Source organism: Melitaea cinxia, chromosome 27 (genome assembly GCF_905220565.1).
Source record: "Melitaea cinxia chromosome 27, ilMelCinx1.1, whole genome shotgun sequence".
NCBI classification, from domain to species: domain Eukaryota; kingdom Metazoa; phylum Arthropoda; class Insecta; order Lepidoptera; family Nymphalidae; genus Melitaea; species Melitaea cinxia.
In genome coordinates, this window is record NC_059420.1 from 8,659,305 (window position 1) to 8,731,393 (window position 72,089).

Genomic DNA, 72,089 nt, shown 5'->3' on the forward strand with positions numbered 1-72,089 from the left:
TAGATTCAACCATATCAGCCGCATTGGGGCCAAACTAGCTTCTTACCCTTCTGGGAGCAAAGCGTTTTGGTCCCTGGCAAAAGCCGTTGAATCTAACTTTTGTCGGCCGTCACTTCCACCATTGCTGAGGACTGATGGATCACTGGCCCATTCTGCAAAAGAGAAAGCGGATTTGTTTGCATCTCTTTTTGCAGAGAACTCGCGTCTGGTTGTTGCAGGAAAAGCACCACCAATCTCAACTCGTGCTGACTGCATTATGGCAGAAGTACGCATACGCCAAAAAGAGATCCTTAAAATCCTGCAAACTCTAGACGTAAACAAGGCCAGCGGACCGGATGGTATACCAGCGATAGTCCTGCGTACCTGTGCCCCTGAGTTGTCTCCACCTCTTACACGCCTGTACCGCCTGTCACTTAAGACTGGCAAAGTGCCGAAGTCTTGGAAGCTTGCCAACGTGCAGCCTGTGCCCAAAAAAGGTAGTCGTGCAGACCCTGTCAATTACCGTCCCATCTCGGTCACATCCATACTCTGTAAGACTATGGAACGTGAACTAAACAACAAACTCTTGGCCCACTTGGAAGGTAACGATCTCCTCAGCGACCGGCAGTACGGTTTCCGCCAGCACCGTTCGACTGGGGACCTTCTAGTGTATGCCACACATATTTGGAGTGAGGCCATTGACAAACACGGCGAAGCACTTGCCGTGTCTCTCGATATCTCGAAGGCCTTTGACAGGGTTTGGCACGCGAGCCTTATAAGCAAGCTTCCTTCATATGGTATTCCACCTGGCCTTTGCACTTGGATTTCTGACTTCCTGAGCGAACGTTCAATACAAGTTGTCCTTGACGGGTACTCGTCGGACCAAAAGGCTATCGACGCTGGTGTTCCTCAGGGATCAGTCTTGTCCGCTACCCTCTTCCTGCTGCATATTAACGATCTGCTCGTCCCCGGTACCTTTGGGTACGCTGACGACTGCACAGTGACGGACAGATACTTTTCGAGTGCAAGGGCTAGTAAGGATGTTATCCAGTCTTGTCGAGAGGATATGGTCAGCCGCTTGAACGTCGCCCTCCAGGCAGTCTCCGAATGGGGCGATGCCAATCTGGTCACGTTCAACGCTACAAAAACACAGGCGTGTGTGTTCTCCTCTAAACGGAGCCCTTTACACCTGGCTCCGACTTTCCGGGATGTTTCTGTGGAAATTACCGACTCCCTACAGCTCCTCGGTGTAGAGCTATCGTCCAATCTGAACTTTGGGCAACACATCGAGTCCAAAGCAAAAACTGCAGCAAAAAAACTAGGTATTCTCTCTAAGGTCAGGCGATACTTCACTCCAGAACAGCTGCTTCAACTATACCAAGCACAAGTTCGGTCTTGTATGGAGTATTGCTGCCATCTTTGGGATGGATCCGCCAAATACCAACTGGCAACTTTGGACTCGGTGGAAAAACGAGCTAAGAGACTCATAGGTGACCCTACTCTGACAGACACCAAGTTGCAGAGTCTCGATCATCGGCGTAGGGTAGCTCGTCTGTCGGTGTTCTACAAAATATATTTCGGTGAGTGTGCGAAGGAATTACACGATCTAATTCCCCCAACAACCTTCCGCCATCGGGACACTAGGCGCGGTCGATCGTTCCATCCTTATGTCGTCGATATGCCACCTACGCGCACAAAACGCTTTGGCTCTACTTTTCTGATGCGCACAGCTAAGGAATGGAACTCGTTGCCCGCGTCTGTGTTTCCCGAACGATACAATCTGGGTGCCTTCAAGGCCAGAGTGAATAGGCTGTTATTAGGCAGGCATGCTCCACCTTCGACCACATCGTCACTTAACATCAGGTGAGATTGTGGTCAAATGCCTGCCTATTTGTCATAAAAAAAAAAAAAAAAAAAAAAAACCCGGAATGGGGCCTCCGTCAAGCATTCGTGGCATAGCTCTAAAATGCGAAAGACTCCTGCAGCCGAACTGGCTCCACACGTACTCGTCGTTCCTGTAGGTCTAGCCAATGAGTTCGAGAGGGTGGCGCAGAGCTTAGGCAACTCTGCGTTTTCCTGAAGAGCGTCCTAGTCCTAGCGACACAGTGTCGGTCTGACACTGTCTAAATCTTTGCAATAGACGGTCTAAGGCCAATAATGAATAGAAGAAGGGCTACTATCACGCTACTCTTTAATAGTAAAGAAAATAAATGGATTTCTCGTTCCACACAAGACGGGAAGGAAGGATCTTTGTGAAGTGTTTATTGTATAAAAAAATCCATCTTCGATTAAACCCTGTTTTTTTTTCGACTATCTAAGAAATTTACCTTAAAACTCACCCTGATTTTTAGATAAATTTCTCTTTAACATTTACTAACACTTTTCGTAATTTTTCATTTCAAAAGAACCTTCTATAAAGTATTAAGTACCTTTTAAAAAAAAAAATATGAATTCGGTAAATATATTGTAATTGAGTATAAATAAATTATCCGCATACATTACTATAATACACATCATACTCGTAATTTGTACGCCTTTTAGAGGTGGGTACTTACGCACATTCTTTGTCTTGGATGTATAAAAGCAAGTTTAAATGGGAAATTTTTATTCCTTTCGATACGCCAGTAGTGCCAGATGAGAACAGAATCAGGGCTATATCATCAGACCCATTCACAGGAGCCGCCTCGAAGTCCTCAACCGACGCATGTTCAGTTAAAAAATCCTTGAAACTTAGAGTATCCTCAAAAGATTCGCCGAATATGACGATTTTATCGATATATGCCAGTGGTTTGATGGTATCCTTGTGTTTATCATAAGCAGGCGGTGAAAGGAATAATACTTTCGGTTTGACCAGGTTGAGTCTATGCAACAATAAAGCTGAAAAGAATTTATTTTAACTTTATGGACATTATAACAATAATAGTAAATTAATTTCAATATAAATATTTAAAATTAACACACGGTTATTTCTAGTGGTCGCCCCGAGGTCGAAATTCGACCATTTTTAAAAATTTAATTTAAAGAAAACCAAAAAATAATGAAAATAAAGAACCTTTTTTTTAATTTTCATTTTGACTACAGACTTTGACAATCAACAAAAGAGTATAATAAGCGTGTGTGTGTGTGTGTGTCAAATACATAGTAGTGTGTGTAATGTTTTTTTTATTGATTTAATATATTTTTATGCATAATTTAAAAAAAAATATTAGTCTGCACTCCTTCTCTATATAAACCATAAGTGTGCAAAATTTCATTTTCCTTCGTCCGCGCAATTTTCATGAAAGGGGTACAAATTTTTTGCTTCACGTATTAATATAGATATGTAGGTACATAGGAGTGTATTGAAGTCACAAATTTAAAAATAGATTTACGAAATGTTAATAATAATAATAATAATAATAATAATAATAATAATAACTCTTTATTGTACACGAAGAGTGAGCAAAATTACAAAAATAAAAACAGGAGATAAGTACAAAAGGCGGCCTTATCGCTAATGAGCGATCTCTTCCAGGCAACCTTGGACAGAGGAAATGGTATATATTATGTTTGCTTGTATATATTATGTATGCTTTAGGTGTACAGTTTTATCTAAACACATACAATATATTTAGACAAGTAAATAATGTAAAAATAAAAAAATAAAAATAAAGTAGGTATATGTACGTACATGGCATAATTATATAAATGGAAAGTTGTAATAGACATACACAGACGTATAATAATGTTCACGAATTTCGTAAATAATGTTCACGAATTTCCTATGGTAATTTCCTAAGTTCTGAACATGTATACAATATAAATAAATAAATTATATTATCTTTTATTAGTTAACCTTTTTCAAGCGTTACATCGATAGGACAAAACGTAGCTCCAGCTGCCAATGTCCCATAGACAACAGGTACGAACTCCATCACAGTCTGGCTGCATATGCTGACCACATCTCCTTTTTTGATTCCAATGTGAGCCAGAGAGAGAGCCACGTCGACAGTTAGTTGCGCCACTTCCTTGAATGTCATCCGCTCATCCGTGGCAGCGTCAATCTAGAAATAAGTAGTTCTAGTTATAAGTAGAAAATTATTTAATCTATATATGTTGAGGTGGGAGGACTGGGAAAATACCTCAACCTTACAGATGATCGCAGAGGATATTACTCCTCAAGTAGTGTTGTGTTCCTGTGGTAAGGTAGCCAGATCTTCTGGAGAGGCTCACCGTACGCTTTAGTTTATACTTGTACAAATGTTTCCCATGTGGGTACGTCATATCCCATAAGGGCATACCACTAGAAGACACCCAGTGTGTGAATGTGGAAGAATGAAAGAAAGAAAATTAGTATGCAGGATGAAAGTGCGAGAAGAATAAATGCGAGAACTGGTATGAACGAGTAGCTTAAGTAAGGACTCCGATCACCATGTCGGAGGTGTAGAAAAAAAAAAACCCCTAGAAGAGAGCGGTGTTTCGGAGCGCCGTCGATCCCGGTTGTTATTATGTAAAGATAGGCCTAATTTTATAAAAATATCACAGTTTTTAAACTAACTGCGGAGTTTCTTGCCCATTCTTCTCTTCTAAATCTGCAAATCGGTGGTAGCTTCACTTTAACTGTATGATTTGATTGATTTTTAAATGTCTTTATTAAATCATGAAGTTGAGATATTTGTATAACAAAAGCTCACTTATTGTTAACGTCATATTTTATAATACATTTTTAGGCTAACCACCTTTACAAACATACACGTTGAAACAAGAAAATGTAATTTTAACATGTTTACACAAAAATACTTTACAGGTATCAGTATAGTAGCTAATCGTATGAGCTGATTGTAAAACGTTGCACAGTTTTAAAATTTACACTTAATACTTATTACACTTTGACAAAGATAATGAAAAATAAAAATTATGTGGTGTCATGGGAGACCAGGTAGGAACGAAGTTAATACAAAAGCAACACAATTTGAAAAAAAAAGTTGAAAATTTTATATATTTACTAGTTCTTGATTTTTAAGTTTTGTTGATTGGTTTTTAATTAAGTACCTACATAAAAGTATTTAGGAAATTTAGTATTTTAGAAAATAACAAATACCGTAAAATAAAATAAATCAAACAAAATAATAATAATAATAATAATTCAAACTATTAAGTGAAATAAAAAAACATGTGTCTTTATTTATTTTTGTCGACAGTATAAAATTACATAAATAATTTAAAAAAAAGTGTACTAGTAATATTTTAGTTTTACAAACGTCATATTATACAGTCGTGTGACTAATATTACGTCACTTCCGTTATATATTTTTCTTACGATTTTAGTATCAAATTTTTTTCAGTTCGGTCGCCCAGCCAAATGTCAAGCCTGCCGTAAGGAACTTTGTTCCAAAACTTCGTTCCAAAAAAAAAAGATTCACAAAAGTATTGCTTACAATATACATAATTAATTACATATTTGATTATAATTTTATATTTTAAAATTAGAATAGAAATAAAAATAAATCAATATAGGTATTTAGAAATATTTACTGAGTTATGGATCGACATTCTCAACGCAAGCCGGTCGTTTGTTTATTCATTTGGTTAAGATTCATCAAGAAAGTACTTTAACTGTATGCAATCATCAAAGCAAACATAATTTTTAAGAGTCTAATTGTATTAATCGTCGATGTAAATTTGAGACGCTCTTTTATGTTAATGTCGTATATATAATTAGTTAATAGTTTAACAAGTGCTCATAAAATCATTTCATTGCTCATCAGGTTTTTAAAGGTCTGAAAAAGGTTAGATGCAACAAACAAATTCTTCAAATTTAGTAAATAATTTACTATTCTTTATTTATAATTAGATATATACAATTTATGGAGCCCACAGACGTTGCGATCACATTTTATCGTTCTTGTATTGCGAACCGTAAAATCTAAAGTAGAAATAATCGTAATTTTCCAATATTATTCCGCAATTTTCATAATTTTTAATTCTGTAAGAAATTATTAGAAAGAAAAAAACATCGCTATCTTAGTTTAGCTAATCTCGAGTCTCGAGATAGCATTGCGATACATTTATCGTGTTTTTATCGTATATTAAAAGATACTTACCAAAGCGTCAACAGTACCGAATGATTTAATTGTATTCAACATAAATTTACCAACGTGCAAATGACCAGGTACTGTGATAGCCTCACTGCCGTACAGATAAAATTTATTTTTTAACATTATTTACGTGTACCAGTTTTACGTACAATTTAATTATGAATTCACCATTAATTAAAACAAAGGTTTTGATAAAGAATTTCGCTTAGCACCTTTATTTATACTAAATATCTAAAAAAAAATCCACAGAGCCGCATCTGTGGCCGGTATCGCCGCAGAATTATAATTTTGCGCCCCTTAAATCGAAAACAAAATTGGAATAAAAATGGATATCATCTATAATATAAAAATGAGTCGCTGAATGTGTTGCTAAGCGCAAAACTCGAGAACGGTCGGACCGATTTCGCTAATTCTTTTTTTAACTATTCCTTGAAGTACGAGGATGGTTCTTACGGAGAGAAAAATTCTAAAAAAAAAAATTTTAAATTTCCTGAAAAAGTCTAAAAACAACACTTTTCTATACTCCCATACAAAAGATTTGTGATAATACTTAAAAGTCAATTTGAACTTTAATACCATACGATAAAGTTTGTGTTAGGCGGGTCAGCTAGTTATGAATAAAGGTTTATTCGTGAAATATTGCAAAGTGAGAGTCAGAAGAGGAATAGCAATTGTTCAATAATTATGTTTGCTCGCAAACAAATAAAAAACGACTTAATGACATCAACAAGTACCACAACCTAAGTAGACGAAAAAAAGACAAGTATTGCGTACAGTATGTTTTGGAGGTTTCAATATATGATATGTTGGTGATTTTTTAAATATCATATCAAAAATTGACCGTTCCAGCGGTGATCGAACCTGCATCTCCGACTGACCGTGTCGGCGAGTGTAGCCAATTGAGCTATGGAACGATGTACCCGTTAGATCGAAATTTTTGATATGATGATTTTATTTTCGGTTTAAGCGAACCGTGGGGCTGTATTTTGGTGATTACTTATCGTGTCAGAAAATATGGACGGATAGAGGTCGCTAGTGTAAAATATAATTGTGTTTGCTCGCAAACGTAAAAAAAACCGAGTTCAATTACATCGACAAGTAATACAACGTAAGTAGATGAAAAAAAATAACAAATATACTAGTCGTCACTACGATCTTCGAGGGTTTACTTTGATTTCTCTGAGACCCTTGGAATATCTCTTTTCCAACAAAAAAGAATTATCAAAATCGGTTCACAAACGACGAATATATCCCCGAACATACATTAAAATATATATACGGTCGAATTGAGTAACCTCGTTTTTTGAAGTCGGTTAAATAAATTATTAAGAAGAATTTAAAATATAAATTATTGACATCTATCAAAACAACTTTCGTATATTTTTCGCCCCTTCCCACGCTCTCTACGTATATCAGTCCTCTGCCCAGAGTTTGCCTGGAAGAAATCGCTGCATTGACGATAAAGCCAGCTGTTACAACCATTGAAACTGTGTTACTTAAAAATGTAATTCCGTATTTCATTATTTATGTGTTACTTTCTTATTATTATTTGAATTATTTGATTGTCCTAAATTTGTATGATTTTGAAATCGTTTTTTATCAAGTATTTCTAAATTGTTACCACATTAGCACATCAAACTTGATACATAAGTATTAACGATTTCGTCATTTACATTTTTTATTAGTGATTGCTTATTGATAAAACTAATTATTTGTACTACTTGACGTGATAAAGCATGTTGTGATAACCTGTAATTAAAAAAACATTGACATTCTATTGTAAGCAAATGTGTGAAACTACTATTAATGTAACTTTTAGATAACTTTTAGTTAGATATCCTTTAATCTATACAAATAAGTAAAATTGGAGTGTCTGTTTGTAATATTGAAATAACCGCTTTTTACTACATATGGATGAATACACGGTACATACACCAAATTAACATTTTTTACAATTTTTGTCTGTCTGTCTGTCTGTTTGTTCCGGATAATCTCTGACACGGCTAGGCGATTTTGACGAGACTTTCACTGGCAGATAGCTGGTGTAGTAAGGAGTATCTTAGGCTACTTTTATTTTATAAATATATTTATTGTATAACTCTGCGAACTGAACAATAACTTTTTTGTTAAATTCCACGCGGACGAAGTTGCGGGCACAGCTAGTCTTATATATAAAATTCTCGTGTCACAATGTCAGTTACAATACTCCTCCGATACGACTGGATCGATTTTTATGAAATTTTGTTTGATGCGGGTAGACCTGAGACTCGGCCAACATCTATTTTCTAACCGACAAAAAAGGAGGAGGTTCTCAATTCGACTGTATTTTTTTTTTTTTTTTTATGTATGTTACATCAGAACTTTTGACCGGGTGGACCGATTTCGACAAATTTTGTTTTAATCGAAAGGTGGTGTGTGCCAATTGGTCCCATTTAAATTTATATGAGATCTAACAACTACTTTTCGAGCTATGTTTAATAATGCGTTTTTACTTGACGCGTTTTTCGTCGACCTACGTTGTATTATACCGCATAACTTTCTACTGGATGTACCGATTTTGATAATTCTTTTTTTGTTGGAAAGGAGATATCCCTAGTTTGGTATCATGATAAGGAAACCAGGATCTGATAATGGGATCCTAGAGAAATCGAGGGAACTTCTTGAAAATCCGCAATAACTTTTTACTGGGTGTACCGATTTTAATAATTTTTAATTTAATAGAAAGCTGATGTTTGTCATTTGGTCACATATAAATTTCATTGAGATCTGATAACTACTTTTTGAGTAATCTTTGATAACGCGCAGTTACTTGAGTATTTTTTCGTCGATCTACGTTGTATTACTCGTCGATTAATTGAGTCGGTTTTTTTTCGTTTTTTATACCCCTAAGTTGTAAGGGGGAGTTGCTGGGTCAGCTAGTTCTAATATAAAAAGCCTTTATATGATACCCCAGACGTAACACACGTATTTTTGATTGATTATCATTTTATTGACTACCTACGTTGTATTATTTGCCGATGTACATTGTAGTCGAAGTGTTTATCGTTTGCAAGCAAACACAATTATTTTTCTTACTTGTATACCTATTACGTAATTTTATTATTAATTTCTTTTAAAATATAGTCACAATTGCGTGGTGATGTAATTTTTTAAATTAACCGATTCTACTGGTCGTTTTTCAGTTTATCCATCACAAACATTTATATATATAACTCTTTTCACTTTATACACTGTTTTTTTCTGTATATATATATACTAGTATAGATTGATACAATTTTGAACCGATAATTTATATTTATATATCACAATATGTATATATATGTTCATGATATACACATATACACTTATTTAATTTAAAATAATTTTTAAACAATTGTAACCATTCTTGTACTTTTTTTTCAATGAACTATTTAATAATGCATGAATTATTTTCTAAAATAGTAATGTTTGACAAGGTATATATGTTAGCTATAAGAAAAATTTCTATGTTAAGTGTCCCTTGCTCATGCCCCGGTTGCTAGGGTTTAGATACGGGTGTGGTGGACCTGACATTGAAATTCGATCGACATCAACATTTTTATCACAATTTCTGCACATATCATTAAGCCAAATAAGTAATTAATGTAAATAATGTAATTAATGTAAAAAAATAAATTAAATGATTCGCTACTTAAGTTACTAAAGAACATTTTAAACCAGGTTCGGCTGCAGGTTTGGATGGAATTTCACTCCAACATTTGAAAGACTAAACATCGTATTCTGTGGGTGATGCAGGCGAGCAATTTGTAAATTCGATTACTAAATTAATCAATTTTATGTATTCCGGTAAGGTCAATCCAGAAATTGTTCCCATTCTTTTCGGTGCGAACCTCATCGCCCTCACCAAAAAGGACGGAGGGGTGAGACCAATTGCTGTTGGATCAACACTTCGACGTCTGGCCTCCAAAATGGCTGTCCGACATATTTTACCAAAATTAAATTCGGAATTTGAACCCGTACAGTTAGGCTTCAGTGTAAAAGGAGGCTGTGAGGCAGCCGTCCATGCCCTACGCTCTTTCGTAACTTACGGCCAGCCTGACGTGTGTGAAATTGACGTCAAAAATGCTTTGAATTCAGTAAATAGGGATAACCTGCTGACAAAAATAAAAAAGCATATACCGGAAATATACAATTATCTTCTTTTCAGTTACGCTGACCCAACAAAATTATTATTTTCTTATCTTTTTATTTTATTTTCTTTATGTAGATCGCGAATTAAAAAAAAATATTCATAGCGATTTCCTTAACTATCAGAATCGATTACAAAACGATATGGTAAGGGATCCTAAGTCTTTTTGGAATTATATTAAAAAGAAAAAGGGTACTACGACATCCAAAAAATTTTTGAAAGATGGAGTAACTCTTTCAAATTCAGAGAGTACGATAGAATTTGCTAAATATTTCTATTCGGTGTACAATAGTAAGGCTGCACGACTGGACGTCGGCGAGGCGCAGGCTGGGGATGACGCGGGCGGCGCGCGCGTCCACATCGCTCCTCTGCGCCTCGGTGACGTGAGCGCAGCTCTCGAACGACTTAAACCCAAGCGATCAGCAGGCCCTGATGGTATTAGCTCGCGGAACCACTGTTATATGTTTTTAATTTGTGTCTGGAACATTCATATTTCCTAGAACGTTGGATGGTTACACGTGTCGTTCCAATACCTAAAAAAGGTGAAGGAACGACTATTGAGTCCTTTAGACCTGTGGCAATACTGTCTACACCGGCGAAGATGTTCGAAACAGTCATTCAGCGAAGTATAAAGGAACAGGTAGCTTCGTATCTATTCGATGCTCAGCATGGCTTTCGACCTGCACGAAACACAACCAGTAACCTTTTAAATGCCCTGACGTACATGGTTCCTCACGTTGATGCAGGGTTACAGGTAGATGCGGCCTACTTTGATTTTCGTAAAGCTTTTGACCTAGTTGTTAACGACATTTTGCTATCAAAGATGGCTAAAATTGGCTGTACACCTAAGCTGCTTCAATTGTTCGCAAGTTACATGAAAGACAGAAAACAATATGTTGAGTACATGGGTTACCGTTCTGAGCCTTATTTCGTTAGGTCGGGAGTGAGCCAAGGCAGTAATTTAGGGCCGTTAAAATTTATAATAATGATTAACGATCTACCCGAAATCGTAAGCGAAGCCAAATGTTTACTTTTCGCAGACGACCTAAAGCTGCTTCTAGCAATTAAGGGGAAAGATGACTGCCAGCACCTTCAACAGGATATCAACCGTGTCCTGGAGTGGAGTAAAAGGAACAAGTTACAATTTAATGTCAATAAATGTTCCATAGTAACATTTAGCAGAGCGCAGAAACCACTCCATTTCGACTACAAGGTGGATGGCACTTTATTAAAAAGAGAAAAATCGGTCCGCGGTCTTGGTGTTCAGTTTGATGCCAAATTAACATTCCGCGAGCATATCGTAAATATATGCAAAAGAGCGTTCAAACGATTAGGTTTTGTTATTCGCACAGTTAAGGGATTCACTAACATCAAAGCAATCTCTTTACTGTATGATGCCCTAATAAGAAGTCAGCTTGAGTATAATACGGTAGTATGGTCTCCACACGAAGTCAAATACAGTCTCAAGATGGAACGTATTCAAAATAAATTCACCAGGTTTCTTTACCTTAGGCTTTATGGCGTGTATCCCTTGTATCCCTTGATGTATCCAACATTGTTTGTATTGGGCATGGTTGGATACAACAAGTTGGAGACTAGGAGAGAGCTGGCTCTGGCAACTTATATTTTAAAATTATTCCGCGGTGTTGTCAATAATCCAGGGGTACTACAGTGGATAGGTTTGAGCGTACCCGATAGGTATCTACAACGAAGGCGGCGACCGAGCTTATTTGCAGTACCCCACGGCAGAACCGAGCTAGTGCGCAACGGCCCCCTTGCTCGTTCAATCAGAACGCTGAACTTAGTGGCTGACACACTAGACCTTTTTTCTTGTTCGTGGAGTGAATTCGCAAAAGTTACTTTGTACATAATATGTTATGAGAAATGAATTTAATGTTTTATAGTTATTAATGTTACATTGTTTTGTTTTTAGTGTTATGCTCAAGTCAGCTAATTCTGTTTTAATTGTAGTTTAATTTTTTTTTTATTACTTTTGCTTTTTGTCTCGTTTACTTTGTCTCATGAATTGGGTTATGCCTGTAATATTAGATGTAAGAAATAAAATAAAATAAATAAAAAAAATAAAATAAATAAATAAATTATATCGTTCTAATGAACTGTCTTCGGAAGTAGGTTGTCAAGGGTGATCCCCTTGGGCCTGCAATTATTAGTTTACTCTATTTTTTTATTGTCAGTTACTTCTTATTATAACCAAAACAAATAATAAAATAAGAATTTTATTTCGAAAATCAGTGAAAGTGCATTTTAGGGTGGTTGGGGTGTTGTTAATAATTTAAAAAACTATTTTTTCAAATACGTAGTTTTATAATAAACGTTCAAATTGTTTGCCTTCTACTCTAATACAGGCTCTACATCTGGGTCCCCTACGTTTTTTTTTATACCACAGGTGCTCAAACTTTATCATAAAAAATTCGAATACACTATTTTTCATTTTTAAGTATTTAAAAAAAAGAAACTGTTGTGGCTAAAAATATTTTATAATGCGCTTGAGCAAGGCCGAATTCGCGGTTATTTCCAGAGAAAATTAATTCATTATTATTGAATTTGCTGCCGTAGTGCCCAAAAGTTTGAACAAAGGTATCGAAATCATATACCTAAATAAATAAATCCTACCTATATAAATAAAAATGAGTGTTGCTAAGTGCATAAACTCGAGAACAGCTCGACCAATATTTGGCTAATTTTTTTTTTTTCTATGTTCCTTAAGGCCCACGGAAGGTTTTTTTTTTATGTCACTAGGTCGGCAAACAAGCGTACGGCTCACCTGGTGGTAAGCGATTACCGTAGCTTATAGACACCTGCAACACCAGAAGCATCGCAAGCGCGTTGCCGACCCAATCCCCAATCCCCCAGGAGTTTTATAATAAAAGTCATCACTCAGAAAACGTTACATTTATTTTACTATTTATTATAGTTTTAAATATAATTCATGAATTATTACATAAAATAATGCACTTATTTGAAAAATATTTTATTGACGGATTTCCCACTACGTTTTAGAAATCGCCCGATCCTTTTACGACGTTGAAGGGCGCTACCGATATAGGGGCGTAGAAGTAAGGAGGGGAGTTTTCCATTAGTCGGTAGTAGGAATGGAAAACTCTCCTCCTTACAGACCTCGCCCACTCCTCGTTGAGGACGTGGCGCCGAAAGGGCGCGGAGGACTAAGGGGAAGTTTTTTAAGACGCCTAATATTACTGCTCTCAAGCTGCATCTAGTTCTTATGTAATTTACATTTTCAGAACTCCTCAGAAGAATCGCGAGTAGAGTCGGCAACGCGCTAGCAATGCTTCTAGTGTTACAGGCGCCCATAGAGTACGGTAACCGTTTACCATCATGTGAGCCAAACTCTTGTTTAGCCCTCTAGTCATATAAATTCCTAACTTCAATAAAAAAATTATTAGGCTGCTAATTACTGCTAAATGACATATACCATATAGATTATTAATTTTCTGATATGGTTAAAAAACAGTACTTACAATTGCAACATAGTCATCGAAGTTCTTGATTCTGTTCAGCATACGTTTTCCAGCATGTAAATATGCGGGTAGTCCGACGCTTTCATCGCCGTATAAGTACAACTTATTTCTCAACATTTTAACAAAATTAGAGGATGTATCAATTCTAATTCAAAACAGCATAAAATGTGTTTATCACGTAATGCATAGGTATATTATACTGTTTCGCTAGATATACCTAATAAAATTGAATTATATTTGAGTTATCGTTAGTATTTTTTATTACTGCTATTTATCTTTTTTATAGGTATTCACTTGAGGTGCGTATACATACTAGCTGCTACTCGCTGCTTCGTCCTTTTTATACTATTTTAAAATATAACTGAAAAAACACTCAACGCAGCTCTTATTTCTCACTTCAAGTGTATAGTTATTCATCACACTAATCACTTATACTATCGCCACTTATCTTATCGAGTAGCAACGTTAACCGCACACTAATTAAATAATAACTGCGTCTTCACTTACAAATTATACACTCTAAAGTATATTAGACGACGTTGACGCAATGGGCACAACAATAATAAGGGTGTTATGTCGGCTACCTACACGCGGTGCTTGGTCCCGTTATTACTGTCTAAGGGTAGCGACAGGTAAGTACGAAAGCGCAACAGCATGCCAGGGCTGTAGGTGATGGACTGGTTAAGGTCACCTCAGTCATGCTCAACACTTATAGGCGATGGCTTAGACTTCCTAGCGATGATTTTTTGACTGTCGCTGGTTTTTAGTATCTGAACTGAACGGTAACCGCCGGTAAGGCCTCCAACCAGGGGTGGTGTGTCCAACAGAGTGTCAAGCCTTGGAGTACTAGAGCGTCGTAAAGGTGATTGAGTTTAGACTCTCTCATGCGCTAGCGGTTGTGCATTAGATTTTGAATGTCATTTGTTGTCAGCGCGTTTGTGCTTCCGGAAAACCGACATCAAATTCACGTCCTATTGATAGTCATTCTGTTATGATACCATAATATGATGTAGTTTCACTTCAGCCTATCTCAGTCGCAGCTGGGCACAGGTCAGTGAAACAACGACTTACAAAACAACTGATGTGCAAAGAATTATGTTGACCCGCTTGCTCTTTTAGATTTTTAGAAAATAAAATTATACCTTGAGAACTGTACATGTTTAATGAAAATAAACATAAATAAACAATTCTACAATATTTTGCCAAATTACATCGACATTGGTTCAATAGTCATTCGTTGAGTAACAAACATCCATAAATATTTTCAAATTTAATATATTATATACCAAAAACGTTTATAAACAAGATAAGATAAGTTAATCACGATTGATGCAGCCGAAGAGTCCAAATAAAAATGCAAATTAAATTTAAAATTAATTTATTGAGTGTATTACAAAATAAAATAAAGAAATTATAACTAAATTACAATGATAACAGTTGGTCGATGGTTGTACCAAAAGTGACGCTTCCGTGTTTCAGGCTACGAAAGAAAACGTCTATTGACGTCAATGCTTGCTTACAATTGCTGAGCTTGTTCAACGTGGAGTCTATGTAGGTCTTAGGTGCCGTATGCAATGTATATGGAAGCATGCTGATGCAGCGATTTACTGTGGTAGGTTATGTGTAACAAGTTTACGGTTGTGATATTTTTAATTTTGTGATTACGGCATGACGAGAGAACGAAAGTAACCGATATAGCTCACAGAATTAGCAAGTTGAAGTGGCAGTGAGCTGGTCGTCTGTGTCGTAGTACCGATGGCCGTTGGAGCAGACGTGCCCTGGAGTTGAGGCCGCGTGTTGGCAAACACAGTCTGGGACGTCCTCCTGCCCGTTGGACCGACGATCTACGTAAGATTGGCAGTGTAGGCTGGATGAGGATTGCAGAAAACCGGGATGTCTGGCGCGAATTCGGGGAGGCCTATCTCCAGCAGTGGACTGCAATAGGTTGAACTGACTGACTGATTACGACATATGCGCGAGTTTAACTATTGTTACATTTTAGTTTATAAAGTATACTAATATTATGTGTTAGTCCTCTGTGTCGCAGGACCGATATCCGTTGGAGCAGACATGTCCTGGAGTGGAGACCGCTTGTTGGCAAACGCAGTGTGGGACGTCCTCCAGCCCGCTGGACCGACGATCTTCGTAAGATTGCCGGTGTAGGCTGAACTGACTTACTGACTAATAATATGAAGCTAAATTTTTTTTTATTGTTAACTACTAGTCCGAATTGAATTAACATTTTTGTGTTCATTCATTTACCGAGTAACGCTTTATAATATTTTAGTATTTACGTTTTTTCTTTAAATTAATTCGAGTGTAACTCTGGGAAACTACTAGTGCATCGCTAATACTTTGCGACAAAATATTGTAGTTTCTTTTATTTTTTTTATGTTTCTGGTAACTAGAAAATTCTATGATAATATTTTTTTTCGTATCAACCTAAAAATACTATCGCATTTTTAGGAGGTAATTAAAAAGTTACCAACTTGATAAAAATGTTTTTAATTTCTTAATTAGTGCCTCTTTTACAATTTTAATTTATTTAATCAATTTGCGCGTTTGTGTTTACTTTTTATATAATTCATTTCAAAATAACGTTAAAAATTTGGATCTGCCCAACTTTAGAAGTACCTCGACCATACAGATGTTCCACATAGTCTAAGATCCAGGATTAGAAAAATATACCCTCATCTGTTAATTAGATGAAACAGTTTTTTATAGGCCGATTTCAATATTATGAATTTATAAAAACAACCTGTGCCACCATCAGCCTGCTGCAATTAATGATACTTAATTGATTAACAACTATTTTTTTATAATTTTTACCCTCCCATTCTAATTACATGTAGTAAGCTAAAACCGTCAATACTTTATATGATATACCTTACTGTAGTAGGCAGCCATTTCTATGATTGCTATACTTACTTGCAGTCAGGTCAGAAAAGGTAGATAAATGTAAATTATTGTAATGTGAGGGTACATGTCAATTAAAAAATCATAAAATAATATTATTAAGAACTGGTGAAACAATAGCTTTAAATGTGATTTCTCTTTTCAGGTTAGTTTGTAAATAATTTAATATTAAATAATGTTTTGTAAAATTTGTTTATATGATAAAATAAAAAAAAAATCTCTTTTCAGAGAAACTCAAGTATAGTTTTATTCACCGTAATATCTAAAGGATAAATATAAATTAAGACATTATATATATCATTCATAGTTAGCAATGTTGTCAGTATTGGTATTGTTTTTATTGAAAATGTAATCTATAATATAAAAATGAGTCGCTGAATGTGTTGCTAAGCGCAAAACTCGAGGACGGTTGGACCGATTTCGCTAATTCTTTTTTTAAAATATTCCTTGAAGTACGAGGATGGTTCTTACGGAGAAAAATTCTAAAAAAAAAAATTAAAATTTCCTGAAAAAGTCTAAAAACAACACGTTTCTATAGTCCCATACAAAAGATTTGTGATAATACTTAAAAGTCAATTTGAACTTTAATACCATACGATAGTTTGTGTTAGGCGATACGAAGTTCGCCGGGTCAGCTAGTGTGTTTATAAAAAGCTATTTTATTAAGATATTACAAATTAGTTTTTATTAAACAATTCTCATATACAGACATCAAATAGTTAATTTTTAGTTCTATCTGTATAATATCTATTCTCAAGCTGTGAATCGTGAATATGTAATAAAAAAACATAACAATTTTAATACATGTATAAAATATGTTTTTATTATTTAGGTACGAGTTTTGTATCAATTTTTTTTCTAATTTCGTAAATATTTCTCACGCAGTCGTGGCCGAACAATTGAGGCGTCTGACTCGAAAACAGATTCCCTCTGAAAGCGTAGATTTGAATTCTACCGGCTGCATTCTTCTTCTTTATCTTCATCATCTCCTTCTCCTTCTTCTTCATCATCTCCTTCTTCATCATCTCTTTCTCCTTCTTCATTATCTCCTTCTCCTTCTTCATCATCTCCTTCTCCTTGTTCTTCATCATCATCATCTCCTTCTCCTTCATCATCTCCTCCTTCATCATGTCCTTCTTCATCATCATCTCCATCATCTTCATTATCTTCTTATTCATCATCATCTTCTTCTTCATCATCATAATCTTCTTTTTCTTCTTCTTTTTCATCATCGCCATCATCTTCTTCTTCTTCTTCTTCATGATCATCTTCTTCTTCTTCTCCATCATCATCTTCATCATCATCTTCTTCTTCATCATCATCATCATCTTCTTCTTCATCATCATCATCTTCTTCTTCTTCTTCATCATCTTCTTCTTCTTCTTCTTCGGCAGCAGCAGCGGCAGTGGCAGTGGCAGCGGCGCTCCCGTAGGAGCTCGTGGCGGAGATCCTTGCCGATACCTACTCATATGCCACGGGTGGGAGGGCTTTCGGTGAGAACCCCACGTTGGACGGAATTCTACGGTTGCGCTGTATGAAGCGAGGAGCACTAATGCAGAGGTGGAGGAAGGACCTGGCGCGGCGTTGGACTCGGCCCTCGTGTTGTGCCCGAGACGGGCGCCGCTGCGTTGCAGTTTGACGACATTCGTCAGAGGGGCCTTGTCATCACCGCGATGCTCGGCCACGTTGACTAGTCTTGGAAGACGATGGTCTCCTTCTGCAAGACAGAAATGTCCCAGAAAGATAATGACGAACGAACGGGTGAAAGAGGAGGCTGCTAACGTCCCTCCGCAGACGCAAATGGGGGTGCGTAGGAGGCGCTACTTAATGCGCCTCCAGTAACGCCCCTTTGCCTATGTCGGGCCGGGATGGAAACCCGGTCTTGCTAGACACGACGTCGTCGGGATTGTTCAAAGGTGAGCTGGACAGTCCCCATGGAGGAGAAGCCATTTCGCCGAGACCAGCCTGTCGCTCGAGGGATCTTGTTGCCTGCAGATCCAGGACCCTTCAGTTAAAGCGGCTGAAGGCTCCCCACAGGGGTTTGGTCAGTCTTGCACCCCCAAGTGCGAGGCCGATATACGGCCTAAGACTACCTACTCGGGCGTCCTAGTTGTCACTCATGAATGGGCTCCCCTGGAATACAAAACAAAAAAAGGATTTTCTTGGAGAAATTATTTTTAATATCTGTTCAGTTGTTATCTAGCTAAAATATATGTAGGAATGAGGTCACACTGGTTAATAATAATATAAGGTAACAAGAGATAGTTATTAGTTAACGGGGGGAGACTAAGTTCTTAGCATTCGATGGATCCACCGTGTGGGTGCCGAATCCATCGTGTGGCAGAGGGAGAAACTAGGACTTTTGACCTAGGTGTAGGCTTAAGGAGGCCCCCGTTGAGATGCGCATCAACGCTCACCTTCACTGCTCTAGTTGCCGAGTTCGTAATATAATATGTAAAAATTAATTCGTTTGCACAAATTAATTATTGAGAGTTTAGGTTAAGCTACTAGCAGGATACAACAAGTGCACCGTGCCAAGCCAGAGCCAATTTTATACACGTCGGAAATGACTCGAATAATAGAATGAGTGAAGGTAGGTGAGTATCGAACGATCTGCTAGGTAGCGTGATTGGTGCAATTGTTGTTTATAAATCTCTTGCTAATTACCTACGATAACGCAGGTACCGACATACATAATAAAATTTATTTTATTTATACTATTAGTATAGTTTAGTATCACAATTTTTTTTAAATCCCTACTAATATTATAAATGTATACGTAAGTTTGTTTGTTACACTTTCACGCGAAAACTACTTGACCGATCATCGTGAGATGTTGTACACTTCTTTCTCTTTTTCTCTTTCTTCTTCTCATATTCTTGGAGGTATTAGAAGTAGCATTGGATACTTTTTTATTTAAAAAAATTCAATGCGAGCGAAGCCTCGGGTAAAAGCTAGTACTACATAAGTTTACGGTCCTGATGATAAGTGGTAATCATAGCCTTTGAAAGCTTTGAGGCTTTACTCACCACAGATACACATAACAAACACTACTTGAGGTTAATTTATTGATTTCTTCGTCTACAGATATACAAAATTCTCGAACACAAACTCATTAAACCGAACGGTACCAAGGCCGATTATACTCAAAGAACTCGAACATTTACAAGAATCAGAAAAAATGGTTTAAGGCTCTGCCGACTGAAATAAATCATTGGTTCAATAATTATGGTATTGGTTAAATAATTTTTTGTTTGGTATTTGTGTTTTTTTAAGTAACTTGTCATAAAATAGGATGTATGGAATTGAACTATGAGGATCGGCCAGCAACTCCAATATTAAGATTCTACAACGGTTTCAAAATAAAGCCTTAAAAACTTTAAGTAATGCTCCCTGGTTTACCCTAAATAAAGAAATACACATATACTTGGAAATACCCACAATCAAGGAGGAGATTGATATTTCCTGTAAAGCGTACAAATATAAATTAGACTGGCACGAAAATTAACTGGCTAGAACTCTAATGGATACTGATAATAGTATATTTCGACTTAAGAGATCAAAAATAGCTTCCATTTGAAGTTAAATTAATGAGGGATGTGCTGATTCCGAAAAGTCCAAGAAAAAGTTCAACAGATTTAATCAAAGCTAAAGGGCTGATTGTAAATAGATGGAAGGTTAAAAAAATCTGTGCTCTTAAAAAAGTATCTAACAAAAATGGTGTCGCAAGTGACATGGACACATGGACACGGGATTCGATAAATACATTACTAACCTACTACTACCTGGGGCCGTAAAAATAATGATAGCACTATTTATAACGATGCGCTATTTATAACGATGCGCTATTTATAACGATGTGATATTTATAACGATGCGCTATTTATAACGATGCGCTATTTATAACGATAGCGCTATTTATAACGATGTGCTATTTATAACGATGCGCTATTTATAACGATGCGCTATTTATAACGATGCGCTATTTATAACGATGCGCTATTTATAACGATGCGCTATTTATAACGATGCGCTATTTATAACGATGGGGCTATTTATAACGATAGCGCTATTTATAACGATGCGCTATTTATAACGATGCGCTATTTATAACGATAGCGCTATTTATAACGATGCGCTATTTATAACGATGCGCTATTTATAACGATAGCGCTATTTATAACGATGCGCTATTTATAACGATGCGCTATTTATAACGATGCGCTATTTATAACGATGCGCTATTTATAATGATGCGCTATTTATAACGATGGCGCTATTTATAACGATGGCGCTATTTATAACGATGGGGCTATTTATAACGATAGCGCTATTTATAACGATGCGCTATTTATAACGATGCGCTATTAATAACGATGCGCTATTTATAACGATAGCGCTATTTATAACGATGCGCTATTTATAACGATAGCGCTATTTATATATATCTTCTCCTTCGCCTTCTCCTTCTTCTCCTTTTTCTTATGCTAACAGCGGCACTGACGGCTGCACAGAGCTCCGCCTCGGTCACCGGGGGGATCCCGCTCTCCGCCACGCCCGACGGCGACCCATGGACGGAAATTTTTGCGTCAGGTGAACGGTCAGCACCCCGTGCCGCTTTTGGACCCAACGACTTAGGTGGGGACGTATAGCGTCCACCGTCACTGAGCCCGCCGCCGGAGACCCCAGACTCTCCTCACACTTGTTCATCAGGGCCCTCTGAGCTTGAGCCCTGATGTCCGTTGTTCGGTCCGCACTCTCGAGTCGAGTCCTGTCCTCTAGCTCTGAGGCTCGATCTCGCCGCGTACACTCTCGCGAGTATCTCCACCTGGAGTAACCAGGGCAGATCGCTCGTACCGCACAGTACCCTAGGGCACCGTACAATGCCATGCTGCGCACTATGCTGACGTAGAGACGCCGGCGCGGAGACGCTTTCTCGAGCCTCGGAGCGAGCTGTGTAAATTGCGCACCTATAATGTATTGTGGAAAATAATACTAATTACTCGATAGCAATTGTAGATAATTTATTCAAGCCTCAAACCAATTCTATAATCACTTAAATCTAGATTCTCACTTATTATTAGCTTTAAGTTTCAAACCATTTTTATATAGCCGATCAATAACTGTTTCCAATGATTTTATATGTGCAACTCTATTTTTACCCCCCATTTGACGTCATCTAGGAAAATTTCTATGTTAGGTATGTTGCCTAAAAGTGAACACATAATTCTTTGGAAAATGGCTGGACTCGATGCTAAGCCATAACTAATCTATTGTACTTGAATAACCCCCTATGTGTGCTTATAACTGTATACTCCTTCGATTCATCGAGCTCCAATTGATTATACGCTTGTGATAGGTCAATTTTTGAAAAATAAGCCGACCCGCTTAATCTAACTAAGACATCTTCAATTCTGGGTAAAGGAAAGCGATCGATCAGTAAATTCGGGTTAACCGTTGTCTTATAATCAGCGCAAATTCTTAAGGAACATCAGCCTTGCTCACCGGCACCAGTGGCCCAGTCGGAGCAGTCGACGGGTTCGATGATGCTGCCCCGCAGCGTCACGCTCAGGTCGGCGTCGCACGCCCGCCCGTGTACCGACCTAGCCCACCGCCGAATTTTTTTCTCATACCTTTTTATCAAATTAGATATGTCCTCATTAAATGACAAATTCTGTTGTGAATTCAGACTATAACAATTACTGAACCTCTGAATATCTATATTTAATTTGATCAACCACTGCCTATCTAAAAGCGATGTTGTGCCACCTTCTATTACAAATAATTCCAAATTCTTACTGACATTTTTAAATTTAACAACTGCTTTTATGACACCTACGGGTTTAATTCTCACACCATAATAAAAATTAAGGCAACATCTGAGCATTCGAGTTTTAAATGTCTAAATTAATTTTTGTATTTAACACTACTTATACACGTAACTGCCGAGCCAGTGTCTACTTCCATATTAATTACATGATTTTCAATGGAAATCGGTAACTTAACCGCTCGATAATCCTTTAAACAGAGATGATGGAAGTCCTCTTCCACATCTTGCTGTACTTCTTGAGCACCGTCCACCATCACCGCTGCCACTTCCGGGGCCGTCGATGCTGCCACTTCGCCCAAGTGTCGGGTTTGTATCATCCTGTCACCCCGGTCCATTTTGTACTGCTGCCTCCGGAACCTGTTAACACTGTTCGTTAAACACACCCGTCTCAAATGTCCCGATTGTCTGCACTTACTGCAAACGTAATCACGAAATCTACACGTTCCGTAGTCGTGATCAGTCGCTCCGCAGCCCCTGCACGATCGCTCGTCCTTTCCGCCGGCATGGAAAGCTCCCGAGTTGCTCACACCACGGCTGGTACACCTGTCGCGCCACGACTTCACCCGACCTCCACGGACCCCACGGTTGTCACTCCACGCTTCAAGTATGTTATGCGTATGTATGCGTATGCGCAGCGCTCACCTGTCTTATGATATAAACGTTAAATTTGTTCAAACTTAATATTATATTTATTTAAAAATTAAGGAAAAAGTAGCTGTTTCAAACTGGACTTGAGCAATTATAAATGCAACTTGATTAGTTCTTTAACACTTTGAGCAATTTAAAATATTGTATACATCAAAAGATATAGGAGTTTGAAATTATTGATAAATGAATATTTTTCAACGACTTTTTTGATGTTTAATTAAATAATTTAAGGTGAGCAATTTAAAAGGACAACGTAGTTAAATGGAGCTATTGAAAATCTATCGATTAGTATTTTTTTTTTATTACGAATATTCACAATTTTTTTATAATAATAATAATAAGCGTTTATTTCAGACGTGAACATCCATAGTGTATTAGTGTATTAGTAACAATATTTACTTATAATCTATGTTAGTTATTGTTAGTAAGATGATAAATAAAAAATAAAAAAATAATAAAAATCATAATCATCATTTTAGTTGGCCCGTCATTGTTTCTATCCAGTACTTTTGAATAGAACAATCAGGGCGAGCCGTGATTGTCCTCAGAATGCTGTTGTTGCTGGCCCTCATGCGTCGCAGCAGAGACGATGCTTTTTTACGCATAATCGCGTGAAATCTATCGACCCGAGCATCCGCGAACATTCCTGAGGCGCTGCAAAACCGCGGTAACCGCAACAGCACTCTGAAGGCATATGCATTTTTGCTTCCCATCGTTGTCTATGCGCATCCGCAGCGCTGACCTGGCTTAAAATATAAACGTTAAATTTGTTCGAACTATATATCGTCGGTCCAGTGGTCAAGTAGCCAATCTGCAAAAACCACTTTTTTCAGGAAAGCAAAAAGAAGATTGAAATTGGTCTTGTAAATCAGAATATTTACGTATCTTTCTGAAATTTTAGATTTAGTATTAAAAAATAAATGTCTTAATGTTTAATGTTCTTATGTGTTATAATAAATAACCGTTTCTTATTATTAATGTAAATAAAGCAGATTGGTGACTTTAGCGTGGTCACTTTAGATTTGAGTAACCTTTTCTTATGTTTTATGTTTTTATGTTGTTATGTTTCTTATGTGTTATGTTAGTAGCCTATGTGGTAATTAGCCTTATTTACCATGGATAATATTTACTATATAAAATGAGCTGAATGATGGTAAGTAGCCAAACTACACTACAACAGTAACAATATTCGTAATTTTTGCGGGATTTTGTATATATTTAGGTTAGGCATTTTAGGAAAGTGAATGTTTATTGTGTGACTGGAAAATAAAATATAACCATTTGTTTAAAAAATATACATTCGCTCATTTTAGAATGAAATTGAAAAAAAATTAAAAAATAAAATGGTTTTTGATATATTTTATTTAAAAACGTGTGGTCTGGGTTTTTGTACAGTCTTTGTGGGTCTCGCCAACGGGCCTCGGAGAGCACGTTAAGCCGTTGGTCCCGGTTGTTATCATGCACACCTGATAGCGATCTGTTATAACCCTGATTAGTTACCCTTATTCCCTATTGAGCACTCCTATTCTGCCTATTCAGCATTTCTATCCTTTAGCAGGTGTTACTACTTATCCGCCACAGTCAGTCTCATTCCCATCTTCCATCCGCGCTAGACGTGTGCTTTAAAAATTAATTTTGTTTCCTTTTTTAAAAAGACTCTCGCCTTGAGGCTCCTAACATTGGTGGCAGCGGAAAAGGGATCTGAAAGGTCCCAGGAAAAACGTCTCTCCATTTTAAAGTTTAAATAAAATTCAATATTGAATTCATATATCAAAAGTGCGCGAGTTGAACGAGTTCCAAGGACGCTAAAATTGTGTGACAACCCCGATTTTGTGAAGTTTAACCCCTATCATAAATATAAATCATCAGTGTACACCTTATGCAACAAAACGCATGCAACAAGAACCTGTGACCTATCGACGCAATAACTGATAACCGGTCGACGCAACGCTCGGAAGAAATACGATACGCAAGACGACGCGTGGGACGAACGGAAATGAATCGCATCGCTATCGCTCTAGCTGCATTACTGTAAGTCGAATTCATTTTTGTAATTTGGTCATTGCGAGTCATTTTAATCATCAACTGCTTATAATAATTATTGTTAATTATAATATAAGGACATTTCTGTACATATTATAAAAATAAAAATGGCAACCAGCAGAGCTCCGAGCCCAAAATTAGAAAATCCAGATATATATTTAACAACTGAACAGGACGGTGCTACTTGTACTCCTCCTTTAGAATCACTTCCATCTGGACCTATTACTAGGTCCAAGAAAAAAATTGCTACCGGAACTAAGATAGAATTAGATCTTTCAACTTTATTAAAATTCATAAAACCATACGATGGTTCCAGGGAAACCTTAAACGCGTTTCTGGTAAACTGTAGTAACGCCTATGACCTAGCCACAGAACCCCAAAAAGATATATTATTTAAATATATACTTTGCCAATTACAAGGTAAAGCCCAAGTAGCTTGTTCGATTAAAGAATTTTTAAATTGGCCACAACTCAAAGAATTCTTAAAAACACAATTCAGCGAGCGGAAACATTACGCTCATTTATTGACAGACCTTCAAGAGTGCAAACAGCACCCAAATGAACCTGTTAGCCAGTACGCGTTGAGGGTTGAAACTTGTTTATCGCAACTCCTCACCGAAATATCAATTAGTCACGGTCACAAAAGTAGAGAAATGATAGGGAGAGCAGCAGCCATGGAAGAATTGGCACTTCATCATTTTCAAATGGGATTAACACCACGTATCTCAAACATAATCCGGTGCAAATCCCCAAAAACTCTTAATGAGGCTGTTAATATAGCAATTTCAGAGGAAAAAATTCAACAATTTCTTTACAAAAATTCTCAGTCTAGCGCAAGATTAGAAAAACCAAGAATTATTAAGTCTAATTTTAATCAAAATTCAAATAACCAACAAAATTATAAATTCAATCGCAATTTTCCAAGCCAATCAATTTCAAAATCACCTAATAATTATTATAATAATCATAATCAAGCCCCGATCAATGGCTCAGAAATATTCTGTAGATACTGCAAGACACCCGGTCATATCCTAGAACAATGTCGCAAACGACAATATAACAATGAACGGTCTAAATTCAATTCCAATAATTCTAGGACACAACACCGTGTCCATTTACTGACTGATAACCCCGATGAGGGTACAAGTCATCCAACAAGTCCAGCTAGTCCCACAGAGGGCTACGACACCGTAGATTTTAACTCAAAAAACGAGTAAATGTCTCGTCCCGGTATCGTGCGGGACCTAGTCGAACACAAACCGATACCCTCATTCATAATACTAACTCTAAATCGAATAATTATAATTACCAATCCCTGACTCCGATACATGGAAGTCAAATTTCTCAAATCCAACATAATTCTAAGCCCGCGTCGTTACATGACCAACAGGCTAATATCATTTCCGAGCCCAATCACAAACCGGGTAACCAGCCCCAACCTTATAGTGGCTATAATAATACTAAATCCAATATTTTTGAAATCACTAATGACCCAAGCATTATGCTCCTACCACATGTAATCGTGGAATCCTTAGTATCCGACATTCCTCTTTCCCTACTTGTCAACTCAGGATCTTCTGTAAGCTTAATTAAACATTCATGTCTGCAAAATCATCCTAAACTTATAAAAGAAACTATCCAACTTAAAGGAATCGACTCATCAGGAAATCCTATCCTGACACGAGGTCATTTTCAGTTAAAATTAAAAATAGCTAAATCAAACGTTTCTTATAAATTTCATGTTATTGATAAAATTCATTTACCCTATGATGGCATCATTGGTTCTGACATGCTCAACGCGCTTAATTGTAATATAGATTATAATAAAGATATACTCAAAATCGGGAAGGCGGCGTTAAAATTGCATTTCAATGGTCCTGCCTATGTCATCCCTCCTAGAACTGAGCAAATTATCGAATACTCCGTTTCAAAACCGGAATTAAAGGAAGGATTAGTTCTCGATCAAAAAATCTCCGATTCATTATTAATAGCCAATTGCGTAGTTCGGGTTAAAGAAAATAATAGAATAAATTTATCCGTAGTTAACACTTCCGAGAATGAAATTACCTTAAAGTCTAATTTAAACCTAAAATTGATCCCTATTGAGCCTTACGAATCCAACGGGTATCAATCCGCGACTGTTAACCATATAAATGCTTATTCTAATGCTACTAAACGTACAGAAGAAGTTCTAAAACAGCTTCGCGTCTCTCACCTTAATGAAGAAGAAAAGGGTGCCCTTATGCAACTATGTTCCGATTATTCCGACATTTTCCATTTACCGGGCGAAAACCTAACATATACGAATGCATTAAAACATGATATAAAAACAACCACAGACGTCCCAATTCATACTAAAACTTACCGGTTTCCTGAAGTGCATAAAACTGAAGTCCGTGATCAAATTACTAAAATGTTAGATCAAAATATTATTGAACCATCGAACTCACCCTGGTCTTCCCCAATATGGGTTGTACCCAAAAAGTTAGATGCGTCTAATATCCAAAAATGGAGAGTTGTCATAGATTATAGGAAATTAAACGATATAACAATTGGCGACACTTATCCAATTCCCCAAATTACAGAAATTCTTGATCAATTAGGCCAGAGTACTTACTTCTCCACATTAGACCTCGCATCCGGTTTTCATCAGATCCTGTTAAATGAAGACGACAAATCCAAAACAGCATTCACTGTCCCAGAAGGCCACTTTCAATTTCTCCGTATGCCGTTTGGCTTAAAAAATGCACCCTCAACTTTTCAGAGGTTGATGAATTCTGCTCTCTCCGGACTACAAGGTATACGTTGCTTTATATACCTTGATGACGTCATTTGCTATTCTCACGACATAAGAACACATATACAAAATTTGGAATTGATCTTCCAGAGAATGCGAAAATTTAACCTTAAGTTGCAACCCGACAAGTGCGAGTTTTTACGTCGAGAAGTCGCCTATCTTGGCCAAGTCATTTCTGCCGACGGCGTCAGGCCGAACCCAGATAAAATCAAGGCCGTCCTCCAATTCCCCACTCCACAGAATCCTAAAGATATTAAATCGTTTCTCGGACTAGTATCTTACTATAGACGGTTCATACCCGATTTCTCGAAAACCGCTAAACCTTTAACCAGTCTCCTGAAGAAAGATCAGCCTTTTGTTTGGCAAAACCAACAGCAAATGGCATTAGAAACCCTAAAAAATAAACTCGTTTCAGCTCCTGTTCTTTGTTACCCTGATTTCACTAAACCTTTTACAGTCACGACGGATGCATCAAACTATGCCCTCGGAGCTGTTCTTTCCCAGGGTCCCTATGGTCAAGAACGGCCAATCGCCTACGCTTCCCGAACTCTAAATAAAAGCGAAAGCAACTACAGTACCACAGAGAAAGAATTACTGGCTATTTTATTCGGATGCAAAACTTTCAGACCGTACCTCTACGGTCAAAGATTTAAAATTGTTACCGATCATCGCCCTTTAAAATGGCTTTTTAATCATAAAGACCCCTCAAGTAAATTACAAAGATGGCGTCTCAAGCTCGAAGAGTTTGACTACGAAATAGTCTATAGGAAGGGCAAGCTTAATTCAGCAGCAGACGCTTTATCTCGCTATCCCGTTAATCCTATATATCCAGAAATCGAGAACCCATTACCATCAAATAGCGATCCAACACTTCTACCAGAACTTTCTATTGGCGATAACGAGCTAAATGAATGGGCCAACGAGAATCCGTTACCATTAATTAATGACCCTACACCTTTACCAGAACCATCCATGGGCAATAATGACCTTGCTGAATGGGCTGAAGTAACATTTAGACCTTTAGATGAAAGAAATTTGGATTTCGTACCATTAACTCCTCCTATTGCTATTGAAAAAGCAACCACGCCCATTAAACCGAATCCAAACCCGATTATTGATCCCCAACCGTCGACCAGCTGGCAGGCACCATCTATACCTAATATCTCTAACCCTGAACCAGATTATCAAATACCGGAAATGTTGTCAATACTAACCAATGAAACAAATCTTGAATTAAATCCAGAACCTCAATCTTTAATCACGGAGGAAGTATCTCTTCCCATGGCCGAAAACCTCGGACCTTCTTTAACCCATGAAACCTTACCAATACCTTCAAATGAGGCAGGAAGTTCTGTCGCACCACAAGCATCTCTACACTTACCTGATGAAACATATAACAATTTCTTAAAATCACCGACGAAATCCTTTAACACACAAATAATAGAACACAATAATAGCCTGCTTAAGAGCACCCAAAAATTGATTATAATACCTACCTCAGTAGACATGGATGAGTCTATGCCCTACGTCCAAGAAATAATTAATAACTGTCCAGAACCTGCCCGCAGCGAATTTTTGAAATTAGAAAGAAGTCCCTTTACCTGCTTACCTTTAGAATATGAAACTAAAACTTACCTCTTCGCGTTTACGAAAGTTCACTATTTCGATGATCATTCATACCCAGATATATTTAAAACCTTAAAATATTTACGAGATGAGATAATGATAACTTATCCAACTGAAAATGACATATGTATATCTGACTTCAAAAATCCCTTTGATAGACATTCCTTCGTAAAAATTTATAACATGTTAGGCTACCTGTTTGATGGAACTAACATTAGAATTCACATATATCATGATCAAATAATATACCCAACCTTGAACGAAATTCCAAAAATCCTTAAAGAGAACCACGACATACCTATTGCCGGTCATCTTGGAACCAACAGGATGCTTAACCGCATTAAAGAGCGATATTTCTGGAAAAACATGCGAACCGACATTGAATCCTATATCAAAAAATGCCAATCTTGTCAATCTAATAAAGCCCTGCGCAAGATAAATCGGGCACCGATGGTTATAACATCTACCTCAACTTCCCCATTCGAGAGATTATCCATAGACATTGTGGGACCTCTTCCTGAATCCGGAACAGCTAAATTAAAATTCATCTTAACTATGCAGGACGACCTAACAAAATTTAGTTTAGCATACCCAATCCGCAGTATCACCGCCGAAGAGACAAGCGAGTGCCTTTTACACTTTGTGTCTCTGTTTGGCATACCTAAACACATACTTACTGATCAAGGGACAAATTTCACTGCAGAGTTATTCCAAACAACGTGTCAATTTTTGAAAATCAAACACTTATTTTCCTCACCATATCATCCACAAACCCAAGGTGCGTTAGAAAGATCGCATTCTACCCTAAAGGAGTACCTCAAATCGTATATAAATGACAACCAGGACAACTGGCCTCGGTATGTTTACACAGCCATGTTAGCATATAATACAGCCGTCCATTCAACTACTCATTACTCCCCATATGAACTATTGTTCGGACATAAACCGCATATTCCAACATCCGTCTACGAGGAATCATCTACAGCTACATACCCCGAATACGTTAGGATGCTACAACATCGCCTAAAATTCACCCGCGACAAAGCATTAGAGTTTATACACAAATCCAAAACGACATCTAAAGAATACTACGACACTCGCACTCGCCCTGTAGAATATAAAGTTGGCGATTACGTTTTACTCAAAAATCATCTAAGGCTACGTAAAGCCTTATCTCCAGTATGGAAAGGGCCATTCAAGGTAGTAAAAATACATGGTGACCACACGCTTTCACTACTCATTAACAGACGCCATGTCAAACACCATTATGATGAAGTTAAACACGCTGAAATCGAGGATACATCTCATTCTGGAAAATAAAATATTATAATTAAGATCATTCTACTCTATAACATAATATTTACAAATTTATCTTTCCTTACAGCACGATGGCTAATGCTCTTCAAGAGTATACCCGTCCAATCAAGTCTGGACCAGGCATTTACTTTGATCCAATCGGGAAACTTAAGATTAACGTCGGTCATCTAGATATCGTTACCGCCTACGATATGTCTTACATTGAACCGCATATGGAAAATATTAATTCTATCTTAGGTACGGTACGATTTTTATGTAGTCAGATCCAGATGGAAACAATAACGAACTTGGAATGTCATAACACCTTAGAACCACTTAGTGTAAAATATAACGATATTGTATCAGCATATTCCTCTATTTCACATTTAATTGGTAGTAAAAGATTTAAGAGAGCCTGGATAGGTGCCGTAGGGACTTTATCAAAAACTATATTTGGCACTTTGAATGAAGATGACGCAATAAAATATGATAACGCAATACAAAATGTCCAAGATAACGAAAAAAGACTAAGTTCATTGATAAAAGAAAGTATCTTGGTCACAACTACAACCTTGTCCAAATTTAACGATACTCTCCATAAAATAAAAATCAATGAAGCTAACCTTGATGAAGCCGTTAACAACCTTTCTTTAAAACTTAAAAATATCTCCAAAATTTCTGTTGAATTAAATTACAAATCGAATATAGATTCAATCTTGACTAGTTTAGAAGCATCCTTGCTTACATTATCGTTTCAAATGGAGGATATAACAAATGCTATCTTGTTCAGCAGTCGTAATACTTTGCATCCCGCTATATTACCTCCGAAACAACTATATAAAGAGCTTGTCGACAACTATAGATACTTACCAACTAATGTTAAACTACCGATAAGTTTAGAGTTAAGGAATATCCATATATTATTAAATGTATCTAGTATAGCTTGCTATAGTCTAAATGATAAGATAATATTTGTATTAAGATTACCATTAGTTTCCCCAAGGGAATATGAATTATTTCATAGTATAGCATTACCCACTCCACACGACTATGTAAACCTTAATACCTTTAGTCTTATAAGACCTAGTAATAAGTTTATCGCAATGACCAAAGATAAGACAGAGTACTGTAATCTGGAATCACTTACGGATTGCCAAGCGATTAGCGCAAATGAGTACATCTGCTATATAATGAGTGTTTTTCCCACAAGTGCTCATCCGAATTGTGAAAGTGAGTTATTGTCAAAAGTGATCAATGTTCTACCCGTGCAGTGCAAAACCGATTTTCTTAGTGGGATATTAGACATTTGGATGCCCATTTCAGACAATAACTGGATATACATACAATCCCAGAACAATAAAGTGTATATGGACTGTATTAATCAGAAAATTTTGGAATTAGATGTAGTCGGTACTGGTGTTTTGAAGGTACCACAAAATTGTGTCGCGTCTTGTAAAACTACAAAATTAGTTCCTAGATTTAGTGGTTTAAGATTAAATATAAGTGTCCCTCGTCCTAATTTTAATTTAATAAAAGATCCTTGTTGTATTTTAGATAAGTTCCAAAATGAGATAAGTAATGAGCCCCCTATTCAACTTCAAAATATTGATTTAGATATTTTTACTTCGGAAACTAGCTTAAGGTTAAAATCTATGTCGAAGGAAGCTGATAAAATCCTTAATCAGCACCAAATTATAAAATACGGGACTCACTACTCAATAGCTATAATGATACTATTTTCTTTAATTTGTATTTACTGTATATTCAAAATTTTTGTATGTATTAAATCGCAACGTCTTTCCTATCGCTTCCCTAACGTCTCCCAACCAACCCAAGAACAAGACATAACCCCTAATCCCGTTAATCCTAATAGGAATCCCAAATCCTCGGTAGAAGATCCTTCCCCTATTAAACTTGTCAAACTCTCTTCGGGTGAAATTCCTTCACCAAGCATTAGAGTCAAGGTGTGACCTTGTATCTCCTAAACTTCAGGCCCCTGAAGTTTATTCTACCCCGGGGAGGTGTTATAACCCTGATTAGTTACCCTTATTCCCTATTGAGCACTCCTATTCTGCCTATTCAGCATTTCTATCCTTTAGCAGGTGTTACTACTTATCCGCCACAGTCAGTCTCATTCCCATCTTCCATCCGCGCTAGACGTGTGCTTTAAAAATTAATTTTGTTTCCTTTTTTAAAAAGACTCTCGCCTTGAGGCTCCTAACAGATCGTTACTCATAGTAGGGAATATATCCGCAAATCCGCATTGGATCAGCGTGGTGGATTAAACTCTGATCCTTCTCCTGCATGGGAAAAGAGGCCTATGCCCAGTAGTGGGATATTACAGGTAATGAAAAATTATACAAAGTAACATAAATTGTATTCTGAAGAATCTTATAACTAAAATAGGGTTATTCGCTTTCCTCTGCAGCATTAGGCTCTGGAAGAGCGTCTCTTGTAGTTTTCGAATAAGGAAGATTAGCATAAAAGCTATGGTACCTTCGGTATTTGTAAATCCGTGCATAAGTTCATGAAATCTGGTTTTTTTTTGAAGAGATTTTAAATCGTTCTGAATACGCAGGTACCAGATAGAAAATCACTTTACCTCTTCTTTTTTTCAAATTAATTTCTTAAAGGATTCATTTTTATCGAAACTTGTTTTCATAAAAATCGTATCAGGCACTTCTTTTCTGTATCGCAGCCAAATGGCATCGTTTATTCCATATTTTTGTTGTGAACTTGAAAGTTTGCTATGGAATTGGTTTGTCATTCCAAAATCCTTAAAATCGTCGTGCTGTAATGACGTTACGGAAACAGGTTGCGGCTTAGTTCTAGTTAGCCAAACTATTTGAATCCAACCATCTGAAGTATACACTATAGACACACGTACTTATTTTTTTTTTTTTTTTTTTTTTTTTCAATTTTGGGGTGAATAGAGTCACATTCCATGTGCGTATGGCCGCTTTCAAAAAATGTGCTTGAATAGTTAGTTTAATCTTCATTTGGAATTGGTGGTATCTCAACTATAATTATATAACGCGGAATCTAATTATCTCTACAAATAAATAAAATTGGAGTATCTGTTTGTAATATGTATTAAAGTAACCGCTTTTTACTAAATGCATATGGATGTATACACGGTACATAATAATAATAATAATAACTCTTTATTATACACCAAAAGTGAGCAAGAATACAAAAATAAAAACAGGAGTTAAGTACAAAAGGCGGCCTTATCGCTAATGAGCGATCTCTTCCAGGCAACCTTTGGGTAAAGGAAATGGTATATATGTAGACAGTTTAGGTGTACAGTTTTACCTAAACATATACAATATATTTAGACAAATAAATATTGTAAAAAATAAAATTGAAATTAAAATAAAGTATATGTATGTACATGGCATATATAAATGGAAAGTTGTAATAGACATACATAGACGTATATAAAGTTAATGAATTATTATGATAAAATTCAAAGTGAGGACAGGAGATAATATATAATACATATACCAAAAGAACATTTTTTACAATTTTTGTCTGTCTGTCTGTCTATCTGTCTATCTGTATGTTTGTTGCGGCTAGTATCTGAAGCGGCTGGACCGATTTTTACGGGACTTTCACGGGCAGATAGCTGTAATAAGGACTAACTCAGACTACTTTTATTTTATATTTTTATTAAACAATAACTATTTTGTTAAATTCAACGCGGACAAAGTTGCGGGCACAGCTAGTATTTGTATAAGTTTTGCCACATTAATAAAAAGTAGATACAACTACGATATGCGTTTTTTTTACTATTTTCGAGTCAAAATACTATTTATTGAGATAAAATATAACAATTATAATAATGTAACAACCTAATGTTTAGTATTATGATTTATTTCACCATACAAATTATTTAAAAAATGACCAACTGTTTAAAGAATAAATGTAAAGTATTCAATCTGCCAGTTAGGTTAGCTAACCATTGTGTAGATTAGTATAAAAATAAATAAAATCCAAGGTAAAGTATTTAATCTGCCACTAGCCTATAGTTGATCACTGTGATATTTTTGAAAAATGAAAATTTACGCGTGGGTCAACTAACCTATCGCCACATAGGACAGTTTACTATTGCACATAATGTATGGTTCTGCATTTTGGCAAAAGGAAGATTGTCCAATTCTTGTACAATTTTAATGCTACGTTTACCATATTTTGACACAATAAAGTAATAAAAAATATATTAATATTGACATATTTAACTCAAAAACGCAAAAATGGCAGATTGGCTACTTTACCACTGCACCGACGATATATATTTATTTCAAAATTAAGGGAATTGGAGCTGTTTCAAACTGTACTTGAGCAATTATAAATGCAACTTGAGCAGTTTTTTAACACTTTGAGCAATTTAAAATATTGTATACATCAAAAGATATAGGAGTTTGAAATTATTGATAAATGAATATTTTTCAACGACTTTTTGATTTTTAATTAAATAGTTTAAGGTGAGCAATTTAAAAGGACAAATTAGTTGAATTCAGCTATTGAAAATCTATCTATCAGTATTTTTTGTTTTTTTATAAATAGCATTATTTTATTTGTTCAAACTATTTATATTAATTTAAAATTAAGGAAAGTGGATCTGTTCGAAACTATACTTGAGCAATTATAAATGCAACTTGAGCAGTTTTTTAACACTTTGAGCAATTTAAAATATTGTATACATCAAAAGATATAGGAGTTTGAAATTATTGATAAATGAATATTTTTCAACGACTTTTTTGATTTTTAATTAAATAATTTAAGGTGAGCAATTTAAAAGGACAACGTAGTTGAATTGAGCTATTGAAAATCTATCGATAAGTATTTTTTTTATTACAAATATCATTATTTTGCAGGTTGGGGTCGGGTAGGTTATTTTGCAGGCTGGGGTGGGGTAGGTTTCTGAGTGGCGTTTCTATACCATTATATAAGTGTATAATCTATGGCCATGCCTACACTGTCTGTCAAACTGTCATTGTTATTCAGTTATTCAATTGATGTTCAATTGTTATTGCGTTTTGTAATTGACATAACACTAAACAAGATTTGTTTACAGAAATCATTAAGCAAAGAACTGAACTGTTTACAGAAAATATCCTTTAATATTATAAATATATTGAAAAGTAATAACTAAAAATGTTTTCCGGCGAAGTTAACTTTAAAAATATATGTCGTTGCTGTCATTCCAATGGTTGTTTTAAGAACATCACAACGGAATACTATCATTCAGGTCACAAGGAGATTTACGAAAATATGCTAAGTGAAGTTTTTAATATAAGTGTATGTATGAGAATTGTACTGTTTACGTAATTTAAGAAGTAATTTTCAAAACTAATCCTATAGTCAAGCACATTTTTTACCATTTCTATCTACGATTATTTGAAAGAAATTTCGTTTATAATATATATCTGATATAATATGTGTACAAACAGCAGCAACTTTTAAAAAGACTGTTTGGAAGCATTTTCTTCAAACTCAACAAAAAATAAGTAAATTATAATGTATTCGTATGTGTGTATGCATGTATGTGGGTATGTATATATTTTTTAAATTTATTTATTAATTCTTGCATAAATATAATCAAACACTAAAAGTGTTAGTAAAAAAAGGAAAGAAAAATAGCAGTACAGAAATAAAATTAATCAAAAAATAGTTACAATGACAGCATGCAAAGGCGGTCTTATTGATTTAAGCAATCTCTTCCAGACAACCCCAGGTAAAAGGAGATTATTAGTAACAAAGTGCGGGATTGTGCAAAAGTAGATAAATATAAATAGAATTATAAAAACATAAAAGCATATATACATACACATATAGAAGAATAAGATAAACATGTGTGTGTGTATGTAAGTATTTGAGTGTTTAATTGTTTGAATATTGATTATAAATTTGTTGTAACTTGTACAACTATGCTGACGCTAGACCACTTCCTTTGCCCTAAAGTTGCCTGGAAGAGATCGCTTTTTAGCGATAAGGTCGCCCTTTGTATGTAATGAATATATTGCTTAACATTTTTCTTTCATTGCTATCTATTAGTTCTGTTTTTGGTGTTCAATAAAGTGTATTATTATAAAATATGTATAATAGGCTATTTTTAACTGACTTAAAAAAAGGAGAAGGTTACTCAATTTGACCGTATATATATATATTATGTATATTCAGGGATAACTTTGTCGTTTATGAACCGATTTTGATAAATCTTGTTGGAATAGAGATATCCCAAGTGTGGGACCATGATAAGGAAACTAGGGTCTGATGATGTAGGACCCAAAGAAATTAAGGGAAACTTTCGAAAATCGTAGTGACGACTAGTGTGTTTGTTAATTTTTTTCGTCTACTTATGTTGTATTACTTGTCGATGTGATTGAAGTCGTTTTTTTTAGTTTGGCGCGAACTTGTGGAGTCCTATGTCCAGCAGTGGACTGATAGGCTAAAATGATGATGATGATGATAATAATCATAATAATGTTTACAGATTTTACACTACGATCGCGGTCCGGAGATCAGTCAGCTGATATGCGAGAGCTGTATTCTCAGTATCAGAACGGCACTTGCGTTTAAAAATATGGTCATTGCCAGCGAAACGAGACTAGCTAATTTCATGGAGACTTCACATAACGATGGTAAATACACTTTAGTTACATACATGAAAGTGAATCACCACAAGTTGTGTAACTTCCAAACAACCGATTGGATAATTCTTTTATTTTGTTTTCATTATGGTTAGTACAAGTAAAGTATAGAAGAAAAAAAAATGCTGGGTCAGCTAGTTTTAAATAAAATCAATAATAGGCAAGTTGTCTGGGATCTTTTTATGTAGGTACTGCTAAAAAGGCAACTCGTTAATAATTTAAATGGAAATAAAGAAATTGTGGAATCTCATGTGTAAAACTTGCAGAATGTGTGACGTCATATAAATGTAATCAGCTTTGACAAGAACTCTGACTTTGACAAGAACATATATATATCCTACTATAAATATGTATATTATCTCATACTCAAGACACAATCTCTATAAATTTTTGTTTTACGATACTAAAGGCCAAGTTACAATGTCAACTTAATTACCAAATTTAAAATTATTTTATAAGTCAGTATATTAGGTAAATATAATGCGTGTTGGAATATAATGCGATTGTTAAAAACTTCTACATGATGAATTGTGATGTACAACAGTGCGATGTTCAAGTTCGTCGCCCACATTTCGAAGACAATAAGTCCAAGGCAAGCGCACTGGAGGCGTGCTCAAACAATACTCAATATTCAATTTACATTATACTTATCCGAAATAACATGAACACTGTTACTAAACTTATTCAATCATTTATTACAAAATTAAAGTTTTTTTGAATACCTTTTGCCTAAATCAATGGATACATTATTATTTTTTTCTTCAAAACGTTGTAACTAGGCACCACCATTTCTTACTTTAGAATGCATTGCCATTACGTTATATACCTACATCTGAATTTGAATAAAAAAACTCACTTGCTCAAAATTATCACTTCAGCCTATCGCAGTCCACGGCTGGACATCGGCCTCCCCAACTTCACGCCAAACATTCCGGTTTTCCGAAATCCTCGTCCAGCCACTACCGACAATGTAACGTAGATCGTCGGTCCAACGGGCCGGAGGGCATCCCATACTGCGTTTGCCTCAAGAGTATATCCTTACTATGTCTTAACGTAATAAAGGGTTTTTTTACAACAATGTATTCCTCTTTAGCATGAGATTTGATTGTCCACTTCTGAGTAAAGCTCTTTCGCTCTTTTGCAACGAGTCTCCAGGTTTTTAGAATGCAGATTTTTTTAAGAAGTTCACTTGTATGCCTACAGTGTTAAGTAACTTTCTACTTAGTCCCCCATATACAAACACCACACATTCTACTTGGGCAGAACGATCTCAATCTTCAAGTCTATTTGTGACTTTCGCAAACATTGTTTAACTCCTATTGGTAAACTCCTACAAAATTCACAACTTGCTCTGAAACATCTGTATCCATTTCATAATGACGTTAAAATTAATTTCTCGCGTACTGTAGCCGAGGGTCAGTCTCCCGCTCTCTTTCCTCAGGGACTCGTTAAGAGGATATTACCAAATAACTATACGCGGATCGTAATCGAAACCTCATTAATTGCAAAAGCGTACGCTTATAACACAACCGCTGCTCATAACACGAGAAAACTGGAAATGTAGATCGTCCCTGCTGCATTGTGATAAGACACAGCGGAGAGAGCGGAGAGATAAAAAAAAATCGTGAAATCTGTGTGAAATAATTTATGGATGGCCCCATAAAAGATTTTAACCTCAACACCATTACTAGGATAAACTTAAGTGTTTGATTATTTCTGTGCTTAATATTTTGTAAAACACATTTTTAGATAAAGATCCACAAAATGAAATAGAGGATGCCTTAATAAAGTCCGAGGTGTGTGAAGATGGTTACGACGACGAAGACTTTATGGAAGTTCAAATGAATGATATTTCAGAATTTTCAGATAATGGTAAGTTGCTCTTCAGCAGGCCTAGCATGCGCGCCACGACAAAATTTTGTCTACCCCTTTTCTCGTATTATCTCTCTATGTCTACAGTAGCTAACATGCGTGCACGCGATACTCTTCTTGTTACGTCAATAGAAGAGATTATCATTAAATTTTAGTGATCTGTGATATTTATCTCTACGGAAGCTAACATGACATCGTAATTTTGTCGAATTTTGTCGTTTTAGGAAGAGAAAGTTCTCGTTTTCAATATTATCGACGAGAAAGACGATAAATAAAAAATAAATAAAACCGGGTGCCTATTTTTTGTATACCATGGCGTTTCCCTATTATAATTATATAATTTCGGTATACGAAGAGCGGGAAATGCGAAAAGTCGAGTGAAGTGTGCCATATAATGACACAAAAAACGTATTTGCGCCCTGTTGCTTCTTATTCTAAATAATAATAATAATAATAATACTTTATTTCAGTCCAAAGTATAAGTCCATATTGGGTTAGTACAACAAGACAAGACAACATTCAGAATAAAAAACAAAACAAAATTATATTAAAAAAATCAATAACTAAAAATAAAATTAAATAGAATAAAAGTAAAATCAATAATCAAAAAAAAATTCAAAAATTCAAAAATTTTTAAAAATTAAAAAAAAAAAAAAAATAATGCGTGATAGAATTACAATTATCTAATGTGCGACAAGATATAAAGCACAACACGAGCATATTGTTTTACATATATAATTAAATTCATTTACTTACGCCGTTTTATTTTCCATATTAGATTTTTTAAATTAGATATACACTTTTTATCTTAGCCAAAAGGCCGAGAACATTGTGTGTCACTCGTTTGAAATTATACAAACGTTGGCTCATCCCGGTTTGGCACGATTGGTCAATAACCTTGTAAATTCAACTTTACGACATAAGAAATAAGAATGATATTCAGTTGTGATTATGGTTGATAATGTTTCTCTACTCGACAAGGCGAAGTCTTCGGAAGAGAATTTTGTCTCTCGTAGTGCGCATGTTAGGGTAATCGAGAAAATACTCGATGTAGACATTATCTCTCTCTCTCGTCAAGAGATATCTCGTTGTATGCATGCTAGGCCGGCAGATCTCTTCTTTACTATTTTTTTTAACCGACTTCCAAAAAAGGAGGAGGTTCTCAATTCGACTATATTTTTTTATGTATGTGACTTCAGAACTTTTGACTGGGTGGACCGATTTCGACAATTTTTTTTTAATCGAAAGGTGGTGTGTGCCAATTGGTCCCATTTAAATTTATTTGAGATCTAACAACTACTTTTCGAGTTATATCTAATAATGTGTTTTTACTTGACGCTTTTTTCGTCGACCTACGTTGTATTATACCACATAACTTTCTACTGGATGTACCTATTTTGATAATTCTTTTTTTGTTGGAAAGGAAATATCCCTAGTTTTATACCATGATAAGGAAACCAGGATCTGATGATGGGATCCCAGAGAAATCGAGGGAAACTCTCGAAAATCCGCAATTACTTTTTACAGGGTGTACCGATTTAGATAATTTTTAATTTAATCGAAAGCTGATATTTATCATGTGGTCACATATAAATTTTATCGAGATCTGATAACTACTTTTTGAGTAATCTTTGATAACGCGTAGTTTCTTGACTATTTTTTCGTCGATCTACGTTGTATTACTTGTCGATGTAATTGAAGTCGGTTTTTTTTTCGTTTGCGAGCAAACACAATTATGTTTTAAAAGTTGTGGTTATTATAAAATTGGTAATATGTTTCATGGAATACAGCATCACGTTGAATCAGTTATAGTAAATAATTTTGTTGTTTTTTAGATACGATCAGTGTAAAAGATGAAGGAGAAGATGAAATTGAAACGCAAGAGAATTTTAATGAGGCTTGTGGGGAAACGGAGGAACAAAATCTTGAAGAAGGTAAAAGGAAATCAAAAAGGAAACAAGTGGATTGTGGTATGTACGCTTAAAATTTGAACTTATAAAAGTTTTTTTTTGATATTACAACGTGTTTCGATACCGGTGTCCATCCGTTTACAAAAAAAATTATCTGTGTAAAACTCGGGTGACTCGGTCACTGACTTGACACTCAAGCTATGTTAGTTTAAAAATTAAAAAAAAAACTGTTTTACAGTTAAGTCAGTTGTTTATATCCTCTTTACCTGTCACCACATTCCCAACATTTTTTTTTTTTTAATTAAGTATGTCGATTTTACAGTTACTTAGTAAAGAGCTGTAATTTCCAACTTTTTAATTTCCTTTTCACTTAAAATTTTGCTACGGTATGCCTATATGTATCTCTATGTGCCCCTAAATTGAAGAACACAGATTAAATAACACGAAATGATGTTTTTCCATTCAAAAGGTTATTATTATTATTATATTATTTTTTTAAATATTAATATTAATTTATATTATTTTTTATAAATAAATAAAGTGATATTTTAAAAAATCAGTGTGGCCATCTATAAATGTTAGCCAGCACTTAAATTAGGATATTCATTATGTAATAAAAAAGGCAGTATTCTCTAGGCCTACTAAAAATTTTATTTTAATATTTTTTTATGATTTTCCAGACAAAAATAATGAAAAGAACTGGATAAAGATAGCAGAGAGACGCGGCCTTGGGCCGATACTTCGAGAAAATTCTCTGAAACTCCTCTCGAACTCGACAATGTTCGTGTTCCAATGGAATAAAAGCTGGTGGGCGTGCTTTTGTTGCAAAGAAAGCTTTATGGAGATGAGCGCTTTAAAAGAACATTACAAAGAACATTCAATAAAAAGCATCGAAAAAAAAATTATAGCGCAGCAGAACAGATTGTTAAAAGTTGAAATATCGTCGTTAAATTGTAAAAAATGTAAAATTAAGTGTGAAACAATACAAGATCTGCGCGAACACCTAATCGAAAAGCATAAAATTAAATTTGACTCTCAGGGTGACTTGTTGATACCTTTCAAAATTCTAACTGACGGCTTCAAATGTCAGATATGTTCGGAAACATTTACGATGTTCCGTCTACTAAACTTACATATTAATAGACATTATAAAAATCACGTTTGTCATATATGCGGAGCCAGTTTTGCAAATTTAGTTTTTCTGAATTTACACACAACTCGAACCCATAGAACATACAATTGTAGTACTTGTGACATTAACTTTACTTCAAAAACAGATAAAAAAAATCACGATAGACTCGAGCACAATGTTGTTTTCGAAAGAAAATTACGTTTTCCTTGCCCATACTGCGGTGAGAGATTCTCTCAAGAGAATTTCAAGGTACAACACTTAGTTGAAAAGCACGGCATCGTAAAACCGGAACATAAATGTCCGTTTTGTGATAAAGTTTATATTACAAAGAGTTTGTGTAATAATCACGTTAAAAATGTTCATATGAAGGAAAAGAAGCACGAGTGCGATGTTTGTCACAATCTATTTTATACGAAGTCCGATGTGACGCGGCATAGAGTTACTCACACCGGGGAAAAAAAATTTACCTGTTCTCTATGTAACAATACGTTTTCCACGCGTGATTCTCTCCGTAGACATTTGAAGAGAGCGCATGACGCGTCCAATTAAAGTGTATTAAAATATTACCACTACCGCTTGTGAATAGAACTAAAATCCAAAAATCAATCCGGGAAAATTCCTAAAATACTCAATTATATGCCTTTTGCAAGTCCTTAAAGACGTAACATTAGTGCTACACGTGTAAAGAAGCGTTCACTAATATGAAAGATATTAAGATATGACGAAGGAGAAAGCGTTTTCAACGCGTGACTCTCCGTATACATTTGAAGAGAACGAATGATATGTCCAATTAAAGTGTATTAAAAATTTTCTGTGTTTTATTAAGAGCTGGCCTTCTTCCTACGGCTTTCCGGAAGTGCTGTAAATTGGTAGTTTTTTAAGTTTTAAGTGTATAGTTTGTTTCTCTAGTTTTAAGAATTTTCACCAAATGAAAAGAATGCGCCCACAATTCCAATTGCCAATGCCGGCCAATGTCCGGGCAGCAGTAATCATTTGCTAACACGTCGTAGTTTGCATTGACCCCGTTTCCTGTTCCAAGTTTGTGGTTTCGACTCTCGCCCTAATTCTGGGTGTTATATATGTATTTATTGGTTCATGTAATTGCTGACCGGCGAACTTCCCACGAAATGTTTCGATATAACAGATTTTTAAACATTTTATTATACAAACTTTGTCACACTTTGTCAAATTTTCATAGTGGATTTATCAAATTACTCTGCAAATATTACTAGTATAGAGAGTACTAGACTAAAATCATCTGATACCTTTTAAAAGTATAATTGTACCTGCCCGCGAACGAAAGAAACAGACTTCAATTTACATCGACGTGTAAGACAACGTAGAAAGTCAAAAAAGTACATAATAAGATATACATTAATGGAGATAACTCAAATAACTCGTTAGATTTCGATCAATTTTAAATGCGACCAGATATCAAACACTAGCTTTCGATTAAAAAAAGAATGATCAAAATCGCTACATCCAGTAAAAAGTTATGAAGTAACACACAATAAGTACAGCCTAATTGAGAACCTCTTTCTTTTGTAGTCAGTTTATATAGAAATTATCGAATAGATAAAAGGATAAATTGCTGTTTTGTAACTTGTTAACCTTTTGGAACAATATAATATAAATGCATAGCAACACTTGATATTAAGTCAATGTCATATTTTGCTCTTTGGTATTTTGAAATTGTTGTTGTTTTTTGTTATGTATTTAGTCTACAGGACGTTTTAAATTATAATTGTTCGTTTACCTTTGTATAAGAATAAATTATTTTCGTAAAAAGAAACTAAAAAGTATGGTCAAGTATTTTGTAATTTAAAAATGAAAGAAAATAGGTGTCAGTGCTGCCTTACAAATATTGGTTATAACGATAAAAATGTCGATTATTTCTTTGTACAAAAAAATTATTCCGAATTGATAAAAGAAACGTTTTATATAAGCGTAAGTAAATTATGTTATAAAGAATCATAGCATCGTAATTGTCATATTAAGAAAACTACATCGAAATATATTTATTATACTAATAAAGTAATAACTCTCTTCCGCTTTCAATAAAACAAGCTCCAACACAAGCTTGCTTCAAGCAACGCCTTAAAAAGCATTATATGTCGCTCATTAAGTCATAACTGTCGCGATTTGTAGTTTAGGTACTTTAAGTGTACATATATGTATATATTTATGTGTGTGTGTGTGTGTGTGTGTGTGTGTATATGTATATATTTTTATATGTGTATGTATGTATGTTTATGTGTGTGTATATGTATATTATATAGTATACACTAAAATATTTACTTATTTATATGTTTTTTTTTTCTTTAATAATTATGTAAGTCTATCATATCGTAGTTTTTATCTATTTATTATTGATTTTTCCTCCTTAATTTGTGCACACTTCTAACCGCTGCTACTGTATCGTGTCCAGTTCCCAAAGGTTATCTGGAAGAAATCGCTATTTAGCGATAAGATCGCCTTTGTACATCTTGTATTGTATCTTTCTTTATATGTGTCTGTATTTTGGTGTACATTAAGAATAAATAAATAAATAAATAAATAAACTATAAATCTCAAGATTATCAAGCAATTTGATTTTTAAATATTTTTATGCATATGCCAATGACTGTTTAATAAGTAAGATTGTAGGCTAATAAACATGACGCTGTGTTATAAACCAGTAACCATAATCTCAATGCGAGTATAATATACACAGTATTTCTCCTCGCTTTTACAATGATAATAATAATTTATAAAATTATATCCATTTTCAGATTTCCCCAGAAATAAATCAGATTTGTAACCAGTGTTCAAAGAAACTGCAAGAAGCATCAGAATTCAAAAACATGATATTGAAAGCACAAGACGAACTAAAAAAAATTTATTTTGGTAAACTAACAACCCCTTACTATAAACTCAAATTAAAAACTTTCAAAAATCAAATGAAATCTAAAGCACTTTTGTATTGGCATTTTAGAATTATATAAATTTGTGTTTAAAAATTAATTATCTTGAATGTTAAGCTACTATCCACCAACCTGCCTTAGAGCAGCATAGTGGATTAAGCTCAAATTTTTCTCCTACATGTAGAAAGAGACCTATCTACCCTCCACAAGTTAATGCCAAAAATAACGTGAACTTGTGTGTTTTGCCCATAGTCACCACGCTGGGCAGGCGGGTTGGTGACTGCAGTACTACATACAGCTAGCTAATGGAGTACCATTAAAAACTATCAATAATTATAAAATATATTTATATATTGCATGAAATACAACTGTAATTGATTAAATAACTATCATATAGTTAAGTAATAATTATATTATCTATCCTTGTGGGTCTCCCCACCGTGCCTCGGAGAGCACGTTAAGCCGTGGGTCCCGGTTGTTATCATGTGCACCTGATAGCGATCATTACTCATAGTAGGGAATATATCCGCTAACCCGCATTTGAGCAGCGTGGTGGATTAAGCTCTGATCCTTCTCCTACATGGCGAAAGAGGCCTATGCCCAGTAGTGGGATATTACAGGCTGAAGCATATACTAATAAACAGAGAGCCGGTTTTTATGTTCAGTTGTACTGCGAAAACTACTGAACCGATCGGAATAATACTTATACCATAAGATGCAGCGTGTTTCGGAGAAGGTTTTAGTAAATGATAAATTGGTGATTACTTATTGTGTATAAAAATATAGACAGACAGAGGTTGTTAGTATTGATATAAAAAAAAGATAAACCAAATATAATAACCGATAATACCAAAAGAAATATATTAATAACTAGCTGACTCGGCGAACTTCGTATCGCCTAACAGTGACTTTTAAGTATTATCACAAATTTTGTATGGGAGTATAGAAAATTGTTGTTTTTAGACTTTTTCAGAAATTTAAAATTTTTTTTTTTTTAGAATTTTTCTCTCCGTAAGAACCATCCTCGTACTTCAAGGAATATTTTAAAAAAAGAATTAGCGAAATCGGTCCAACCGTTCTCGAGTTTTGCGCTTAGCAACACATTCAGCGACTCATTTTTATATTATAGATATTTCTTTTGGTATAATTTAATATAATAATAAAATTTCATTACATTTTTTCTAGACATTGATAAACCTCAAACAAATGAAATCAAAAATGATGACAATGTAAAAATTGATGATAACATATGCGAGATCGATAAAGATTCATATGTTTCGAATACAGGTATGTATCATTTCAATGTATTAAAAATTATATTTTTTTTTTACTAGGTTCGCAAACAAACGTACAGCTCACCTGATGGTAAGCAATTACCATAGCTTCTAGATGTCTGCAACAACAGAAGCATCGCAAGCTCGTTGCTTACCGTACCCCTGATTCCACTCAGGAGCTCTGGTCATCTTACTCACCAACAGGAACACGACACTGCTTGAAAACATTATTTAGCTGTGATCTTCAATAAGGTCGAGATACTACCCCAGTCGGGCTGCTATATATTGACCAAAAAATTTCCTGCTGTCTGAATTAGGGATTCAGTTAAATACTTGTTGAAAAGAGTTATTGAAAAGGATCATATTTTATACAATATTATGGTGTGACTTGACTATTTCGTTTTCTCATTAAATTAAAGCCTATATCACTCAGTGATGTTAGAACATTCTCCTGGTGAGAGTAAAAAAAATAACAATTATTTATTGCGAAATTGTAGATCTATAGGTGTTAGTAAAAGACTTAAAAACAATGATAGTAAAAAATTGAAATAAAAGTGTCACAATAGATTCTAGTGTCTTTTGAGCTGGAAATGGAATGTCAGTGCTATTATACATTGGAGCTGTCCCGGACACGGTTCAACAGGGATGATTTTACTTTTAAATCGATTCACTAGCTCCCACTGCTGGGCATAGTCCATCACGCTGATCCGATGCGGGTCGGCAGACAAGTTCCCTACTATGAGTAACGTTCGCTATCTGTAGTGCTATTCTGTAAGAATATTTTCGTGTCTCGACAGTGGAATCCGCGGTGAGATATCAAATTGGTATTCATTAAAACTCGACAGTCCCGTAGCGCCACACTTATGAGTGCGGCGACGAGTCGAACCCTGTTGCGTGAGAACGTTGACATTTAATAGTATGAATTCCGTATTCTGTAAGGGGATTTACCGCTTTACACATCACAATTCGAGACTTGATTCGACACTTGACTTCATGCACATATTCTAAAATAAAGTCATAAGAAAAGAATATCGATAAAATAAACACAGCTCTAAATTGCCGCTCTTCGATTCGACACTCACTTCACATCGCTTGTGCGTACGGAATGTTTACAGAATTCCAAACCAAGGTGAAGTGGGTTCGCTTTCGAAGTGAGCGCTGTCACTCAGGTGAAGCTCGATATCGAAATTGTTATTTACAGAATAGCCCTGCAGGTATTTGTGATAACAACCGGGATCGACGGCTTAACGTGCTCTCCGAGGAACGGTGGGGAGAACCACAAGGACAGATATCCAAACCGGAAAGGAATAATTATTCATATACAAATATTAATCCCGAGCGGGAATCAAATCCGCAAACCATTTGTGCTTTAAGTGACTACTCGCAAAACTATACCAGAGCGGTTGTTGGAGAGTAGTGTCCATTGAAAAAAATTACTTCTGTTTAATATAAAAGTTTATTTATGTTTTTTATTTATATTTAACAACCAAGTCATACCGATACCGGTATCGGTCGATGGTACCCTTCTCGAAGTTGTTCACTTCGTTGACAACTCCGAGAAGAAGGCCGACAGAACGATTCGGTTGGGCTGGGCAGGGTTTGGCAGGCTTCGTCGAGTCTTTAATTCGAAGATTCCGCAATGCTTGAAAACAAAAATCTTCGAGCAATGCGTCCTGCCTGTGTTAACATACGGAGCCGAGACGTGGACAATGACGAAGGGACTGGTCCACAAGTTTAAAGTCGCTCAACGTGCAATGGAACGGGCTATGCTTGGGGTTTCTCTCAAACATGGGATTAGAAATTGGACTATCCGCGAGAGAACAAAAGTAACCGACATAACCCACAGAATTAGCAAGTTGAAGTGGCAGTGGGCTGGTCATCTGTGTCGCAGGATCGATGGCCGTTAGATCAGACGGGTCCTGGAGTGGAAACCGCGTCTTGGCAAACGCAGTGTGAGACGTCCTCCGGCCCGTTGGACCGTCGATCTATGTAAGATTGCCGGTGTAAGCTGGATGAGGATTGCGGAAAACCGGGATGTCTGGCGCGAACTTGGGGAGGCCTATGTCCAGCAGTGGACTGCAATAGGCTGAACTGACTGAATATAAAAATATAGATAAAATTCTCGTTTAACAGAATCAGTTAAATCTTTTCATCATAACACAAATATCAGTAAAGCTGAGGAACTACACAAAATGAAAAGTTTAAAAGAAAGTGCAATAAAAGAATTGTTAGAACTGTTCAATCAATAAATTATGTACCTACATATAACACTAAAACTATTAAAATGAAAAACTAAGAAACTTTTTTTAATTCCAGACAATAGTCCAACATTACCGATTGTGAATAGAACTAAAATACAAAAAGCAATCCGGGAAGACTCCTTAAAACTCCTCAAATACTCAAATATATGTCTTTTCAAGTCCCTAAAAACGAAATATCAGTGCTACACATGTAAAGAAGCGTTCATTAATATGAAAGATTTGAGATTACATACAAAAATACATTATAACCCAAACAGCAGATACCAAAAAGTAAATTTAAAGGGTTATTCTTCAAAGAATGCGGACATATCATCGTTAACTTGCAAATTATGTGATCAAGCGTGTGATGATTTGGATATTTTGAGGCAACATTTGGATAGCAAACACAGTCTACAGTTTGGTACAAATCAACACATGTTTGTATTGTACAAACTGGACAACGGATTCCAATGTGTAACGTGCAATCAGAACTTTAATACTTTTTTACGTTTATCGACTCATATGAACACGCATTCAACGAACAATGTCTGTGAAATATGTGGCTTATTCTTCATTAACCGTCTAACTTTAAGAACACATCTACAGTCCACTCATAAGGAGAAAAAATGTACTATATGCAAAGCAAGATTTGAGAAAAGTTATGCGAAAACCAAGCATATGCGAACTGTGCATAATATTGGCCCCGTTAAAAGATACTGTTCCTTATGTGGAAAGGTATTCAAGCACTCATACATGTTAATAGAACATGGTATTAAGGAGCATGGGGTCAAACGACAGATATCGAAATGTTTGGATTGCAATAAAACATTTTTGTCACCGCAGAATTTGAAGATACATATGCGGTCAGTGCATTTAAAGGAGAGGAATTATTCGTGTAATGTGTGTGGTATGAGATTTTTCACTAAAGCTGATGAGAAAAGACATGGCAGGAAGCATAGTGATGTGAAGTTGTATTCATGTAGCTACTGTGATGGGAGGTTCAAGTCGAAGGATTCGTGGAGACGGCATTTGAGACGGATACATGACAAATTAATTGTTGATTGAATAAATTTTTTCGTTTTGTTACTTTTATTTATTCAAATAAATCTCATCAATTGTAAATAAGTTCCCTCGTTTGCTCGCTATTTTTTTTTTTATAAAAGAAAGGGTAAGAAACTTTCGTTCGATGAAACTTTTTATTGGAGTCAATCCATAAGTAACGCGGGGAAAAAAATAAGGGTAGTGAAATTATGTGAAACGGTACCGCTGAGGCTTCTTTTTAATACAAGGTTGGCAAACGAGCTTTCGGTCCACGTGATGATAAGTGATTACCGTAGCCTATAGACGCCTGCAACACACGAAGTATCGCAAGCGCGTTACCGACCCACCCCCTGACCCTTACCAAGAGCTCTAGCCACCTTATTCACCACAGGAGCAAAACACCAGTGTCATATGGCTGTGATCTTCTAAGGTACTTTCCCAGTTGAGTTGCACCAGATTTTGAGCAGGATATGTCCTGCCTTGCTGTACCTTAATAGACCCTGAGACTGCCCCGAGTGTACTGTTTTACCGTATAATGGCAAGGTAAAATCAATCTTTGACGGCGCGGTGGCGGATTCACGCGTCTCGTATACACAGCGCAGAGGTACTGAGACGGCGTCGTGTATACGAGCACTAATCTGGAAATCCAATCAAGCTTCTTATCACATTCAATAAGTGTTGACATAAATTTACAGAAAAAAAAACTCATTAGACATTTTAGCTTACAAAATTACTGCCAACTCAAATAAGTTGACAGCAAAACTTTTGGGTATTTTTACTTTGAAAAAAAAAATACATTCAAATTGACAGTTCTCAGTTTAAAGTCAAAATGAATCACGTTTAATGTTATTAATGTTTTGATGACTTTATTACAAAATGGCGCAAAAAGAAAATAAGAATATATACGCTGAATGTGAACAATTAAAGAGACGCAAACCAGATGCAGTTGTTACTGAAGGTTAGCCTAAAGTTAGGACTCGTGTCACCGGTTGCTTACGAAGTTTACCTAGTTACCTACTACATAAGTTTCTGATAGTCTTATCAGCAGAAAAAAAACAAGCTTTATGGTCATGGAGGCTTATGGATTTTAATAACACAGGTGGCAAACAGGCTTGCGATCCTCCTAATAGTAAGCGGTTACTGTATGTAACCTATGGACTCCTGCAAAACCAGAAACATCGCAAGCGCGTTGCCAACCCCACTCTTGACACTCGCTAAAAGCTCTCACTACTTTACTCATCACAGGGGCATATAATATAATTGTGTTTGCTCGCAAAGTACACAAAACTGTTCACGTACCTACACAACTTAGGTAGACCTAAAATTGTCAAGTAAATACACATTATGGGGGATAATTGATAAAGTAATCATCAAAGCTCAATCAAATTTAAAATGGACCACATTTTGTCATGTGCTCCAAGCATCAGCTTTCGATCAAAAACCGAATCATCAAAATCGGTTCGCTTCAGCTTGTAATATCCCACTCCTGGGCATAGGCCTCTTTCCCCATGTAGGAGAAGGATCACAGCTTAATCCACCACGCTGCTCCAATGCGGGTTGGCGGATATATTCCCGACTATGAGTAACGATCGCTATCAGGTGTATATGATAACAACTGGGACCGATGATTTAACGTGCTCTCCGAGGCACGGTGGGGAGACCCACAAGGACTGCATAAACACCCAGACCACGGCAAACACCTGTATGGCCAATGCAAATGTTTGTCATTGGGGATCGAACCCGCAACCGCCAGCGCAACAGGCACAATCCATAGCTATGACCGTTGCGCCAACGCGGCGTCAAATTCTTTTAAAAAAATATTCAATGTACAGTTTTGACTTTCCTACCATTTTATTATATGTATAGATTTGGATAAGTTATTTAATAATTAAAAAAATAACTAGAATAAATTCAAATTCTCACAGATATAGCCAAAGAAATCGGTCAGAACTACCGAACTTTACCTACTTTCGAGAAAGGTCTATTCGACTACACGTACATGAAGCACTACTCCTTGGAACGGAACGAGCTACTGAAATGTCGTTGGAAACAATACAAAAAACACATTGAAGAGCGCGTCTTTGCTCCTTTTCAGTTTCCTTGTATACGGTATGCTGTAACTGAGTAATGAAAATTGTGTTTGCTCGCAAACATCTCAAAAATCTAAGCATACAGACAGCGGGAAGCAACTTTGTTTTTAACCGACTTCCAAAAAAGGAGGAGGTTCTCAATTCGACTGTATTTTTTTTTTTTATTTAATCGAAAGCTGATGTTTATCATGTGGTCACATATAAATTTTATCGAGATTGACTATTTTTTCGTCGATCAACGTTGTATTACTCGTAGATATAATTGAAGTCGGTTTTTTTTTTCGTTTGCGAGCAAACACAATTATATACTATGTACCTAATGATTTACAATAGGTATAATTTTATTTATTATTGTTGCGAGTAGATATTTGTTTTTTCATACTTTATTATCCACTTGAAGTGTGTAAAAAAAATATGATATTAACAAACAAAAATAAATCACATTATGATATAAAAATTAGTGAAAACGACAAGCCAACTAAATTGTTTGTAATGTACTTATGAGACATTGTAAACCACGTTTCATCCAGATCCGATCAGAGGCTTTGGCGAAATTAAGGAACAAACGTCTTACATCAAAATGTCTAACAAACGTTTTAGTAACGTCTGCCTTGAAATAGAAAAAAATAAAAATAAAAATTGCATGTTTTTAGAATAAAAAAGGACATGGGTTCATAAGCCCGTGGATGTATACCACTTGTAAAAAAAAGGAACAAACGTCCAACATCTAACACATGTTCCGGTTAAAAAGGGTCTGTTCCAATAAAACCCCATCTTTTTTTATATATCACTAGGTCGGCAAACAAGCGTACGGTTCACCTGATGGTAAGCGATTACCGTAGCTTATAGACGCCTGCAACACCAGAAGCATCGCAAGCGCGTTACCGACCCAATCCCCAATCCCCCCAAGAGTCTGATCACCTTACTCACCAACAGGAACACAATACTGCTTGAAAACAGTATTATTTTGCTATGATCTTCTGTAAGGTCGAGGTATTACCCCAGTCGGGCTGCTCCAGATTTTGAGCAGGAAGTTCCTGCTGTGCCCTACCTGAGTTAAATCTATTAAACTTCCCACATTAAATACTTAAACCAGAACAGACATCGTGTGTTCTCTCCCTAGTAACCAATTACAAAAGTCCACCACTATTCGTTAATTTCGTGCGGGCTATTTTGACAATTAACAACCGTTTTGATGTAGTGTGAGAGTGGTCGACTAGTAGTAAAGTAGTAGTAGTTATAAATATACTTATTATCTTCTTAAGCCGCACTACGTCTGGTAATTATTTATTTGAGTTGTTGTATCCCACGACACAGGCATTGCCTAGTGTGGGATTCACTGTTTCTTTCATGTAATGTGTATCTTTATAGTTAAATAAACTATTTTTGATTTTTTGACTAAAACAGCGACGGTTTGCGGGTTCGATTCCCGCACGGGATGGATATTTGTACTCGTACAAATATTCCTTTGCGGTTTGGATGTCCTTGTGGGTCTCCCCAATTCACTTTCAGTTATTTATAATTAGTTGTCATAAATACCTGAAAGCGATCGTTACTCATAGTAGGGAATATATCCGCCAACCAGCAGTGGAGCAGCGTGGTGAATTAAGCTTCAATCCTTGTGCTACATGAAGAAAGAGCTCTACAGCGTGATATTCCAGGCTCATTTTAAAATCGCGAATAAATTACCGTCACAGAAATATGCACGTCAAAGAGAGGACAGCAAAAAAATAAACTTGATGATTTTTTCAGAGATTTACATTTTCACAATGGCTGTATTCGGTTCCTTCCTTCCGAGTCGATATATCGATATCCAGAATATCGAATGAAACTCAAGCCTGGTCCTGGCGTCGACTTCCGCGGACAAATGCCCATCCCTCAGGAGTCACTCATGAAACGAGGAAAAGTTGAAAAGAAAAAACACTCGGAAACAGCTATTAAAAAGAATAACCAACGCAAGGAAAAGAAAATAAATTAAAATTGTTTTATTAAAGTCTTCATAATTCCTTATTTGGATATTTTTAATTTAATTCTAGTGACGTCAATTATTTAAAACTTTTGATCTAATTTATTTATAAATTAATAGATAAAGCGTATTATTCGGTGCAGGATTACATATAGGTACAAACAGATAAATAAAAATTGAAATGCCTGTCAGTGATTTTATAATAACTATTTTTTCAAGTGCGTATCGGTATATTTACACGATATAAAAAACAAACAAACGATTTTAAAAATTTTATCTTTCTGTATGTCTGGGCTAATCTTAAGAACAGCTGAACCGATTTTTTCTTTACTTTCACTAAAAGATATAGGTTTTGGAGCAACATAAAGGCTACTTTTTATCCGGAAATTCTCGAGAAATCAGGATTTACGCGAGAAAAGCCGTTTTTACCGCGCCCGAGTACCTACTGCCTAAGATAGATATGGAATAACGAATCGTTTTCTATTAAATACGACAATTTTAGCGAACAAATCTGTACATCTATACTAACATTATAAAGCTCTAAAGTTTGTTTGTTTAAACGGGTTAATCTCAGGAACTAATATTTTGAATTGAAAAATTATTTTCGTATTGGATAGCCCATTTACCGAGGAAGACTATTGGCTATTTTTTTTTTTCTCAAATTCACGGGAGTGAAACCGCGTGGTACAGCTAGTTTTTAATAAGAGACAAACAAGATGTGGTTGTTACTGAAGGTTATCTTTAGACTTTTCATCGTTTGCTAAAGTTAATCTCGATAATATGTTACTGTTAGGTCTTACCAGCAAGAGGTACGACATGTTATAATAACTTCATTTTAGTAACTTAATGTGGAATTCTGCACTTTTTTTTTTTTTTGAAATTTGACATATTGAAACAATGCACAATTCAAGAATAGAATAGTTTAAATTTTTTTGACTAGCCCGTTGGCGCAGTTTGTAATGACGACGTAAACATGAGTTCGATCCCCACTTCGAGTCTGGGTTATTACATTGTAGCAATGCCTATATAAATAATATACTTGTGTATGTATACAATACAAGCATTAAATTGCTTAGTCTGTTAAACATAGCCTACCACAGTAGATCGCTGCATCAGCATGCTTGCATATACATTGCACACGGCACCTATGACCTACATAGACTCCACGTTGAACAAGCTCAGCAATTGCAAGCAAGCATTGACGTCAATGGAAGTTTTCTTTCGAAGCTGGAAATATGGAATCGTCACTTTTGGTACAACCATGGATAATTGTCATTACAGTAATTTAGTTATAGTTTCTTTCTTTTTGTAATACATTTAATAAAGTAATTTTAAATTTAATTTGCATTTTTTTGGATCCTCCGGCTGCACCCATCGTAAAAAGTCTAGAAACAGATGACCGCGTGTTTATGTTAAATATATTTTTAATTATGTAGTGTAACCTTTGTTAGCGAAGTCTCATCTCATTTTGCTGAAATTTATCCTTATTTTTGGTAATATTACAGTTCACCATCTCAGCTACTTTTTGGTTATAATACAATTATCTCTTAGACCGAAGTAAGCGTCGGCTTCCAGCAAAGAGCTGGAATCACTAAATCCAGCAAGTTTTAAGTCTAGCTTTCAATCAAAATTATACTAAATTTAAAAATACTCCAAATAAATATACTTACTTAAGTGCAAAAATTTGGTACTCTATCCTCTAACATCGGTAAAAATTTCTCATACTGAAATTTTAAATAAACTATTTGAAAATATAAATTATTTTTACAAATAAAGAACATACTTCGTGTTAGCCAATTTTTGGAAATACATTACCGAAATTAAATTTTTGACGCTTTAAAAAGTCTACAGAATAAATACATTTAAATTTAAGTTTAAAGCAACACAAAAAGTAACAGTATAAATTTTGAACATGAAAACTTTTGTTTTAATTTAAATTAGCAATATTTATTTTATTTATTTATATACCTACTTTATTGTCCAACAATATAAACAATTGTAACAAAAGGCGGACTTAATGCCTAGTGGCACTCTCCCAGTCAACCTTTAGGCCAAACAGAAAATATTGTAGGCGGTAGCAATAAGGTACAGGTAATAGTAGTAGCAATATCCACGAGCTCTCAATTTCCCGCGTCTTTTTTTCAAGCATCACGCTGATCGAGAGTGCAAAAGCAGCTAGGACGTGGCCCGACTCTGACGGTGTTTCTCTGTTTCTATGTGTTTAATGTCTTGGTCTTTACTCCCTAAGAAACGATATAATATCCATGGAATATAAAAAAAATATGGCGAGTGAAATAGTGTGAAATAGTGACGCTGAGACCCGAGAGAAAGACAGAAGGGGACAATGTTTTACCGTACAAAGCAACGTCTTTTTCTAGAAAGAGAAAATTTATACTAATACTAGCTGTGCCCGCGGCTTCGCCCGCGTTGAAATTAGTGTGTTACAAAGTTTTCCCGGCAAAATTATAGTTAAACTCTCATCAAAATCGGCTTAGCGGTTCCGTAAACCTTCCTATTAGCCCTCTCTCCAATGGTGAAACCGCATGAAAATCCGTTCAGTAGATTTTGAGCAAATCGGTCACATACACTTTTGGGGACTTTGTTTTATAATACACTAACTGTTGCCCGCGATTACGTCGTGAATATATGCATTACCATTAAGTTGTTTAACGCAAATTATTTTTTTATTTCAGTCACTTGAAATGCTTATCAAACTGAGTAACTTTTTAAAAGGCACAATTTAGTATAATTTAATAGTTATTTTTATAAAACCTCTATACACCACATTTTTAGTTTTATTTTCAGGCTGTATATGTTTCATACAAACTATCAACCCCATTAAACCCCCTTAGCGGGTGAATATCGTAAAATCCGTTCTTAGCGGACGTCTGCTAACTATAATCTACCTCCGTGCCAAATTTTATCTTTGTCCAACCTGGATGGATAGACCATCCAGCGGTTTTTGAGTTCTCGTGATGAGTGAGTTAGTGACCTTTCTCTTTTATATTTATAGATTACGATGCATTATTTGGACACCTCCTCACCATCTATAGAGCATATATTTTAAATTTCAAGTCTCTTACTTCAAAAACATAAGACTTTCATACAAACTTCCGACCCCCGTTTTATCCCTTTAGATTAACGGATGTCTACGCTCTATAAGGAACGTACCTGCCAAATTTCAAGTTTATAGCTGTTATAGTTTTGGAGGTTTCGTGATAAGTGAGTCAACCTACCATCTCCCGTTTTAACTCAAAAAGAGAGTTGATTTCTAAGATACATTATTTGGACACCTTCTCATCATCTATAAGGTATACATTTTAAATCTCAAGTCTTTTACTTCAAAAACATGGGACTTTCACACAAACTTCCAACCCCCGTTTTACCCCCTTAAGGGTCGAATTTCATAAAATCAGTTCTTAAAAAATGTCTACGCCCTGTAAGGAACCTACCTGCCAAAATTCAAGCTTGTAGGTGTTATAGTTTCGGAGATTTCGTGATGAGTGAGTCAACCTACCATCCCCCGTTTTAACCCCAAAAGGGGGTTGATTTCTAAAGATACAGTATTTGTACACCTTCTCACCATCTATAGAGCATACATTTTAAATTTCAAGTCTCTTACTTCAAAAACATAGAACTTTCATACAAACTTGCAACACCCGTTTTACCCCCTTACTGGTCGAGTTTCGTAAAATCCGTTCTTAGCGGATGTTTACGTCCTATAAAGAGCCTACTTGTCAAATTTCAAGTTTATAGGTGGTATAGTTTCGGAGATTTCGTGATGAGTAAGTGACATTTCGCTTTTATATATATTATAGATTAAGATGCATTATTTGGACACCTCCTCACCATCTACAGAGCATACATATAACATTCCCCGTTTTAACCCCAAAAGGGAGTTGATTTCTAAAGATACATTATTTGAACACCTTGTTACCATCTATAGAGCATACATTTTAAATTTTAAGTCTCTTACGTCAAAAACATGGGACTCTCATACAAACTTCCAACCCCCATTTTACCCCCTTAGGGGTTGAGTTTCGTAAAATCCGTTCTTAGCGGATATCTACTTCCTATAAGGAGCCTACCTGCCAAATTTCAAGTTTGTAGGTGTTATAGTTTCGGAGATTTCGTGATGAATGACCTTTCGCGTTTATATATATTATAGATTATAAAGAGGTAAATTTTCTAACTTTGTTTGTTTGTGGGGGGTAATCTTCGCAAATACTGATCCGATCGTGAAAATTCTTTCACTAACAGAAAGCTACACTATGTAGGAGTGATATAGGCTATATTTTAATGTTATTGAACAAAAAATTCTGTGAGGAATAATAGTATATATGAATCAAATCGGAGAAATACGAGCGAGATGGAAACTTTACTATATATTTGCATCACAAAAATACATAATTAAAGCCCAAAATAGAGGACACGGGTCGGCAAGTATTTTATAAAACCCCATCTAGTGTGCACATGGAGCAACTGCCCATGAAGCTTTAAATGGTTGTCACTGTTGTCTGCTGTGTGGCGCTGAAGGGATCGATCCGGACACCATTTTTGTGCGAAGTTATTAGACGGCGACAAGAAAAAACTTCGAGATAAAACTCAACGTTCCGAACCATTTTTTTGTATAACCTTTAAGAAAACACTCTAAACCACGATATTAAACGTAATTCAGAATAGTCTACGTTGTTTTTTTTTTCGAAGATCTCCGTAGTTTGACTGATCGTTGCTGCCCCATACATATTTTTTTTTATTCTGTACATTTTTTTTTCTTTTTTGTGTACATGACATGGTCGTGTACTGTCTTCTGTAATTGGTTATTCATTTGTTCATTTTTATTTTAAACTCTTGTATAAATATACCAGTACCTCTCTAGAAATTCATGTATCACACACACAATCAGACGAATAAAATATTAACAAAAATTAAAAGCAATTTTACTTTAACACTTAGTTATAAGCATCAAAATAATATGTAACATACCTACCCTCAACATTTATCACTCAATACTCATCATCACTTCCGCCTATCGCAGTCCACTGCTGGACATATAGGCCTCCATAATTTCGCGCCAAACATGGCGTGAACTCATGTGTGTTGCCCATAGCCACCATGCTGGGCAGGCGGGTTGGTGACCGCAGGGCTGGCTTTGTCGCACCGAAGACGTACTGCCGTAACCACACAGCATCGATAGTTCAGTGGTAGAATGCTCGCCTACCACAATAAAAATGGGGTGTCTGTTTGTAATATTAAAATAACTACTTCTTACTAAATGCATATGGATGTATAAACGATACATATACCAAAATATCATTATTTACAATTTTATCTGTCTGTCTATTTGTTACGGCTAATCCCTGAAACGGCTGGACCGTTTTAGACGGGCCTTTCACTGGCAGATAGCTGATGTAGTAAGAAATAACTTAGGCTGCTTTCTTTTATTTTAGAAATTTATTTATTTTATAACTCTGCAAACTAAACAATAACTTTTTGTTAAATTCCACGCGAATGCAGTCGTGGGCACCGCTAGTATATTTATATAAATAAAAACGAATCGGTGAAATGTGACTGCAATAAATTAGGTTTTTTTTCAGGACAAGGTTTTATCTATACTAATAGTATAAAGAGGAAAGATGATTGTTTGTTTGCATTGAATAGGCTCCGAAACTACTGAACCAATTTGAAAAAATCTTTCACTGTTGGAAACTATATACATATTTCCAAATATACTATATTTCCAAAAAAAAAATTTTTTTTTTAATTTGTTAAATACCCGTGCGAAGGCGGGGCGGGATGCTAGTATATAATACAAACGACACACACTACACACTAAAGTAGTTGATGCAGGGCACGGCAGGACATTTATAAATAGACATAGAATAGACATAGCAAAATGAATTATTATTGCTGAAAATTTGAAGTAGCCCGACCGCGGAAGCATCTAAAGTAATGTGTAATTGAGTAAGGTGGCCAAAGCTCCTAGGAGGGGATGGGGATGGGGTTGGGTATAGGATCAAAACTTTCTCCGTGTAGGAAAAGGTTCAGAGCTTAATCCACCATGCTACTCCACTACGAGTTGGTGAATACCAGGTTTCTCAGCTAATAAAATATAAACAAATTAAAACAAATAAAACTTCAGTTTTAATCGCTCTCCTCGGCTGCATCCAGCGGAGATGTAGACGGTGTTGCTCCAGCACCACGCGATGCTGGAGGCGAGTGTTGTGGGCGCTCCGCACGAGTCGCTCGGAGAGCTGGCCATCGCCTTAGTAGTGCACCCTGGGGCCATGGCTTCCAAGAAAGAACTCGTCGATTTTGTTAATGAACAAGTGAGTTTTAACTGCTTATTATTTTTGGACGGTTGGTTATTGGTCCAGTTGACAGTGACCCTGCTTTCTGTGCAGTTATCATATCGAGTTCCATCCCTCCGTTTATACAACATTTATATTAAAAAAAATATATGAATATGTATTCAAGTCGTCTGTGTAGTCTATTAAAATCAAACCACAAATAATGTTTTCAAAATAATGTTTTTTACAGTTTTATTGACAAAGAATCATCATAATAATTCGACAATCGACAGTTCCTTTCTTTTTAAATATAATTTTTTTAATATTCAAAATTGACAGTTCATAGATAACGAGCCGGTAACCTCCGTGGTCTCTGGCGAGCTTGCGGTGTCGCTCGTGTTGCCCGCGTTACATCCTCCTCCTCCAAATCACGATTTCGCCCCGAAAGTGAGTTGGTGTAAGTGTGTCGAGGTGGAGTGAGTGTGGATGGGTGAGCGTCTACACGAGGTGTTACGGGGGTGTCGGGTTGAACACGAAGTCGCCCACGTAATCGACGAGGCTGTACAGGAAAATATTGCCCCGTCATGCCTATAAACGGAGTAAGGTCAGAGCTGTGGAAACGTCCTAAGGTTTGCCTCTGCACATCGCCTATTTCGTATGTGCATGGACTAACCACACGTTGTACCTTATATGGTCCATCGCGTAGAGGCATGAACTTTTTTGTCTTGCCCTTCTGCACGTTGCTATGGACATGCGTCGTCAGTAATACGAGGTCACCCTCTTGAAAGTCAGGCGCTGGTCGACGGGAGTTATCTGTTTTAGTTACAGCATTCAGGCGACGGTAATCGGCACAAAATCGATAAGTACCATCTTTTTTAGGGACCAACAGTGCTGGTGCGGCCCATGCAGCTTTACACTCCTCTATGATCCCGTCTTCTAACATCTTTTTCAGCTCCGCTTTCATAATTGTCTTCTTCGCTGGCGTAAGACGGTAAGGTGGTACGGCAATGGGTGCGTGATCGCCCGTATCTATCCGGTGTTCGGTAAATGGAGTAGCTTCTCCTCCTGGCCGAAAGGTATCTTCATGTCGCTGCAGCAGCTCTTCTGGACGTTGGCGTTGTTCGCAGGTAAGCATGGTTCCTTCGTCTTCCTTCAGTACAATCGAAGAAGCCATAACAGAAGTTCTCGGTATCTCCTCATCCCCCTCATATTCCAGAGGATAAAACTGTTGGTTACCTGAGAAATGCCACGTAGAAGCTGCGAAGTCTATTACCATACCAGCGGCGTTTATGAAGTCTATCCCTAAGAGGGTCTCGTTGTTGTCGGCCTCTGGGAAAATCACGAAATCTGTGGTAACTGTCCTATTAACAGAAATAGTCACATCCACACGGGCTACCAAAACATCCCGTGGGCGTACTATGCCATCAGCCAATTTCACATTTACCTGTCGTGTCATTAACGTTTGCCCCATATCTTTAAGCAATTTGTAAAGTTTATGACCTGCTATACAACTTTTAGCAGCGGTATCAATAAGTGCAATGCCTCTCTTACCACTAATAGTAATACTTAGCGTGGGCCTCCGACTTGCCATCGAAAGAGAAAGTGGGGCGAGAATAGTGCTCTCCACCTGGCGGCCTGCGGTCGGCATGGCTACGACTGTGGGCCGCGATTCAGGCACCTCGAGCTCCTCCTCGATGTTATGTGCCAGCTGAAGTAACTGCTTGAAGGTGGTGATCTCTTCACGGCGTACTCTTTTCCTTATTCGCTTGTCTAGTAGTCCGTACACCATATCTAGTTGTACTTTCTCTGAGACATCACCATAGGGCAATCTTGCTAGCAGCGCTCTCGCTCTTGCGACAAAAAGATCTGTATTTTCTTTACCTTGACATAATGAAAACAGTTGTAGGTATATCTTGTGAGGAGGTTTGCGGTCGCCGAAGGCGCTTCGCAGACAATCGAGTGCATCGGGCCAGGTGGTCACTTCAATTTTAGCACTCTGCCACCAAACTGCGGCCTTGCCTGTTAGAAGCATTGACAGGCCGCGTATCGCGTTCTCTTCCGATATATTTGTGCAGTCTTTGTAACATTCGATGTTATCGATGAATCTTTCGATGTCTTCGTCGGCAGCGGCGGCGAAACGAGCGGTACACATCGAGAAATTGCCTGAAGGCTGGGCGGCCACAGCAGGAGTCGGCGGTCGCTGCTCCAACAGCCGTTCGAACATCCGCTCGAACGCTTTGGTTTGCGAGCGTTGCGCGGCGGCCATAATGCTAGCCACGCCAGACGCCGTCATTTTATCCTCTTCATGGTCGTCCACGTTTTCTCCCGCGTCGCCATACACACTTTGTCGGCGAGATTGTCGCCGTGTTCGCATCGTGATTATTCTTCCGATGTAGCAATGGAGAACACCGTCGGTTCAGGCCCCACGTTGGGCGCCAATTTGTAGTCGATAAAAATCAAACCACAAATAATGTTTTCAAAATAATGTTTTTTACAGTTTTATTGACAAAGAATCATCATAATAATTCGACAATCGACAGTTCCTTTCTTTTTAAATATAATTTTTTTAATATTCAAAATTGACAGTTCATAGATAACGAGCCGGTAACCTCCGTGGTCTCTGGCGAGCTTGCGGTGTCGCTCGTGTTGCCCGCGTTACATCTGTTATTTATAATACAGGCATTGCGTCACTTACCTTGTATTTAAGCAGACGGGCGAGTACAAATATTAAGAAAACTGATTTATTTAAAATTCGTATTGTAAAGTTATAACTTTTGCTCTTTACAGGCACGCAGTTACAATATTAGTTATTTCTACATTATAAAAAAAATAAAAATACGCTAGCAGATTTTGCAAATGGAACTACTTATAATTTAAAATATTTATTTTAAACTAGCTGCCCGGACAGACTTCTTGCTGTCAATAATTAATAGCAAAAATTAAATTAATGTACCTAATTGTTTTTAATTTCTTTTTTTTTAGTATTAACATCTTCGGGACTTTATGGAACATACAATAAAAGAAAATTAGACGAATTGTTCGAGCAATTCTCGAGTTACGCGTTTAGCAACATTCCTTTTCATTTATATAGATTTTATGTGCTTAGGTAATATTTCGTATACGTACTCACATTGAATAAATATTATCATTTCATATCTTCTAATGTAAGTAAATACTAGTTTTAATCTATGGTCTATTTTAATTTTGGTAATATTATTTTTACTTTTCTGTCAATTTTCACTACAACGCGATGTACATTGATAGAATAATTATATAAAATTGATAGAAAGAAATTGAAGCCCATGCTGCAGCAGAATCAGTACATTGTCATCAAATGTACAGAAATGTATTTACTGTGTTTTGTTTACTGTTACTTACTTACCATAAGAATGACTTGAGAGTAGCAATATTTAGCTGTGATCTTCTGTAAGACTGAGATACTTCACCAGTTGGACTGCTTTAGATTTAGAAAAACCTGCTTTGACTAGTAAATAAAGATAAAAACAAAAAAAATCTTTTAAAATGTTGTTTGATATAATAAATTCAAAAGAAAACACTATTGTACAACATTTAATCCAGATTAAAATAAATTGACAGTATCGATAAAATGGAACACCAATTATACATAGACTTACAGACTATAAATGCATTGTTGATTTGTGTCTCTTATAATCAATTTTATTAGAAAAACTCATCCAACAGATGGAGCAAGAAAACTTCCAATCTGGATTGTGGAATTTTAAATGTTGCTTTAAAGTCTTTTCGTATCTATAACACTTTTTACACAGCGGACAGACGAAATTTCTTTCATGACTATGAATAGCCATATGCTTCCTCAAATGGTACCGCTCTGAAAAAGTTTTCCTACAAATATCACAAACAATATTCTGAGTATGATACTTGACTACATGCATGTTTAATGAATGCCGAGTTTTGAACACCAAATTACAAGTATCGCATGTAAAAGTAAATGATACTCCATGAATTTCCTTCAAATGTTTAATCTTTTCGTAATGGTGTTCAAATCGGGCTAAACATTTGTGGCATTTGGCTAACTTAACTTTACCTAAAGTGCCGTGGATTTTGTCATTGTGATACTTCAATTTGGATATACTTGGGAAAACTTTCTTGCATTTTTCGCAAGGATATGTACCGTTGCGATGGCTCTCCATATGCGTCATTAATCTTTGGTATGATAGAAATCCTTTACCACAGGAATCGCAAACTGCGTTACTGTAGTGCACGCTTATATGCTTATTTAGGAGGAAAAAACTTTGAAATGTTTTGGTACAAATATGGCAAGTGAATAGATCATTATTCGTCTCCAAATTAAAGGCGATCATTCCATTACCGGCATTTATGAAACTTATACTATGTATAGTTCCCAAATGTGTCTGAATATCTTCTAAGCTTGGAAATGGTTGATCGCACAACCTGCATTTCAGATTCGAAATGTCAACTTTAATTTTTTTCTTGCCTTTCTTTAATATGTCTTTAAGAATCTTATCGTGGCTAGGAACTACGTGATTTCTGGAATGTTCGAGTAAATAATGAATTTCAAAATATTTTTCCTCACAATACAAACATTTATAGGAGCTAGGAAACAATAAATATGTGAATGGAGTTACAGTCGTATTTTTTAATAAATAAGCCGCGTTTATTCTCTCAGCCAGCGTCATGGACCATTTACTACTTGTGGGAAGATCTCTAGGAGGCGGCACTGAAATAGAATGTATACAAATATCACTTATTTTAAAACCACTTTAATTATTTCATACTATAATAAGATTATTTTAACCTAAACATTTTTGAATATCATATCAAAAATTGACCGCTCCAGCGGGGTTCGAACCCGCGTCTCCGACTTGCCGTGTCGGCGCTCTAGCCAATTAAGCTATGGAACGATGCACCCGCTCGAGCGAAATTTTCGATATGATAATTTTTAATTTTCGGTTTAAGCGAACCGTGGCGCCGTCTATAGTGAGCTCTTTACAGAAACCCGTAACTATTCAAAGTTTCATATTACAATGAAAATCTTTGACAGGAGACGACACCGTGCTATTTTTAATATCTAAGATTTTTATTTTTGTGTTACCCACATTAGGAATTCTAAACATTTTTGAATATCATATCAAAAATTGACCGCTCCAGCGGGGTTCGAACCCGCGTCTCCGACTTGCCGTGTCAGCGCTCTAGCCAATTAAGCTATGGAACGATGCACCCGCTCGAGCGAAATTTTCGATATGATAATTTTTAATTTTCGGTTTAAGCGAACCGTGGCGCCGTCTATAGTGAGCTCTTTACAGAAACCCGTAACTATTCAAAGTTTCATATTACAATGAAAATCTTTGACAGGAGACGACACCGTGCTATTTTTAATATCTAAGATTTTTATTTTTGTGTTACCCACATTAGGAATTCTAAACATTTTTGAATATCATATCAAAAATTTTCGATATGATAATTTTTAATTTTCGGTTTAAGCGTATAATAAAATAAGTATAAGTTATTTTTTCTATTTTTGTTAATATTTTAAGTATTAAAAGAGAAGTCGTACATTGTCTATGATCATTGTCTTAATAAATAATGAAAATATATAAGTCGACTACGAAGGCACAGGTTGAAACCTTAGTGGTTATTTGTTGCTATTATTCTGATTTTTATTTTGTGTGTTGTAAATTGTATAAACGATAACAAATAAACAAAAAAATCAATGAAGCAGATGAGTGAAGTTCGCCGCTGGTTCGGATCTCCTACTATTACTCATACTTCGCTAGGTCATCTTATAATTGTCAATTTAGTCAACAATTTTAATTCAACGAATGGCGTTCTGTGATGTGTTTTGTGAATTCATCTTTATCATTGAATCCTGAAGGACAATCTGGACACATAAATTTAAAAACCGTTTCGTGACTCTTCATGTGTTTTTGAAGCGTCATTTTGTGCATATAATTGTTTTTACATATGGTACACACGAATTTTTTCTCACCGGTGTGTCCACGCAAATGCAGTTTCAATTTAGACTCTACCCCAAAGCATTTAGAGCACACTTTACATTTGTACTTCTCGGTGTGACTCTTGGTCGTGTGTTCGGTCAGAGCGCGCCGCGTGCCGAAAACCGATTTACAGACGTGACACGAGAAATTCTTTACTATTCCGTGAACTTGCTTAAGGTGCACCATTTTACTATAATGCTCCTTAAACGTTTGTGGACAAAGGTGACATTTCTTTGGCCTAACTCTATCTTTTCCTTTGTGAATAATATCATCGTGATATTTCAATTGGGTCTTTTTGAGGAAAACGCGATCACATTCCTTGCAACGGTATTCTTTAGTTATATGCGATGCTTTGTGTGTCCTTAAGATGTGCTGATTTAGGAATCCAGCTCCGCAAAAATCGCAGACAACTTTTCCAACGTGGCTATTCATGTGAGAGTTATAAAGCGGGAACGAAGGTAAGCTCATGTCGCACATGTGACATATAAATGAACCATTTTGAGCCTCCATAATATATTCTGTCATGCCATTACCGACTGGCGCGAATTCCTTCTCATGTTCCGATTTTAAATGATTGCGTATCTTGTTTAAATTTAGATAAGGTTGGTCACACAGCCGACATTGTAATTTTGAAATATCCACTTGTAACGTTCTTTTTCCTTTTGGTACATATTTTTCTAAAATTATCGCTTCATCTATAACTTCGTGTGTCGAAGTATGTTCTAGTAAAGGATTAATTTCTGAAAAGTAATGACTACAGAAAAAACATTTAAAACTTGATCCCATGAACTTAAATGGTCTTACTGTAGTGTACGATAAAAATTTGGCTGCGTTATACCGCTCTAGTATTGTCATTTGCCAAATACTTGTTTCAGTGATCTTTCTACCACCTGCGAAAGAAAATTCTCTTCAGAGTTTATCCGAATGAAATAACACTCAATTGGAAAAACACTACGTCCATATTTTAACAAGCATTCCGTTCTAACATTTAAAGCTTCCACAAAGAGATCACAGCCAAAAGCATCATTAAAAATAATAATACTTGATGTATGTAAATCTTCAAATAAGTCGATTGTGAATAAACTTTAAGTAACTAACTTTAAGTTTAATTGGTTGAGGTATCAGGATGTCAATCTTTTAAGTTTTAAAATCATTCAAGTAGTTCTATTCCACAAGCTTCCTTAAGTCGCCATGAATCGCTTAAAAAAAAAATATGATCAAAAGTTTCTGACTAAAATGACACAATTCTGTTATTTTTGAAAGAAAAGTCATATACGGTATTTTAAGTATTTTATGAATATAATTTACTTATGTGTGTATTGAGTATATTACGACTTAGAAATATTGATTGTGTACAATTGCAGACAAAAGTGATTTCGTTAACATCTTTCAGATGCTTTAACTTTCTAAAATTTTCTCAAGTTTTTCTAGATCGTACGGGCTGACATCCTGAGCATCTTCATACTCCTGGCACATATATGGGTCTTTTCCATACAATGTTTGAAGTCGAAATGTGCGGTATAAACTTTGTATTAACTGTATATTGTTGTTTGTTACAAGGGTTTCCTTCAGGTGAGTAGATCTCTTTGTACTGTAAGTTTTTGAGTCCTACAACTAGCGACACATTATACAGATAGCACCATAGAAATTAACGACTATAGTATTTAATATAGTATTAACTTAGCGATTATAGTGTTAAATATTTTGAATGTTTTTCTATATTTACCTTTCAAGTGATTTCTTATTTGATTAAGCATAGGTTTAAGTAAGATTTATCAATTTTACAATTTAACTGTATACTTTCTTTTTGATAGAAAATCTTTGAAATAATCTCGTGCAGTGGCATTTCACGCATAGCATTATACTTCGAGAGCCTATTTCTAAATACTGTTCAGAACAGAAAAAATTATGAATCGTTAATAAATGTTGTAAGGTTGTTTCCGATTACACCATCTCCCATGTTCTCGCGAATATTCCTTGACATCCTGATGAATTTGATTCTGAGATTATAAAATATCGAGTTTAAGTGTTCAGCCCTATTTTTGCAAATCAAAAAATAATATTAATATATTATATATTTTTGTAAATTAAGGATAGTATCAATACATTTACATTTATATGTACATGGTTAAAAATAATAAGCTGTAAAACTGAATAAACGAAAAAAATACCCTTTAAATTAAAATATTAAACGAAAGAACGAAAAAAATTAATAATTAATTATCACATTATTTATTCATCAGACAATTGTACATCACATTCAATCTACAATTTCAGTACCAAAATTTTTAACAATTGTCCTAAACTGCCACTGTGGATGCCACTGCTTCATATGTTTATTGTAATCGTTACGATTATGAAAGCCACTACCGCATTCACAGCACGTGAACTTCAACACTGGTCCATGCACCCGCATATGCTGACGTAGTGTCCGCTCATGCATGTACGCTTTCTGGCATATGCTGCAAAAGAAATTCCTTTCACCAGTATGGCCACGGGCATGCATCTTCAAAAGTGACTTAGTCCCGAAGCACTTTCCGCATACCTTACACTGTATTTTTTGAGTGTGTTGCTTTGTAGTGTGTTCCGTTAAAGCTCTTCGCGTTGGTAAAACCGCTTTGCATACCTGACACTCAAACGTAAAAGTTATTCCATGCGCCTCTTTCAAGTGCGTCATTTTACGATAGTGCTCCGAAAACCTTTCCAAACAATGTGGACATTTCAATGGTTTAACACGCTTTGCATTTGAAATTTCATGTTTCTTAAATATGTGGTACCTTAATTTTAATTTCGTTGGAAATACATCTTGGCATCTATCGCATTTATGCACACCATTCTGATGGACTATCCTGTGATTGATCAAACGTTGATGCGAACTGAAACCGAGCCCGCAAGTTTCGCAAACGACACTGTAATGCGCATTCATGTGTCGGTTCAGCAGAAAAAAGGAATTGAAGGTTTTTCCACATTTATGACAAGAAAGAACACCATTGTTCATACTCAAATCGTATGCCATGAGTCCATTTCCAGCGGTGTTAAACTCTTTTTTGTGCATGGACATCAAATGTTTTCTAGTATCATCGAGGTCTGAAAATTTTTGGTCACATAACTTGCACCTTAAATTAGATATATCGACTTTTATCACGCGTTTCCCTTTTCTTAAATATTGTTTGAGGAGACTCGATCTTTCAGGAACCGAGTGGTAAGCCGTATGTTGTAATACGGACTGAATTTCGGGAAAAACTTCTGTGCAATAAAAGCATTTGAAATTTGCTTGTTGGTAAAAGAATGGTTTGACTGTTGTCGTTTCTAGAAAAGTCGCGGCATTAAGCCTCTCATATATTGTCATTTGCCATATACTTGTCCTTGGCGTCGGCCGTCGAGTTCCCGGTAACGCTGAAAACAAAAGGGGACTTCTTTAGAATTCCTTTATTCTGCTTACTACAAATCCGTGCAAGCTAAAAGATGATACTAACCTAATGCACCTCGCTTTTAATTTTTATTTTTAAATAATCTAATCAAAAAAATTCTTAAACCTTACACATAACAAAGCATAGTAGGTATATACCGTCTCCTAGTAAGACGTGTTAAAATAAATAATTCTAAATTATTAAGTATAATCATTCAAGCAATCCATGAGAGCTGTTTAGATGTGCTTCTGCGTGATCACTATACTCTCCACCGCATATTGAAGACACTCCCGCCACATCGTGAGACTTAATGTGCTGCTTTAAATTTTTATTTCTCGCGTAAGCTTTTCCACAAATCTCACATTTAAAATTCTTATCGCCCGTGTGAACAACCATATGCCTAGACAGGCAATACTTCGAGAAAAATCTCGAATGACAAATACTACATTCTTGGTTCCTCTCCTGCATGTGAACAGACCTAATATGCACTAACAACTGATACTTTAGATCGTATTCTTTGCCACAAGTTTCGCATTTAAATAATTCAGAACTTTGTTTGTGGACAATTCTTAAATGTTTTGTTCTCTGATAATTTGAATTAAACCTTTCCGGGCAAATGGGACACGCTCGGGGGTACTGCTTCAAATGAACTCCTCTCATGTGAGTTGCTTTTTTAGCAGAATTGCTAAAGACTTTGTCGCATATTTCACAAGGATAGTTACCGGCTTTGTGGGTTTGCAAATGTCTTTTTAAAAGATGTAATGAAATAAATACGGAACCACATACTTCACAGCTGTAATTATTAAAATGTTTACTCATATGTATTATTAGCAAGCGCAATTTGTGGTAAGTTTCATTACATATTTGACATTGGAAATTCTCATGTCCCAGTTTAAAAGGTATTATATTATCTTGAAAATCAGGATCAATCTTTTTTCCATGATTCTTTAAATGAACTTTCAAGCACTGAATATTAGGCAAAACTGCTTGGCATATCTTGCAGTGCATAACTGTTACATCAACTTTGAGATTCTTATCGCGAACTCTATTATTTAGCTCCTGCCGAAAATCTTTAATAGAGTGGTGCAGCGACGAATGCTCCCTTAACTGAACTGCCTCCAAAAACGCTTTAGCGCATACAAAACATTTATACTTATTATTTGCATGAATAAAAGGACACACGGACGAAAATTCTATTAGAGTTATTGCATTTTGCTTCCAAGTGTGAAAGTCTAATGTATTCCTCCTTTTTAAATTTCCATATTGTCTACCTTTAACTGTTTTGACATTATAAACAATTGATTTCAAAGTACTATTTGGACCTGTTATATCATTTAGATGTATTGGGTCTTTTAATATTGAAATAGTAGTTAGTTTTTCATTTTTTGAACTTTTTTTATCACATGTAATTGACTTTACGTCTGGTAATATGCTAATCTTAGGTGATAATTTTTCTCCTATTTCTGTGTCATCTTCATATTCACAAATAAGATTATCAATATTAATTGGATACTTGAGAAGTTTCAGTTTTATATCATTGCCATCATCATCTTTTAACAATATTGATGAGTCAGTTTCTATGATGAGTCCTAGAAAAGAAAAACGAATTTCATTGCACTTAACTTCTTATTATATCTTCTGTTCTATATACAGAAGTATATGACGTATCTGTATATATATATTATATAAAAAAGGTTAAATATTAGTAGCGTTTACTTCATAAAATAAAAAACAAACTTGAACATATTTTTTTTATTAAAATAAACATCGCATACAATCAAATAATCGCAGTCGTAAATAATTTTTAAAAAATCATCATTTTATTATATATTCTTCTTGAATATAATTTTATGGTGATATAAAATAAAAACTAAAAAATACAATAGAATCGCGCTTGGTGAGCATTTCTCAAGTTATTTGTATGACGTGCAAAATTATGGTTTAAAATGATTCCCTAACGAGCAACGTTTTTTAAGATGGGTAAATGTATAACAGTGATATCGAAGAACTGATGAAAGAGCACAGCCAAGAGCTGACTGCAAGGGCTTAAGAAAATGCATTGTTTTACAGCGAGTAGTTTCGAGGTAAAAATTATTGTGCAGAAAGAAGATATAACAGAATAGTAAAAATCCTCAACAAAATAAGAGAAATTCGAAAAGTATGAAAAAAATTTGCAAGTTACATTGAAAAACAACATCGTAAGAGAGCTCAACTTTCTACTCAATATCATTTTCGCCAAATTTGGAAGCGTCAGCAAAAACCAAATTCCCTGAAACCTTCTTAGGTAAAAAAAGTCATGTATTATAAATATTTAGAGTTCCATTTCTTCAAATCAACATCTACTTCAACTACATCAAAACAATCATATATGATCCCTTCCGCGATTTTGGAAATAAGGTGAAGATAATCACTCTCGATAACAATATAAT

General features: G+C 35.8%; 4 protein-coding genes across 4 annotated transcripts; 2 read left to right on the top strand and 2 right to left on the bottom strand.

The window, feature by feature from the left end:
- Nucleotides 1–35,881: 35,881 nt before the first annotated feature.
- Nucleotides 35,882–43,259, top strand: LOC123667206 (zinc finger protein 39-like). The gene is made up of 5 exons (XM_045601164.1): nt 35,882–36,184; nt 37,380–37,527; nt 39,286–39,408; nt 41,244–41,378; nt 41,999–43,259. Exons 1-5 carry the CDS (start codon nt 36,041–36,043, stop codon nt 42,997–42,999), a joined length of 1,551 nt encoding a protein of 516 aa, XP_045457120.1. The 5' UTR covers nt 35,882–36,040; the 3' UTR covers nt 43,000–43,259.
- A 999-nt stretch (nt 43,260–44,258) lies between these two features.
- On the top strand, nt 44,259–49,953 carry LOC123667207 (zinc finger protein 624-like). The gene is made up of 4 exons (XM_045601165.1): nt 44,259–44,397; nt 45,222–45,336; nt 46,539–46,640; nt 48,944–49,953. The coding sequence occupies exons 1-4, from the start codon at nt 44,278–44,280 to the stop codon at nt 49,930–49,932; spliced, it is 1,326 nt and encodes a 441-aa protein (XP_045457121.1). The 5' UTR covers nt 44,259–44,277; the 3' UTR covers nt 49,933–49,953.
- Nucleotides 49,954–66,064: 16,111 nt separating this feature from the next.
- Nucleotides 66,065–67,726, bottom strand: LOC123666955 (zinc finger protein 808-like). Its single transcript, XM_045600968.1, has 3 exons — nt 67,654–67,726; nt 66,244–66,990; nt 66,065–66,135 (listed from the first exon to the last, which is right to left on the bottom strand). Exons 1-3 carry the CDS (start codon nt 67,724–67,726, stop codon nt 66,065–66,067), a joined length of 891 nt encoding a protein of 296 aa, XP_045456924.1.
- A 740-nt stretch (nt 67,727–68,466) lies between these two features.
- LOC123667208 (gastrula zinc finger protein XlCGF26.1-like) lies at nt 68,467–69,599 on the bottom strand. The gene has a single exon (XM_045601166.1). The coding sequence runs from the start codon at nt 69,597–69,599 to the stop codon at nt 68,511–68,513; it is 1,089 nt and encodes a 362-aa protein (XP_045457122.1). The 3' UTR covers nt 68,467–68,510.
- Between the last annotated feature and the right edge of the window lie 2,490 nt (nt 69,600–72,089).

Excerpts from the sequence above, each read along its gene's own strand:
- LOC123667208 (XM_045601166.1), bottom strand. The coding sequence starts at position 69,599 with ATGACAATATATGAGAGGCTTAATGCCGCGACTTTTCTAGAAACGACA.
- LOC123666955 (XM_045600968.1), bottom strand. The coding sequence starts at position 67,726 with ATGTGCCAGGAGTATGAAGATGCTCAGGATGTCAGCCCGTACGATCTA. Across the intron at positions 66,991-67,653 it reads ACTTGAGAAAATTTTAGAAA|AAATTAATCCTTTACTAGAA; the intron begins GTTAAAGCATCT and ends ATTACTTTTCAG. Across the intron at positions 66,136-66,243 it reads GCATTTGCGTGGACACACCG|ATTGTCCTTCAGGATTCAAT; the intron begins GTGAGAAAAAAT and ends TTATGTGTCCAG.
- LOC123667207 (XM_045601165.1), top strand. The coding sequence starts at position 44,278 with ATGAAAGAAAATAGGTGTCAGTGCTGCCTTACAAATATTGGTTATAAC. Across the intron at positions 45,337-46,538 it reads ACTAAAAAAAATTTATTTTG|ACATTGATAAACCTCAAACA; the intron begins GTAAACTAACAA and ends CATTTTTTCTAG. Across the intron at positions 46,641-48,943 it reads TTCATATGTTTCGAATACAG|ACAATAGTCCAACATTACCG; the intron begins GTATGTATCATT and ends TTTTAATTCCAG.
- LOC123667206 (XM_045601164.1), top strand. The coding sequence starts at position 36,041 with ATGTTTTCCGGCGAAGTTAACTTTAAAAATATATGTCGTTGCTGTCAT. Across the intron at positions 36,185-37,379 it reads GTGAAGTTTTTAATATAAGT|ATTTTACACTACGATCGCGG; the intron begins GTATGTATGAGA and ends TAATGTTTACAG. Across the intron at positions 39,409-41,243 it reads TTCAGAATTTTCAGATAATG|ATACGATCAGTGTAAAAGAT; the intron begins GTAAGTTGCTCT and ends GTTGTTTTTTAG.